A 71,662-nucleotide genomic window follows, 5' to 3' on the forward strand; every position below is an offset into this window, starting at 1 on the left:
TCAGAAACATTCTTTGTACACAGGGTTAAAAAAATTCTATAGATATTTAAAAATTTTCAAATTGATGTTTAACATTTTTCAAAATATTATGTAATATACTGTTATAATTAAAATATTTCGAAACAAAATCAATAGTAAAAAATAAACCAAAAAGAATAGAAAATCTGAAGAAAATCGAAAAAATATGTATGATGTCAATTTGACATCAGCAAGCATGGTCACTGGGCTGGCCCAGCAGCGGCTCCCTGCAGGCGACGCTGCAATAGGTACTGCCGCATGTGGCACATAGCGCGCCCCCGATGAACCTACTTATGGTTGAATGGTTAGATAGACAGTGGTATCCCAATCATCAGGGTTCAAGTCCTGGTGTTCGCATTTATCCTGGATTTATTTTAGTATTTTTGGGGATACACGTTCAATGGGAGAAAACGTTCCCGCCGGCTACGAGGCGCCTACGGTGACTTCGTAAAATCTCAAGATGATATGCCTGATCAGTCTCTCGAAGGTGCTCATAGGGGTAGGATGTGTCTGTGTGCGTTCATAGGAGTGAGTGTATGCGTGTATATATGAGCGTTCATGTATGTACTCATGTTTAAAAAAATCCGCGCCCCTGGGTGTCTTTTTTTAAGAATCCCAGGGGAATCTCCTATACGCCGCTCGTTGCGGTAAAGTTAAGGCGCTTCGCATGGGCGTGGCCAGCCTGGGCCGGCCTATTTACAGTGGCACGTGCCAGCACGTTCCCAAGATGAAAACTCGCAAAAAAGTCAAAGCGCTAGCGTTGAAACTCAAACTCGCGACTTCGTACTCGGGGATTTGGCCATGCGTGCAAACCACTGGGACTTAGATGCTGTCACGTTCAACTCGGAGCACGACACTTAAAGACACATACGACAGTGACAAAACTTAAAAATTAATTTGCTAAAAAAATCCAAAACTACAGTCCATCTACTGGCTCGAACCGACCACCTCCTACAACTTACTTTTTGGAAGTTACGCATATTTTCTTCAAAACACAAACATTTTCTGAATTTTCGAACAAATTTGGTAAAACACGAACATTTAGATGATGTGAACAAATTTGGAAAGAGGGAACAGTTCTTGATTTTTTGAAAAAAATGTTTAGATTTTTCAAAATTCCAGAACATTTTTTGAATTTGTGAAAAAAAATTGAAAACATGAACTATTATTGAATTGGCGAAAAATTTGGGAAGCTGGAACATTTTTTGCAATTCCCAACATTTTTTGAATTAATAAACACAACTTGAAAATTTGAGCAACATTGAATTTGTGAAAAAATGCGTAATGTGTTTGAACTTACGAAGAAATTTTCAAAACAGGAACATTTTTTGAATTTGTGAACAAAATTTCAAAACGGGAACAATTTCTTAAAAGACAAACATATTTTGAATTTTTTGAACAAAATTGGAAACGTGAGGAATTTCTTAATACCTGAACAAAAAAATTTAAATAAGAATAGTTTTCTAAATTTGTGATAATTTTTTTAGAATGGTGTCATTTTTCAATTTATGAACAACTTTTGAAAATACTTCAATTTTCTGAGAAACTGAGGATTTTCTAAAAGCGTGAACATGTTTTACAGACTACGAATAATTTTGAAACATGAACTTTTTGGAAAAGGAAAAAAACATGAAAAATAAGAAAATAAATTAAAAAATGAATAAAAGTAAAAAAATGAAAGAAGAAAATTTAACAGAAAAACTAAATTAGGGGAAAAATCGTGAAAAACAATAAACAAACAAGAAAACTGATAAAATAAAAAAACGGTTTAGGGAACCTTCTAGAAGGTTCTCAAAACCAGAAAAAAACGGATGGGAGCCTGTAGAAGGTTCCGAAAACCGGATATGCTTCAAATAGGAATTTCCAATCCAGGGTGTCCTTAGTAAGTTGCTCCCGAAACCCCACCTCGCTTAAATGGGCTGGAGCAGCCGGATTTTTGCTGATATCCTTATTCTTTGTTTTTTGTTTTATTATTTTATTTACATTTCCGAGATTGCAAGATATTATATGTAAATTTCAGCAAACATTCATAGCACGATAAAAATGTTCATGCAGTGTTTAAAAAAAATTCATTCAACTTCTAAATGTTTTGGTAGTATAAAAAAAAGTTAGTGACATGTAAAAAATGTTCATCACGTGTTCAAAAAAATATCCGTGCATTGTTAAAATAATTTTCACACAACTTTTCTAAAAGTGTAGTTAACAAAAAAAATGCGACATTTCAAAAATATTCAACCGTGCCAGAAAAGGTTCGTGCATTTATAAGTATGTATTTATACTATTTATAAAGTTCGTCCCAAAATTGATGCACACCATTAAAAAATGTACATAACACTTTAAAAAATTGTTCTCTTTCCAAAAATGTTCCTGACTTTTCATAAATTTTACAACGCAAAAAATATGTCGCATAGTTCAAGAAAAACATTTTGTACCATTCAAGGAATTGTTCAACGTGTATTATGAAGATTCTTTATTCAGCGCGGTCATTGCCGCCACCTAAACCTAGATGATGAACACCCTAAAAACCCTAAGCTATTAGGCCTAAAAACGATCCACAAGCATGTACCCCCCCCCCCCCCCACCACCGACAGATGAATAGAATGTTCGAGGAGTATGGAGGTTCCCTTTGTTGCTCCTTCATTCGACCTCTTCGTATAGATCTTTCCCCCTTTTTTCTTCCAATTTTGATTTTTTCCCCTGTCAACTTTGGGTCTTTTTTTTCACCATTTTTTTCTTCAAGAAAAAAATTGAAATGCCTATTTTCTTTGGTAGGCTAATAACTGCTGATTTACTAAGGAGGCACATCACTATTCTTAAGCAGTCATGTTAATAGTAAAATGACCGGTAAAGCACAGTAATTGCCAAAAAGACTAACTAAAGTTTTAGCATCATCACTATATAAATGATAGACTTACAGCCATGGACTAACATATTCAAATATGGCATCAATACCCGGCGATCATCAGTTGGGGAGTTACCCCCGAGCGTTTGATTCATTTAGTAGGGGATGGGGGATCGATCAAACTCTCTTCTATCCCGTTCCGTGTTCGATGTAGCTGCATTTCAAGCGAACCGCAAGAGGGCCCAGATGCCCCAAGAAAATAGGTAGGCATCCAAAGAGAAAGGCAAGGACCAGTTAATTGCTAATGCAGAAAAGGCAAAGAAACATAGATTTATAGTTACCATGACCAATTTTTTTTGTCATGCGCTTAATAATAAAATTGCTGTGAAATAGTCGATAACAATTCCTAAAGCTTGCCATGGTAGCATTACAAAAAAAATACCTAAAATTGCCATTTTTGGAAGAAAAAAATGTTATGAATCTTTCATGGGATCATGAGAATTTTTTTGTAAAATTTTCCATGCGTACAAAATGAACTTGATATGTGAAAAAAATTACAGACATATCTTTAAAGGTTGCCATGTGACAATGTAAAAAAATAATAAATCTACCATGTACATCAAAAAAATAGCACATACCTAAAGCAAAAAATAGCATATTTATACCACCAAGTAAAAATATAAAAAATAAAGGAGGGACTGGGATTAAATCCCAGGTCTCGGAGATGGAAGCTTTATGCACTACAGCACTAGCCAGTCCGGTGGGCGCTCTATTTGGTTGGGATAGAGTTTGTACCACTTTTGTGTCTAGTGAACGAGTTTCACGTCTAACCTGCCAAGGCCCTTTGCACCAAGACAAGTGCATGTGATCTGAGACGGTAGGGATATTGTTCATCTGGGCCGGCCGCCGGCCGCCTGCTGCATTGCTTCGAGGTGTTTGTCAAAATCAGCGACGATGGAGCAAATAATTTCTTCCACGACGTTAATCACAAGCTGCAGGCCCAAGACGTAAGTAAATTTCTGGCATTATTTTCTACAAGTATTGTTCTCCTTAACTCACGTATTCATCTAGTGCTATACCTTGCTTATTACAGGTGGCTGCAGTGCTGAAGTCCGGCAGCCGGCGGCTACACGGCGAAGATGAGATACTGCAGTAGCGGGACAACGGCGACAAAGGAGACCAGATGCGTCTGACAGACGCGAGATGAGTGACAGTAGCGACTACGGAGCTGAATCGTGGTGGCCGCCAACTTGTGATCTTCACATCTATCAAGTGCGTGCGGCGCAACGTGTTCATTAGCGACGGCAAGCGGCCGACGATTTTACTATTCCGGGCGGTGAAACGGTGTAAATTTCCATTTTCATATATACTCTATTCTTTGGGACGAATCTTAGCTATAAACTTTTTCTTGTGTAAGGTATATGATAAAGGTATATTTGTTCAATGTACTACTCCAGACATTCAGAAGGCAGTACTTTATATCTATATATCTATACCTACTACCTACTAATAATAAAGAAAAGTGCGTTTCGCCTATTTTTTCATTCGTTCACCGTCAAAATTTATTTTTCTATCCGAGGTGGTACTAAATTGTTGTCTGTCCGTCTGATTTTTATACTACAATACAGATTTTCGACTTGGGCCGCACACCCTGTGGTCCAGCCAACCCAGCCCACTTATTTGCCCGCTCATAAAGCTGCAAAAACTCTATTTGTCGCCCTACGCGGCAGATAGTCAGAGATTCACACAGGGACCCCAAAACTGTGCAAGCCCGTTTCGTTTTTTCTTCCAAATTTATTTTTATTTATGCCTTATTTCGTAATAAAAAATTAAAAAAATCAGCATTTTATTTTTGTCAAATTTCCTAAAAAACTTACAATTAAATGTTGTGTTCCCGTTTTTAAAAATGTTTGGAAAAATATATTTTTCTCTCGTTCTGATTTTCTTTCGAAATTCAGGACATATTTTTTTGTGTTTTCGAAAATTGTTTGGGATTCCCAAAAAATACATTTTAAAAGAAAATCAAAATTCAAAAAATATTCTTGTTTTAGTAAAATGTTCACAAATTCAATAATGTCCTTGTTTAAAAACACATTTTATAACATTGTTCTGAATGTTCAAAACATGTTCCATTTTCAAAAGTCGGTCACAACTTCACAAAATGATTGTGTTGTCATAAAAGGTCCATGTCTTCAGAAAATGATGTTGTTTCAAATTTTGTTCATGTTTTTTTTAAATGGATGGAATATTAAAAATATTGTTTGTAATATCAAAATGTTCTATTTTTCAAGAATATTCGGCAATTCATATTAAAAAAAACAAAAAATGTTTTAAATCTAATGTTGCGGTATGTTCTTAAATATTCACGTCGGCCATTGGTTAGCAGTAGGCATTTGTTGCCATGGCCAACAGCATGTGGTCGAGCCTTTAAAGTCATGTATTCAATTCTTCAACTAGTTGTTTTTCTGGATTTTTACTCGTGCCTCGCAAACACAAGTCATATCAGTGCCTGGCAGTAGCTGGCCCAGACGCCATCGGTTGTGCCTTTTACGCGCTATTTGACGCAACTAGCATTATATAGTAGCTCCCACACAGCTGCCCCAAGAAAAAGCAAAAATATACGTACAGATTTTGTTTCACCCATTCCACATGTAGTTTCCCATTTTTATTTATTTATCCCCAACTGGGCCTACCATGCATTTCTTTTTCTATCACACTGACAAGCAGCAAAAAATTAAGGGCGTGAGGGGATTGAACTATGAACCTTCCCTATTGTGCCGACGGACAAAGCCAACTTAGCTAGCTTGCAATTATGATAGGAACAATCCCACCTTGGAATTTTATACTAAATCACACAAGTTTTTATATGTCCCTAAGTTGTTAAATAAGAAGGTTGTGTGAGAATATGGAAGTTGTCTCGAGAATCATGTGCAGAACGCGGCACTCCATAAATTATTGCCGGAGATAACTTGCACGTGCCAATAAAAGACAATATGATGGTTGGCTACAGTCTATAATTGAAAAAATTGTGGGCACGTGCTAATAAAAGAGAATATGTTGGTTTTTCTTTAATTAATAAAAAATTGTGGGCACATGAGCGTAAAAATAGCCAAAAAGAATAAACACTGATAATGAAGGGACATTCATGCCTGGTTATGCGCTAATTATGCCAGTCAAACAAAATTTATGCGGTGTAGGAGGTGACAATAGGCGAGGCGCTAACCGACGCGGCCATGCACTATTGCCGACTATCTCCTCTCATTATTGACGGCTGCCGCCCACGTCGTTCCACAGACACAAGATTGAACTACCACCGCCGATGATGGCAAGAAGGAGGATAAGCGATTATAGATCAGGCGATGTGTTTACATAGAGGACATGGAAAAGCGTGTGTGGGGATATTGGAGTGCTGAGATATTATTTTTCTCCCGTTGCAACGCACGGGCATATTTTCTAGTAAAACTCATATTCTTTCGTTTTGTTTCCCCTCCCTGCGAGAGAGGCGGAACCGAAGGCGACCCAGCTACCACCGTCCTCCGTCAGCGACTCGAGGGGTTCCTCCTCTCTCTGACAGCCGCTCCGACGGCGGCGGGAGAAGGGGGAACCTCACCGTCTCGTCGATGGCAGGTAGTTAGGTTAGGGCTAGGTTTTCTTCTTTCACCAGTTTCTGTATTGACGGTTATGGTGGTGGCGGCGTGGAAAATCTGCTTCGGATTCGATTCCAGTGGGTTGCTGTGAGGCGGTCGGCGACGAATCTGGTAGTAAGCTAACCAATCGAGGTGGAACTTTTTCTTTTTTGCTTTGGGCCCGCCGTCATGGTGACGCGTGCTCCGGCATCAACATGGGGGCATGGAGCTCTAGTAGGAGCGTGGTGACTCCGGATTTGTAGGTTCTCGTGGGTGGCGGGGCTTCATCATCATCATTCAACAAACCGACGCAAGTGGCGGCGTAGTTCTGATCTGGCTTATCTCAGGCGTGCTAGTCCTTCTGGACCAAGGATGTGATTTCCTGACCTCTTTATTCCTTGCGCACAACTAAGGGTTTTCCCGGCTCTGGTAGGGAGCGGTGGATATGGCGACAGCGGCGCGCCCTCATCCCTCCTTGGAGGTGCGGCTAGATTGGTTCCCCATGGTGCATTTTGTAATTTCATATTTTCTTGGGTTGTATTGTATCACTGCTTATTTTCAATATCAATATAATCTGGGATCCTTCTCACAAAAAGATGTAAACTATCAATATAAAGGGGATTTTAAGTATGGATGGCATCATCATGCACGTGCATGTCTCAAAGTATATGGTGTGCTCCTCTTTTGTTTAATTATTAATTAAAGCAGTTATTAGCTAGCCTTCCCGTGGGTATTGCTAGCCCGTCCACGGCCGCCTGAGCACCGTCTGGCCTTCCGCACCTTGCGCGACGTTTAAGGCCGGAGGCGCCATGCCTCGTCCTGCCCGGCAACCAGTGAGCGGCGCGCTCCCGGCCATCGAGAGCATCCCCTGCCTCTCCACGCGAGGCGGCACCGGCCGGGAGTACGGCGTTGCGGCCTTCGCCACGGCGAGCGTGGTGGTTGCACCGAGCCTGCTGCTACCGGCCAATACGACATCTGAAGTACCTCGTGGCTCGTGCTCGTGGTGGTGCCGGCCGGGTGGCTGATGGTCGTGTGCAATTCTCTTGCTGTTTTCCCACGTCTCAAGTGCCACGTGATTGCTAGTTTTCTAGAGGTATATTAACTGGTCTAGGTAGATGTGAAAGACCGATGTGGTACTTTTATATATGTGAAGCCATTGTTGCGACTCATGTACATGCACGTATTTTAGCAAGGATCAGGATGGACGAAATATTGCGTGTGCTTCTTTCGGCCAAGGCCCAGCCAGAAGCACAAGGCCCAGCCGGACGTACAAGCATAGGGAGGCAACGTATTTTCTGGCGGATGGATGCACGTTTTAGTACCACCTCGAATATGTGTTAAATTCAAACTGAAAGTGTAAAATTACGGAAAGAAGCGTATTGTGATGGTGAACCCAGTCAATCCGTGCTTTATTATTATTAGGGAGAGATATACTCCCACAAAAACCTTGGGTATGTGCCAACAAAAATAAAATAAAATTTGGGTATGTGCACACACAAAACGTACTGGACGTCAAGTATCAACCCGTGAGAACAAAGTCAAATATACCTTATACAGTGTAGTATATGCCTGATTGCAAGTTCAAAAAATAAAAAGAGGCATGCACCCGATGGGGCCAAAAAAAGTACATGCACCAGATGCATGCAACGAAAAGTTGTTAGTTCAACAACAACTAAATCATCTGGACGTTCCAAACTTCTACTAGCAATCAGCTATGCATGCAAAGTGATTAAGTTTTTTTTTACTAATTTGCATGGCTGGTTACGGTTGGCACTATTGGATATCCAGCCTGCTCGTACTCATTGTGTCCCCTTAACCACCCTTATGTAAGAGATATCAATAGACATAACCATGTTCATCTCAGTACCACAAAAAAACTTACGTAGTGCACACTAGATGCTTATTTTTAGCCATTTAAACGAAACTGACAGATATAGAGTAGATGTGTTATTTTTGCATAGTTGCAGGAAGACTCAAGACAAATCTTAGAGGAACATGAAAAACACCAACTGCTTAGTTATACTGAAGGAAAAGGCTACATGAATCAGTCTGTCTTAACAACATATCCAAGTCTTACAAACACAATATTTCATGTTTTAATAATGATCTCAAACCTCAGCGTCACAGTAATGAAAGGGTTGTGCATCATTGCACGCCTAGTCATCCACGGCCGTCATCTAAGGCATGGAGCGAGGCAGCGGGCATGCATCGTGCTCCATGCCCATGAGAGAGACGACTCGAGGTTGAGCTGGGCAAGGCATGCCGCACATGCTCGCTGCGTCTAGGGTTCTGGTGTGGAGAATTTGAAATCTCCCCTTGCCACCGCCATGGATGAAAGAAAGGAAGAGATGCATTCCCCGTGATTACCAGTGTGATGTGCAATGGGAGGAGGAATATGGTAGGCGTCAGAATGATTTTTCAAACTTAAGGGCGCCAAACTGCAAGCTAATCAGGAGTAGGGCTGCAGGAAAAGCTCGAGGCTCGTGAGCCGCTCGAGATCAACTCGTTTGCTAGCTCGACTCAAGATCGATTCAAAAAGAAATGAGTTGACTACGAACACTTTCTGTAGCTCTGAAGAAATGAGCTGATCTTGAGCCAATACTGGCTCGCTCGATTTTAGCTCGATAGCTCGGCATAATATCATTATGTTAAATGATCATGTCATATATTAAATAAAAATAGATAATTTGTTACCATATACGCCGCCCAAGATTTTTCCCCTATTTTCTTTACAAGCAAACAGGGAAGCTTAATTAATTGTAGAGAAAATTTAGGCCTTATTATAGTACGTGGTCGGCCGTGTGTTAAATATTCTGTTGTTCCTAGCATCTTTGGCCTGCACTACACTGCAACTTATTATGATTGTTGGCCAATATTTTATTTTCCCAATTATATACATATGTCATGACATGTTATCTTCTATCAGTACTAGACTTTCGGTTGTGAGAGAATAAGTCAAACTAGTTCTAAAAAATTTATATTATCATCATTCTGATTGGAATAATATTTTCTAGTGCCTTTTTATGCCGTGTTGTGCCTTATCTAGTTGGAATAATGGTTGCACATTTTATATTTTTAATCGTCTCATTTAGCTCAAAACTAGCTCGAGATCGACTCGACATCGTTACAAGCAAATCACGAGTCATGTTCTACAACTCGACATTGAGATTCACTCAGTTTGAGCTCCCTCAAATTTTAATATGAGCTGAGCTGAGCTAAGTCCAACTCGTTCGAACTCGACTCGTTTGCAGCCCTAATCAGGAGCACCAGCAGCCCCATTTATCCATCGATCAATCAAACTACACTAGTGCTCGTGCTTGACAGCGTCACCATGAAGCGCGAGCAGGAAACCCCCAACGTCCGAAGGCTCTCATATGTAGCGAGATTGATCCTACCTGTTTCGCGGTGCTCAACCTCATGTCGGCGGGTCCATCTTCATATCTTGCCGCACTGAAGGACTGTAGCCATGGGAGAGATGGGATCTGTAGAGAAGAGAAAAGACCAAGGTGAGCGGGCAAGCCGATCGTGCGTGTTTCCTTTTCTTTTCCCATCCGCGGATGGTATGTGCATAGCCCAGATTTGCCACGGTCGGGTTTTTCTTCGAGCTTTGTTTAGTTGTCGGTTTTGTGTGCGTGTATCATATGATGAGAATGAAAGCAGGGAGGTGGGATTTTTTATCAAAGGGCTTGCCTTTGACTTTATTGAATCGGAAATTTCGATTTCTGTTGTAATTTGGTAAGTAGTGAGACAAGAGATTTTTATTGTAATTTGGTCAGATTAGAAAATATATGTGACTTTTTTTGTATTTGGAAAGTTGTGATTGTGATTCAATAGTATGGATAATGATATGTAATAAATGGCGTAGTGCATGGGATTACTGATTTGTCACTGAGGGATATCTGGAAAAAAATTGGACGGTCATTGACAAAAACAAAATCTTCTATATGTCTTTTAGGAAGGTGATCTCCCATATAAGGTGTGATATTTGAATTCTCAATTATCTACTTACGTGATTGAATTTAATCGGCGCCGGTCAAAGCCAGCACAAAACAATGAATGAGAAGGGTCGGGGATATCAATTCGGTTTTAGTGGGAGGGAGAGAACAACAACATTGAGGGAGGTGTTGGGAGGTGAGGAAAAGCTAAACCAGTGAAGCGGGACTATCAACTCCCCTTTAATCATAGAGATTAAAGGAAACATTCAAGTAAACTAAAAAAAGTGAACGCATGATAGCAGTTTGTGCACCTCCTAGATGTTGAACGTTGTTAGTCTTTCCTACGAAAAACAAAACTTTGTTGGTGTATGCTTTGATGACATCATCTCCAATGGTGGTCCTATTGTTGTCAAGCGTTTCCTATCCAATGTCCATCTCCCCTTTATCGTGTTGTTTGACGGTGATCTCAATGAATTATTACTTGATCTTTATCTCGACCTCATTCCTATTCGTCAGAAAATTATTTTAGCACTTATCCTGGATATAACATTCATTACCTAATATGTCCGTGATTTGAAATGAATAGGCACCTGCCAAAGCAGGCATGAAATAAATAAATTAGAAGGGTCGGTCAAATCAATTCGGGTTTTAATGGGAGGGACAAAAAACTAACGTGGAGGGGGGGGGGGTGCTGGGAGGTGAGAAAGAAGTAAACCGGTGAGGCGAGAGTATTAAATCACCTTTAATACATGAGATTAGAGGAAACGATGAAGTGCCGTCATTTTTTTTTTGAGAAAAAGTGAACGCAGGCTAGCTCTTTGCCTGCATCCTTGATGCTAAACGTTGTTAGTGTTTCCTGCGAAAAATAAAACTTCATTGGTGTATGCTCCGATGGTGGTCCTGTTGTCGTCACGCTTTTCCTATCCAATGCCCATTCACCCTTCGCCGTGTTCTTCGATGGTGATGTCAATGAATTATATGCTGATCTTTATCTCAACCTCATTCCTACTCCTCGTAACTTTATTGTAGTACTTATCCTAGATATAACTTTAATTACCTAATATTTATGGAGTTGAATTGAATCGGGGGTGCTGGGAGGTGAGAAAGAAGTAAACCGGTGAGGCGAGAGTATTAAATCACCTTTAATACATGAGATTAGAGGAAAAGATGAAGTGCCGTCATTTTTTTTGAGAAAAAGTGAACGCAGGCTAGCTCTTTGCCTGCATCCTTGATGCTAAACGTTGTTAGTGTTTCCTGCGAAAAATAAAACTTCATTGGTGTATGCTCCGATGGTGGTCCTGTTGTCGTCACGCTTTTCCTATCCAATGCCCATTCACCCTTCGCCATGTTCTTCGATGGTGATGTCAATGAATTATTTGCTGATCTTTATCTCAACCTCATTCCTACTCCTCGTAACTTTATTGTGGTACTTATCCTAGATATAACTTTAATTACCTAATATTTATGGAGTTGAATTGAATCGGCACCTGCAAAAGGAAGCAGGAAAAACAAACAAGGAGGGTCTGGCGAATCGATTCAGTTTTTTAGTGAGAGGGAGAGAAACCAGCGTGGATAGGAGTGGTGGGAGGTGAGGCGAAACTAAAAAGGTGATGCGAGTATACCAACTCCCCTTTAATAGCGAACATTGAAGGAAACACTGAAGTAAAAAAAAGTGAGCGCCGGATATATATAGCTGTTTGCGTACGTCCTCGATGCTGAACGTTGTTAGTGTTTCCTGCAAAAAATAAAACTGTGTTGGTGTCTGCTTCGATGGTGATCCTGACATCCTGTTGTTGTCGCGCTTTTCCTATCAAATGTCCATCTCACATTCATCGCGTTCTTCGATGGTGATGTCAATCTATTATTATTTGCGGATCTTTATCTCCACCTCATTCCTAGTACGTATCCTGGATGTTCTTTTGGGCTTGTAAGTTTGTCCCCGTACCTTGTCATGATGATATCTTTCTGTTTGGACCTATTAACCAATCAGAACCACTACTTTTCAAGGCATCTTTTGTACTCGGTTTCTCAAATGATTGCAATTATTGGGGCACGAGCTTCACCAAAATGACTGGTTGTGCGCAGCAGATAATAGCCGATTTTATCGTACAAATTTTCGTTAGAAAAGACCACATACGTTTTCATATTGACAGAAAGGACCATATGCTCACCGTGTTGACAAAAAAGACCAGCTACGCTGTGGGGGCAAGGCTGGTAGCCGACACGTGGCACCTGTCGCCACATGCGAAGGCGGCAGGGCCTGCCGCCACAGCCCACGGCGGCAGCCTGGGCATAACAGGAAATCGATGGACGTTGGGGTTTGTAAGAATGGCGACGCCACATGGGGCCTGCCGCCATACTCCATGGCGGCAGGTCCTGTTGCTGCTGCGCGCGTCTCTACCATGTTCTTCCTTCAGTCATTTCCTCCAGAAAAAGTGCATGAATTCTATATTCTGCCTGCTTGCAATGTTCTTTCAGAGCATCTTCAACAGGCGCCCAAAAAAAGCTCCGCGCACTAAAAATTCATTTTTTTGGGCGCCGAACAGCTCCAGCAGATGTTGTAGCGCTAAAAAAAATTGGGTGCGCGCTGAAAAATGCTATCGCGCACAGCATATTTTGGGTTTCGAATTGCGCGCGCTTCATAATTTGCATTGTGTGCTTTTTGGACGTGTATTTTTAGGCGTTTGCTAAAACAATGTTGGTCCCGGTGATTTAAAAGTGCTACAGTGGCGCCTTATAACTTTTATTGGGCGTAAAAATTTTATGCGGCCGTTGAAGATGCTCTAAATGTGTGGCAGTAGGCTAGCACTACAGACACGACATGCAATCTGACAACATAAACTATGGCCACGCGCTACACTGTTCGTAAAAACTCACCTACAAAATAGGCTCCTTGCTAGTAAGTGCTAAGGGAGCTGCTAAGCGTCTGACATGTTTCTGTTTCTCTCTCTCAAGCCAGCTGCAATAGTCAGGGCATGCACTGTTCCTTATGTGTTGATTACTGCCAAACAATACCCAAGCAGCAGCGAATAGTGCTGCCTCCACATGCTGTGGCGGCGGTTGCCACATCGCCCATTCCATTCCGTTTTAGCGTCTGATTCCGGTTATGTCCGGGCTGCCGCCGTGGGTTGTGGCGGCCCTGCCACCTCTGACTGTGGCGGTAGGTGCCACATGTCAGCTGCCGGATGTGCCGCCATAGTGTAGCTGGATTTTTTTGTCAATACGGTGAGTAGGTGGTCGTTTATGTTAATACGAAAACGTATGTAGTCTTTTTTGATAAAAAATCATTATCGTACGGGTCATTCCTGCTCCGCTCTAAAAAAAGGAAAACTTTGTTTTTGCCACTCTTGCTTTTGCCAATTTTGCTTATGCCACTCTAGAATTTGACATCTCAGTTTTGCCACTCTTTGCTTTAGACAATACATCACTTTTGCCATTCCACGGAAAAAATGATAATTTTTCATTTCACTTTTGCCACTCTTAGCTTTTGACAATGTATCACAATTGCCACTCTGAAAATTTTGCTTTTGTACGGAATGGCAAAAGTGATGTATTGTCAAAAGCCAAGAGTGGCAAAAGTGGGAAGTCAAATTCTAGAGTGGCATAAGTAAAATTAGCAAAAGCTAGAGTGGCAAAAACAAAGTTTCCACTAAAAAAACACCCCGCGGTCAAAACATTGTTTAGAGAAAACTAATCACATAAATGAATTATTTTAGCTGTCGGAACTAGCATAAGAGAAATTTCTTGCTTTGTGCACTTAACTGTACGTTTCACTAAAAGAAGAATTGAATAGAACGAATGGCAGAGTGCCAAATAGCTGCTGAAACTATTAGAAATTATGAATTTAGGGTTGTTTAATTCTGCCAAGGATGGCCCCGCCAAAACACGGGCCAGCCAAAAAATTGGCGCAGTATCCAGCCGCCCACGTCACGCCAACTCGTGGGCATAAAATTGAACTGGAAAGGAGTAGCCAGCCTTGCCATGCCAAGTGATGGGCTTTGGATCAAAGGGATGCCCGAGCACTGAGTCAATGGACGCCAATTATTTGGCTTGGCAGAGTGTGGCTCCCGTCCAAACACGCCTTTAGATCCGGAAAGTGTTAAGTACATTAATTAAGTCACCACAAGTCTAACTAATGCTAATTAGGCCGTGACTATAACACGTGTATGGCATGTCATCCATCTTGCAACCTCAATTTTTCTGCAAATGCCAGCATGAGGAACTGAAGCCCAACAATTTTTCTGCCTATCTTCATTGACCTGTAGGGGCAATTTTCCTTATTTATGGTGTCTTTGGTGGGAGGTTTTTGGTGGCCAATTACATGGCATGCTACGCGTGGTGGTTTGGGCCTCCGTCTTGTTAAGAGTTGTGTTGACTCACTTGATGTACTTGTAAGATCTTGAATTCTGCATGGATCATTTTAGCAATTTCAGGACATGCTTGGTACATTTGTCAACAACTCAGGATATATGAATTGTGATAAACTTATCTGAACATATGTGCGGGTGCAAAAAGAAGTGCAGAAGATAGGCTATACATTCAATGCTATAACAACAGCACAATGTTTTTGCTGCTAATTGGTGTCGATCATTTACCACTCGCATTACAAGCCATTGCTACAAGTAGAATTGTAGATATTACAATACATAAATGTGTACAAAAGGAAGCAACCTTGGCAGCAGAAGCAACATGAGCGGATGAAACACAACTGGAGAGACCTCTCCTTATGTTAGCCTGTGAAAGGAGCCTCCACGAAAGACCAAACCCAATAGCCATGGAAGATAATAGAAGGAAAGATCCAGTCAAGCTGCTGGACGAAGCGGTGCTGCTGGTTGTTATCGACACGGCCAAAAATCCAGTGAAGGTGACCTTTGTAAGTTCTAGTGATGCTGGCCCAGATTCCTGTTCAACTTCTGTGTTCACCTCCAACACGACTAGGACTAGAAGTTGACCAAAGCTTACAGCTGGTGGCAGTAAGACCAATAGGGCAACCTCAAGAGGCGTGAGCTTACGCATGACAACCAACAATAGTACGAAGATACCAACCGCCATGATGCCGTCTAGGATGAGTGTTAAACACACAATTTGTTGCTCTCTTTCAATCCTTTCTTCAGGGCTACCATGCCTATGTACCGCAAACCATTGAGGTGGTGTCATCTCCAGAAACATTAAGCACACGCCAAATGTGCAGATGATGAAACTAATATAGCCCACTGATTGCCTGCTCGTGTGACCCGTCTGGCCATGACCATCGAGTGCTAGACCTTCGAACCATAGAAACATAATTCCAGTGACACCGATCAGGAACTCATGTGATTCATCTAGCACATTGTGCATATCTATTGTGTATTCCCGCCCATCGTTGTTCCGTGTGTCATACATGTTGTAGCAGACAATTCGAACAAGGACCAAGATTCCACAGATGAGTCCAACGGTGATAAAAATGGATTTGGAGACAATGGATTGTGCAATCAAGCAAGCAAGGACGATAAGGCAACAAGATGAAAGGGTTGCCAGAATCGTTGTTACAGGGGCAAGACTTACGCGCCAGCCAGGGAATCCCTCCGAGAAGAAACACACCAGCAAGGGGCAAATGCTGGTAATCAAAGTAAAGCCTGCCATGGTGATCATGGCGAAGGGGACACCATGACCATACACCTTGCCATTGAGATCCACTATGTTCAGAGCCAGTGCAAGAAGCACTGGGCATATCATAACCACCACTCCTTCTGCCAAGCCACGGGAACGGTTTAACAGCTCAGCCTAAATCAAATATCAATATCATAACACGACGTCATGGCGAGTAATCAGTAAATACTAAATATATGCTTAGAGTGACATAGATATGGTGGAAATCAGAAAAAAAGGCTTAAAAAATCTTTGATTAGTACTAAAATATAAAATATATTAAAACCATAAATTTATAAAAAAAAATGGAAATGCTATTAATTTAAAAAACAAGGCAAAATAAAAAAATTAATAGAAAATTGTATTTTTTAAAGAAAACTAGAAACTTCAAGAAGGCCTCAAATAGTACATTGATGATAAATATAGCTTTATTTCACTTAATGTTCACAAATGATTTCTGCAATCTAAACTCGCCTGAGTAGTTTTAAGGATTTGAGATTGTTTATAACTTTATGTTACATGGCTAGATTTTCTGTTCTATTAATATACTAGTTTCCTTCTTTACAATTTCTGGAGTTTTCTTCGGTTTTGTTGTCGACATATTTGAGTTTTTATTTGAATATTTTGACTGGGCTATATGTGCGTAAAACCCTTGCAGTTCGATATGGTATTAGAGTTTAAGAATCCAAAGCCAGTAGATTATTTGGAACAGTTCGGGGATAAAATACAGGTTTTTCTATGAATAAATGGTACACGCAAAACGATAGAAGTTATTGAAGCAACAATCTGTATAGCATGGATCGCTTTGTTCATCAAGTTAGCTAGACATCTAAGGCATGTATATACGGGGGACCAACGGGTTATATTTCCTAGATCTTCTCACATAGGACTACAAGAGATGGTATGACGAACAGTGCCATGGCTGCTCGGTCGCATGTTCTTGATCTTGGCCGCTACTTGAGACTTTGAGTTCTCAAACCAGAAAGAAGTGCAGTGGACTGTTGGTGAAGGGATAGAGAGGGATGCGTACCGTACCATCTCAAAACGATGTCCAATGAGCTTTGGCCGGAAGTTGCCAGACAGAACGAAGAGCTTACTACGTGCCCCTGCTCTTCTCTAAGGGCGGAACTGCTTTGGTCTGAAACTCTTAAACTGGAATTGCTAGCAAACCACGTGGAAAGGACATCACAACGAAGCCGACGACTCAAACGAGTCAATGATTAGCATCCAAGTAGCTAGGAATAATGTAAAGTAGAAACTTCCTTGCAGTGACCAGAGATGACTAGGTTAATTGTCATTTTGTTTTGAATTCGAACCTTTGGATGTGTGGAGGTCGCCCTTCCTTGGAACGAAAACGACCAAGGCGCGTGGAACGAAAAGGAACTTTGCGCTACTAGCCATGGCATACCACGCTTTAGCCAAACATGAGCTAGCAATATTAAGCTTTAGCCACATACCTCTTTTCTTTTTTTAAAGGAGAGACACCGACTACAACATATAGATAGAAAAGGTTGCAGCATCCTATTATTGCAACATTTTTCTTTGCAAATGCCACTACACGATTTGCATACAATATGAAATGGAACTATATTTCGGGAAGTTTTTACCGACCTTGCGGGGCAGATAAGCTCACGAAATTAATTGCTTAAATTGGAAACGAAGTTGGGAACCGACCTCAATTATTTGTTTTTTTTTCTGATAACAGAGATGTAAGAATTAATTAAGATTGCGACGGGACTCCGAACTTCAGCGCCCAGAAAATTGCTTCACCAAAACCAAGATCCAATTGGGGGGGGGGGGTGCTCTCAACCCTTGGAGGCCATGGACTAGAGGCGAAAATCTTCTCCTATCTAGGGAGAAGGCCAAGGAAGAAGAAGAATGAGTGAGGCCTGATAAATCCATTTTGCATCATTATTTTCTACTATAATTTATCCTATTTAATTGATATATTTTACAATATGATGTAACTTTTAAGTCTTCTATCTCTTAAAGTGCAAGAAATACAAGGAGAGTAGAACTATCGCACAACTGGAATCTAGACCTAAAAACAACAGAAGAAAACAATTCTTCGGAGCTCAAAATGGAATATATGAAAAATTGTGGAGCAAAGAGCGACCAAAGTGGACCCACAAGGGGCTCACATGCCTTGGTGGTTCGCCCTACACCTAGGGCGCGCCATGTGGCCGTGTGAGGTCTCTGTGGCCGATCTGCCGATGCCCTTTGCATCTAAAATCACTTTTGCCCTGGAAAAAATCATAGAAAATCCTCGGGACTTTCTACCACCATCTGTGAGGCAGACTTGGGCGGAGCACTTTTGCTCTTTGGTGAACAATTATGTTGGGGAAACTTCCCTCCGGGAGGGGGAAATCAAAGCCATCATCATCACAAACACTCCAATTATCATGGGGATCATCATCCTCATCAAAATCTTCACCATCACCATCTCATCTCCAAACCCTAGTTCTTCTCTAGTCTCCAATGTTTGTATCAAACCCGGGATTGGTACCTGGCAGTACTTATATGTGTTGATTACACCTTGTGGCTGATGCATAGGAGAATTATTAGTGAAAGATTGTTATGTTCAGATTGTTCTTCATATATAAATGCCTACTCATCATGATTAATATGATGAGTTGTGAGTTGTTCCATTAGTTCTTGACGACATGGGAGAAGTCTTGTTGCTAGTAATCATGTGAAGTTGATTCACGTTCAATGTTTTGATATTATGTTGTGTTGTTCTTTCTCTAGTGGTGTTATGTGAACGTTGACTACATGATACTTCATCATCTTTGGACCTATGGGAAGGAATTGTGGAATTAATTTGTAGATGATGGGTGCTGAGAGTGATAGAAACCCAAACCCTTGGTTATGAATTGTTTCGTGAGGGGCTGTTTTGGATCTTATGTTTAATGCTATGGTTAGATTTATCTTAATTATTTATCTTGTATTTGTTTATTCTTGCATGGAGGGTATAATTATAAGTAGGTGCTTGTTCAAGTAAGAATATTACATTAGCTTCGATTCACCCACACAATACTTATGAAGGCAATGGATGTTAACTCAATGAATCATGGTGAAAGTAACTTGACGAGATTCCCGAGTGTCCTCAAGAACGTTTTAGTCACTATAAGAAACACATCCATCTTGTCCTTAGCATCAATATGGATGGAGCCACTTGCTGCACTATATTATTGTTGTTACTTGTTACTTGTTACCTTGCTACTATTTATGTTGCTACCAGACTATCTAGCAAAACTATCTTTACAACATTTGAAGTGAAATCTCGCTGAAAACTGCTTGTCAATCTCTTTTGCTCCTTGTTGGTTTGACACTCTTACTTATTGGAAGGACTATATTGATCCCCTATACTTGTGGGTCATCAAGAATCTTTTCCGGATTTTGGCAAGAGCAACTTTTACCATACATGTTGTTTTTGTTTTCGTCAGCTACTATGGAAGATAATCCTTTACGAGGCTTGCTTGGGGGGGGGGGGGGGGGGACCTCTCCACGTGCACAAGTGGTTAGCAATGAAACCCCACTGACTTAAAATATTTTTTATGAAATACATGTTGGCATGCTTGAGCAAGTAAAGACTAAACTTTATGCAGGAGATGGAACTGTCCATCCTAATATGCACTTGTTGTTTATACAAGAACTTTGTGGTTTGTTTAAGCTTTCATGTTTTTCGGATGGATAAATATGAATACGTTAATCCATTTATCTTTGGATGAAAATGCAGTGGCATGGTTTAGGCTATTGGATGGTCCGTTCTCATGGGACTGTGGCTGAACTAGAGTTCACTACTACACTATGTGCGATAACGACATCCCAGACAGTGCAAAAACAGATCCATGTGTCCATCAGAAGAAACTTGTGAGATTGGAGGGTCATCGCACATGAAACTATAACGCAAACTATTTGTGATACTTTGCACACAATTATTTTTGGTAAACCTTTTGCGGAAGTGAACTTTAGCACACACAATTTCAGTACGATAAACCGCGTGTATATACTTACACATGGGTTTGGCTATTCAATGGTCTATGTCAACTACTCCCATTGCACACATAAAAATTCGGGTGTAACCGTGTGCGTTAAATCCTAGACAGTTAGTATATCGAACTATGTGTCTGGTTTAACCTTTCACACACAGCCGTTGTTTTCTAACTGTTTGCGATATTGTTATTTGGATAAGATCAACCTCGCTGTAATGGCGTGTCGCCAGTCCACCAAAGGAAGGATATGCAAGAGATTCAATCCAAATCCAGACTTGAACCTGAAGACAGGGGAGATGAAAAGTGGTTTCTCAAACTTGCTTGTTACAATTTCTCCAAGGAGATGAAAAATGGCCTGAACTCGTAAATCTGTGTGTCGCACCTTCGCCATAGATAGATTCAACCCTTGTTTGTACCCTAGGTACTCACCGTCAGAGTAATACTCACGACAACTGGCGTCACCAGCTCCAAAAGGAGAAAGGAAATTTTGTTTCAAATTACTTGTTACAAAAGGAACAAGACATGCTTTCCTATATTAATTACAGGGAATAATTGCTGAATTACTGTGGTCGAACGACAATCCATAGTCTTTCTTAATTTTATCTTATTGGAGTAATTAATAAATTATCATGGTTGAGTGATAAGTCATCTTCCTTGATTTAATTTACTTGGAATAACATTATGGTTGGGTAGTACTCTCATCGTCTTTGAAAGAGTGTACTTACAACATTGTTGGGGGTCAAACTATCTCAAAGTTTGACCGAGTTTGTGTAAAAATATACATATTTGTGAAACAAATTAGGTATATGATGAAAATATATTTTATCATGAATCTAATACTACTAATTTGATGGCATAAATGTTGATGTATTATTTATACATACGGTTAAATATAAAAAAATTTGATCTTCCAACAAAGTTGAAAGTACATTCTTTAAAGAACGAATGGAGTAAGTCCTGGCCGGTTTTTTCCTATGAATGATATCAGATCGACGAGTTGAACTTGACCGGCCAGGCAAACTGGAGTACTAGTACTCATAGGTAGAGAAATCTCTAGGTTGTTTCCGATCCTTGATTGCGATGAAAAATCAACCAGTATATGATCAGTGATCCACTCCGCTGGATGTGTCCTCTGTTTAGTCTGCTTGTGTATGTTTTTCCCAAGCAACATCTGACCAGGCCGGGTGCATCTTATTCCACGTACTTATGTTCTTTCATCTCATCCATACGTAACGGCATTTCTAACCGATCCCCTATAATCAGTTAGAGGAGTAAAAAATCAGTTTTATTTCTCTAGCCGGCACCTAGCCACGCCCCACTTTTCTATATTTACTCCACCGCTCGGTGGTCAAGTAAAAAAAATCTCCTCTTCGCCTCCTCTTCATCACCACCTTCTCTAACTTGCCTCCTCATCCTCCGTCGTCGGTGACTACCCCCGCCGTTCCCCGATGCCCTTCACCTCCCAATGGCCGGGCCCCGTCACCGGTGATCCCCGCTGCCGATCCGCAGCACGGATCCGAGCTGCCACGCCCGTGGTTCATCTTCGAGTGGCGCGTCCTCAAGCTGCCACCGCCCCTCCAATGCGTCCACCGCCCACCGTATCGCCGACTTCCCCGAGCTCCCTCCGCCAAGGGAACCACAGAGGAAATACCTCGGCGTCCGCTAGCGACCATGGGGGACTTAGGTTGCGGAGATCAACGACCGCGAGAAGCACACACGAAAATGGATAGGGTCGTTTAAATTTCAGTTGTCAAGACAATGAGTTAAATTTCGCTTGTCAATACAATGTGGCAAATTTGGGTTGTTCAAATCGAAAGTAGGTTCAACTATTATGCGAATTTGAATACTCCGTTATATATAGGTGGTCGGCTAAGTCTGGCCAAATCTTAGAGCATCTCCAATAGATGATCCAAATGTAAAAATAACTAACTTTTGAACCGTCTGAGGCCAAAAACGCAGCTCCAACAGACGGTCCATATGTAAAAAAAATTGGACCGCGGCCTCCTCATGATGTAAAATACAACACCTCACGATGCAAATTTACATCACGAGGTGCATCTGGTCCAAAACCAGCTGCCGCCCGCGAACGCCCAACCGCCACTTCATTTCCTTTCCCGCCCGCCCGCCCGCGACCTCCCGCCTGTCCAACGCCGCCCCGCCGCCTCCTCCACACCCCGTCGCCGCCCCGCCGCACGCCGCCCGCATCAGATCCGGCGCCGCCCCCCCTCCCCCCGCTGTTTCCACGCCGCCCGCCCGTCGCTGTTTCCACGCCGCCCCGCCGCCCGTCCACCCGTCATAGCTCCGTCCGCCACCGCCCCGCACGCGGCCGCCGCCCCACCCGGCTCCATCCGCCACCGCCCCGCGCGGCTCCGTCCGCCACCGCCCCGCCCGCCGTAGCTCCGTCCGCCACCGCCCCGCACGCCACCGCCGCCCCGCAGCTCCGCCCCGCCCGACTCCGTCCGCCATCGCCCCGGCCGCACGCCGCCGCCGCTCCACCGCTCTCTGATGGCACTGAAGAAGATGCTGAAGGGCAAGTCGAGCTTCTTCGGCGTGAGGCAGAAGCCCTCCGGTAACTGGGGTGTGGAGTTCTCCGACGCCGGATGGCGTTGGTGGATCGGCACGTACCCCTCCGCCCACGAGGCCGCGCGTGCCTACGACGTGACGGTGTGGCGTGCCGAAAGGCCTCGGTCGCACCTCAACTTCCCAGAGATCGAGAGTCGGGCGGAAGCGGGGATGCTTGTGCCACAGGGCATCAACATGAAGGAGATCGTGACGAAGAAGAAGGGGCGGAAGAAGGAGGACGAGGCCGGTCCCTCCATGGTGATCCCCATCGAGTCCTCTTTCAAGGAGGACTGGGCAGACTTCTCGAAGGAGGAGGAGGAGGAGGAGGAGGAGGAGGGGTGCGACGGCCCTGACGAAGGAGGAGTTCTGGGCGCAGTTCCGCAGCTCCGACGATGAGGAATAGTTTATCTAGTAGTTTGAATAAGTAGTGGTTGAAGTTCATGTATCAAACGATGTTGAATTTGATGTTTGAACTATGTTGAATAGACTAGTAGTATGTCGTTTTAAGAAATTTACATCTTCATATTGGACCATCTATTGGAGTTGCTCTTTTGGACCATCAATTTGGACCATCTGTTGGAGTTGAGCTTTTTTCGGAGCTTTAAAACGCACTTTTTGACGGTCCAAATTTTACATCTCCGATTTTGGACTGCCAAATTTTGAACCATCTATTGGAGATGCTCTTAGTGGAATAAAAATACTCCACTAAGGTTTGTTTTGCCGGATCCTCCATTATATAGGGGATCGGTTAGAAATGCCCTGACTATGACTATTGTTTTTCTTATTATTCCATGAACTTTTAGCGACATACGTGTGACTGTGGCTAAAAGTAGTTCTCATTATTGAATGCTTTTTTGGTGTTTGAAAGCACGCTACTTTGTTTGGTGGCAATGTTTAAGTGGACTATTCGTTATCTCGGCATGAGGCGACGATTCATCCACGAAATCCCATCGGTGACTTTACTCGCTACTTGTCCCAGCCCAGCCACGCAATAGAGTAGTAAAGTCAGGTTTGCTGACTACTAGCCCTCTTCCGCACGTATGCTGCTCTTATTCCACACGTATGTTTGCTTTTGGTTGGTGCCTTTATTTCTTTCCTTTGTACGCAATTGTGACTGAAAATTATGTTTTGGTTCCATGATTATTACCTCAAACCACTCGTTCCAATCGTGTTCCAGGGTGACGTTTTGGAAAGACATGATCGAATTTCTAAATGTACATTCAATGTCTAGTCCTTTCGCCATTGAAGACACTACGTGTACTTATTCTTTCTATAATTTTTAGCTATTCAAGATCGAATTGTGGCCGTATGCATCGTTCTGATGCAGAGACCAGGGAGTCCCCCTTTTCGGAAAAAAAATTAAAGATCGAATAGAAAATCCCTAGTTCATTAGACATGAACAGTTGGTTTTACTTTTTCGCTCACGGTTGGAATTTTGTCCACCAAAGTTCAGATTTTTTTTCTCATTCAGGAAAAGGTTGGTTTTTTAAATATAATTTAGAAATAAATTATTCAAAAAAATGATAAATTCATATCTTAATGTTACTGCGTTGTTGCATGGTCATTGAACCTTGTCCAGTAAAATAATCGAGACATGTTTGCAAACCTTCCTGAAACATGTATGTGAAACAATTCACGCGAACCATCTTGCTGACGGTTTGGTAACCTCAGTTGGCTTGTACATGTGGCTTTCTTATAAGGCCTTGTCCTTTTCAACCTGTTCTCTAAAAAGATCCAAGTGGAAACTCGGCAAAACATGAATAATTTTTTTTAAACAAAGTACAATTGAAGTCGCTCACATACACAAGCATACACTTACCCTATGAATGCCAGCACACAGACCCAACCCCTATGAGCATTTCCGGGAGACTGAGCTGGCATAGCATCTTGAGATTTTACGAAGTCACCACAAGCACCTCGCAGTCGACGGGACGTCTCCCCCCACTGAAAAAACATCATCGGAAGCCTGAAACAAATCCAGAAATAATGCGAGCACCAATGTAAAGTCTAGGACTTTGATCCTGATGGGCTTGCGATACCACTGTCCTCCCAACCATTCAACCACAGGTTGGTTGCGAACATGAATAAAACTTGTGAAACGAGATTGTACTAATAAAATATCTAGGCAACTTACAAAACTTGCCTTAAATTTATCCCAAATAGGCTTAAAAATGTTCATTCATTAAATTCACGTGACCCATAACATATAGTGTATTACCTAGATATCGTAGTCGCATCATGGCAAAAAAAGGTAGATATCACAGTCATATCATCAAAAGAAGGGAAAGTTGTAGCTGTGTGGCCATGTAGCTACATGGTAGGATAGAAAATCCAGACTCATGAAGATAACCACTTGTTCCGTTCCATAATGTAGTGTGTATAGATTTCTTTTTCAAGTCAAACTTTGCAATGTTTGACTAAGTTTATAGCGAAATCTATTTATATCTACAATACCAAAAATATAAAATATGAAACTACATCTTATGATGAATCTAATTATATATGTTTGGCATTCTAGATGTGAATGTTTTTCTCCATAAACTTGGTCAAAGTTTGTAAGATTTGGCTTTTCAAAAAATCGATATGCACTGTATTATGGAACAGACGGATTACATCATTTACCTCTAGATGATGACGTGTGGGTTACTCTCAAATTCTTAATGGTTGTTTAATTAAAAAGTGGAGAATAAGAGATAAGAATCGTGGGCCACACGCAAGCACCTCAGTGACGTCTACTCTTCTGACTCTGCCTTATATATGCCATTGTTAGCAGGACATTGGTGCAGGTAGCTGAGATACATACATATATATACTTCCAGCGTCCATATGGGCAGAATATGTGAAGGAGCTAGCATCGGACAAGGTACACACGCGTGATGTACTCTTTACGTGCTTTGTGCCTCTTCCCTACTCTTTAATTTGTGCAAGCACCAGCAGGAAATGCTTCTGTTCCTACTTCACTCTATTACCTGGAGGAGCTTTTCAGCTCATGCATACTCCTTTATCTGGAAAAAAAAACTCATGCATACACGTGTAAGTGCAGGGGTAATTGATCATGCATGTCCAAACAAAATTCACGCCGGCCTGGAGCTAGTTAGAGAAGAAGGCCAACACCTCGCCAACGCAAGGACACTTATTTAAAGAAAGAGAACAATAAGCTTCCCATGCAAACTTGCATTCAGAAAACAGTTGCATAGGAGACATTCAGAAGAAAAAAAAATCTGTTATAATATTATTCAGAACAAAATTTATAGAAAACTGAACCGTTAGAACGAACCGCCCATCGGGGACATGGAGGAAGGGCTTGGTGTTTTAGCAAGCATCGACGCCTACACAGCTGGCCATGGCTTTGAGGAGGAAGGGCGAGGAGCGGAGGGAAGGGAAGGGCATCATAGGTTATGGTACGCATAGGTATCCTATATGATCATTTGAACAGGTCAAGTTCAATCTTTTCTCAAAAAAAAAAATCTTCCGGTAGCGTATTTTCTTGGGGGGTAACTTCCTCTTACTTGCCTCTCTATTACCTGGAGGAGCTTCTCAGCTCATGCATACTGCTTTCTCTGAACAAAAAGAAAACTCATGCATACTCGTGTAAGTGCTGGGATAATTGTTCACGCATGTCCAAACAAAAGTCAGGCCGGCTTGGAGCTAGCTAGAGATGAAGGCCAGCTAGAGAAGAAGGCCAACACCTGTCCAGCGCAAGGACACTTATATTTAAAGAAAGAGAACAATGTAAACGTCCTGCATTGACGACGCAGCTTCCCATGCAAACTTGCATTCAGAGCAAAGTTGCATAGGCGAATATTCAGAAGAAAAAGTCAATATCCAGAACAAAATTGATACTCCCTCTGTGGCATAATATAAGACGTTTTTGTAAGCTATGTTTGCAAAAATGTCTTATAAAGACGGAGAGAGTAGAAAACTATAGACCCTTTCCTGCCCACCATGACGTGTCTGCAAGGAAGATCCTAGAACAAAATATTGTCCGGAAAATAGTCAGGTCCCGAGCTGCACATGGCAAGGATGAAGAAGATGGCAAGCTTGCTGGAGTAGCAGCACCCGACATGGCCACAAGCAAGGAAGAGACAGTAAACCGTTAGAACAAACCGCCCATCAGGGACATGGAGGAAGGGCTTGGTGGTTTAGCAGTCGTCGACGCCTACTTAGCTGATCATGGCTTTGAGAACGGAGGGCGAGGAGCAGAGGGAAGGGAAGGGGATCATAAGTTAATCCAATCACAGTGGGCAATATGGAGAATTTACTTACAAAATTTTGTTTATTTAACATTTTTGAATGATTTTATATTATATCAATTTATTCAAATTACAAGCATAAAGAAGTCCTAGAGAACTTCAAGTTCACATGGGTAAACATTTTTCACATTCAAAAGAATACTTGCGACAGATTTTGTCATTCTAAAGCACTTTAGCCCTAAATCATGTACGGAAGGGTGTCTAGGTTTGGAAAACAATATGAGAAAATGCATACATACAAATAAGTACAACTTCGTGCCAGTAAATTAATATAATTTCAAATATCTTCTAAAAAGAGCAACGTTCCTCGTAGAATATTTGTGTATATAGCGAAAAATGCTAAAAAAAATAGATACAAAATAACACATGGATATTAATTTACTGGGCAACCACAACAACCACCGATGGAATATCTAGGCCTCTGCCCTCCAAATTGAGCTCCGGGTTGTGGAGGAATGGGCTGGCATATCACGACACGAGATGGCTCCTCAATGTGAAGGAGGCAGTGGAGGGATAGGAAAAGAGGCATGTTCGGTGGGCTTGAAGCCTACTTCTTATCGTTTTAGCTGGAAAATGGTGTTGAAGCCTTGATGGGGGCGAAGACGCAGCATGAAGGTAGACAGACAGTTGTTATGTCTGGGTGTGACAGAATTAGATGGTGAAAATCATTATAAGAAGTTGTTCATAGAATATAAAAAATAATCTCCATGCACCATTGCAGTTCATGCTTCAAGAGATCATATGAAGCGAGTTTTATTCCTGTCTGATATAATGTGTGTGCATGCATATGTAAATGGTGAGATTGCAGTTGGATTGCAGATACACAGATTGATCAAGGAGTAGCCACACAAGTTGGCCCATCGATCCACCATGACCAGCTCGGAAATCCTCTGTGAACGACCGAAGTGGATATATAATAATCAATGGCGTGGAGCCTAGGATCTCAGCGCCAAGAAATCGTGTCACACAATGGACACGCTCATCAGCCACCACCTCATTCGCGATTGATCAGTAAGCCTACATCCACTCACTTCCATGTCCAAGTTGTTACTTCATTGTACTAGCTGGTATGTACTAGTTATTTATACAATTTTTCTTTTAGGAAACTAACTGTTTCTTATCACATAAACTCAAGAGCTTGATCTGATGATGCTCTATGCTGTATGATTTTCTCAACGTGGAAGCTAAAGCCCATCTCAATGATCAATAGGAGTCTATAGTTTCTTCACAAAGGAATATTGTCCTATTATGTGATTCAGATTCGTTTACTTTTTACAGTATTATAAACCACTACATACCCATTCATTTATATGATTCACCATAACTTGAAGATGGGTATTTGAATTCACATACCTTATTTGAAATGATTTTAACTGAATTCTTTTATGAAAAATTAAGTACTTAATTTCAATGATATAAAATAAAATCATTGGAAATAAATTCAAATTAGTCTAGAATTCATTATTTAAGTTTGCAGAATACAGGCGCCTTGAAGCCCCAATCCGGTTCCTTACAAGGGGCTACATGGTGTCTGGCTCCATGATTCTGAATGCACAAATTGACGACTATCAAATTTAAAACATTCGCCTATCCACAAATCATTCAAATATATTGAGGTTTTGGAGTATTTCAAACCCATACCAAGAATTCAGAGTACATGATTTCATAGAGACTAAAATCATTCAAATATATTGAGTTTTTGGAGTATATCACCTTCCCCCATCAGTTCAAACTTTTGGATAAATTAGCTGGAGCACTAATTCAACATGATATTAGAGCCAAGAGGTCCCATATTCAATACATAGCTAATATATTATTAATGAAAATAGTTTCCACATACATCAACCCAACGTCTAAGGTCTCAAGGAGGCTACACATCCATGGGGTGGGGGTGAAATATATTGACCGCCTCTGTCCATAAGTGACTTTTAGGTAGACATTTTAAAATATTTGAGCTAGGCTCCTAGGTCTGATCATCTCCATTGAATTTTTGTTTTAGGCAAACTGGAGGAATCTGATGGAACATTATTATGCCTAATAGTAGCAACCTGCAAACTCGTCAGCAGTGCCTGCAATTTCCATGTGTTTCTATTAAGTGATGATGGTTTTACCCACAAAGAAATCACTGAGTTGGTGGCTGGCACAATGGTGGTTGCTATTTGCTACCCCTATATACTTCTGAAATGGCACGAATTGATCTTCCCGAACTTGACACCCTTGAAGTCGTGGGTCGCATGGCGTCCTAACGTCAGGATTTTCAGAGACACAGGCGTTCTTGTGATTATTTCCTACCTGCTATTGCTGGACATCAATTGGAGATTCCTCTTACTTGCCATCTTTCCTATTATGGCCATTACTTTCATAGGAGCACTGTACTTTAAGCTCAATCGTTGTACTGGCGACATTGGTCGTAAAGTTACTCCACAATCTTCTATGGTCGATGAGAATACCATCATCAAGACACCTATGGAGCTGGAGATCATAGTGGTGGTGACGTTCGGGGCGCTGTTGGTGATGGATCAACTTGACGATGGTGCAGCTATGGGCTTCGCCATCACACAGTTTCTCTTGTTCCTGAGCTCCACTGTGGCGGCATTGACGCGCATGATGATGAAGCTGCCTACTGATCCTTTTCCGGGCAGTGCACCGGCGTCAGAGTTGCTCCACAAGACCTTGCTTCTACTTCTACTGGTGACGGCACACACATTGGCCGCGGAGTGGCTGGGCGAGGATGTGGTTCTGTTCTGCATGCCGGAGGTTGTTCCGGTGCTCCTCTGGTACAGCCTTCACCTCGACCGCCCACACCACCACCCACTCATCAGCGTCGACAAAATGAAGCCACGCATGAAGGGGCTCATTGCCCTATCTACACTGGTGGTATTTCCTCTTTTCGCATACATGGTGAACTCCATGGATGTTTCTGGGCTCTCCTGGTGCACGAGGATCATGGTGTCATGTGGCGTCTCAGGGGTTCTGACCTACTACCTTGTGTTCATGCTACGCTACTGGCATTGGCCGTGGAAAAGAGAAGCAGCAGCCGCTGGCCGCAGCAAGGACGATGTGGTTTCCTCCGGCATGCTCAAGTTTTTGGCAAATGTTTTACTCATAACGGCGGCATTGCTGCTGCTGCTAAGGTATATGGTTTCTGTCCGGCTTGGTCTGCAACCATCATTGGTTGGTATGCTACATTTAAATTCGCAACGACTAAGCTAGTACTTCTACTGTATCGTAATTGTTGGATGTGTCTCTCTGTACTACTATAGTACACCAATTTTTAACCTAGTTTAGCCTCCACAGTGATGCAGAAGCACTTGTTGGCCGTTGAATTCTTCCATAGGATGAATTACCGCCGTTTATCAACGTTGAACCCAACTGATCAAATGGTCGTTGTTTCTGGGATTCGCTTGGCAGGCCGCACGCCAAAAGGAGGGCAAGAAAATCTTTCTAGAGTCAACTGTACCTGCACACCTGCATTAATACGATCTTGATCTGTCGGTGATGAGAAAACTTTTCGCCCAAGATCTTCTGCGTAAGCATGTTTTGTGAAGTACCCATCCTGTAACTGTAAGACACAACGTGCATAGCAGGCACCTTGTACAAAAAGTCACTTTGGAGGACGAGCTCTAGGGAGCCCTATATTTTGAATAGTGTCAAAATTGTATTTTGAACTTTAAAAAAAGTCAGAAAAACTATGAGATGGTTGGAGTAGATGAAGTTGTCGGTGAAGATGGCGGTGACAGTGACACTGGCGATGAGCTACTAGTCCGTTTAGGACCAGTACGGAGACGTGGGAGTTTGCATTAGAAGGTCAAGTCGGAGTAAACATTAGTAATCTGACTAGACTCCGACTTTGTTTCTTTTCTTTTCTTCATGCGGTGGACCACCGCCGAATCTCGGGCTAAATCGGCGGTGGTACTATTTCCTCTTTGTTTCTTTTCTTCTTTTCTCACAGTATAATCTGATAGCCATGCTGTGTAATCTCGGGCTCCTCATGCCGAGGAAAACAGCGACACTGCCGTGGACCACCGCCGAATCTCGGGCTCCTCATGCCGAGTTTAGAACTCCTTCTTGGGCCACTGCTACAAGCGTGGGGATGGAGGCGGAGCTGCACAGGCCGCCATGCACAAACAAGAGGGTGGAGCTCGGGGAGGAGCCATCGCCGTGATGGGAGGGGAGGAGGCACGAGAGCGCTGTCCATGAGGTACAACAACACGAGAAAGCATGTCAGGAGATGTAAATAATCAGACCAACGCACCGGAACATTGCCCATGATGAGGAGGTCGACATCATCGAAACTCTAGACGGGTAAAACCGATGCGGGCAACCGCAGGTGGGTGGGATGTACGAATCGATGCTTTGGATTATATAGAATGCGAGTAGGGGAAGAGAGTGGTAGCTAGCACGACGGTGGAGACCTTCGGATTTCGCCGGAACCGGCCGGCGAAGGTAGCGGCGAAAATGGCAACGTGGAAGAGCGAGAGAGAGAAGTGACAAAGAGGAGGGGTCAGACTGAGTTTTCTCTCCTTTCGCTTTCCCTTCGGCACAGTAAAAGGGCACGTGGACTGCGCTGTTACTCGCCCTTGTCTAGCGCCATATTGTGTTTCATAATGCAGCGCCCGATGATTGTGGTGCCAAGGAAAAAAATCGACAAAGGAAATATATTAATATTGCAAAGATACCAATTACGCCCGGCCTCTGTACCAACAAGATCTCCAAAGGCATCAAGGATACGCACAGCCAAAATGAAGTAAAAAAAGAAGAAGAAAAATAGACCCCGCCATGGTGATGAATCACTAACATCAGCAGCACTGTAACCACCACCGAAGACAATATCTGGAATATAAAAGAGGTTCTCTAAAAGCAACGCCTCCAAGAAGGGAGCAATGCACAAGCGTTGTCGTTGCCCGGTCGAAGATCTTGGGTTTTTATCCCGGAGAAAGTCTGAGTTCATCCCAAAATAATGCCTTCAGCAAGGCCATTGCGAGGTACAACCAATAAAGGCCAGACCTTGAATTTTCACCTGGGAATCAAGACTCGGTACTCGAGGAGCACCACCAAAAATGCAGTCCTCCAGTGTTGCCGCCCCCGCTTGCCGAGGCCCTAGTTGCAAGTCACCAACAGAATGAGCGGCGGATCGTCATCTTCTCCCCATCCATTGAGAGTACTCCCTGGGACCTCCACCGATAGTAGACGATCTCAACTCAACACGAGCATGCGAGATAACACCTTCAGAGCCTAATGATCTTCAGCCACGACCGCCTTGAATCCCCATGTCCACACCTTGGAATCAGGGCCGTGGAGGTGCCGATGACGATGTTTTCAAGGTAGTGACAATCTGCTGTTGACAATCACCAAACACCCGAGCACGCAACTTTCTATAGCGTTAGAGACGCATCCGCATCTGATGAGCGCGTCGTGGAGGGTCAGTAGGCAGGAGGCGGTATCCTTGGGTAGCACGAGCCGAACGGACCTTGTGATGGCGCCACTAGGTTCGGCAGAATCGACACAGCTGCACCGATGACCGTGGAGGTTCAACGGTGACATGTCGTGCAGTCTTAGAAGAGATCACCAATGCGATCTTCGGTCATGAGTCAGGGAAGGGGAAGCAACAAGCGTTGCCGGCATCCTGCAAACGCACCGTACACCAGCAGCCTCCCATCGTCGTCTTCCACCATCCGTCGTAGTGCCGCCGCCCTAGAAACCCCGCCTTGGCCTCCATCGCCCTACACGAAGTAGGCCTCCCCCGGAAGAAAGAAACCCCGCCACATTTTGGTAGTGGGCCCGCTGCCACCGCGGCTCAGGTCTGCGGCAGCGGCGGAGGAGAGATCTAATGGGGGGTACGCTGGCGGTGGCACTAGGGTTCATCCCTGGCGTCGCCTGGGGAGAGACGCGAGGGACGCTCGAACCGTTTTTGCCAAGGAGTTTAATAAAGGAGCGGCGTATTGTGAGACTGCAACGACCATTGCATGTAGACCGACCTTTTGGTTGTAGTAGACTGTTCGTAAGTCGTCATACTAAGGCCTCATATGACCCGCGCATCAAAGCCGCAATCATCATCAATGAAAAAATAGTAGATCGGAGCGATCAAATATGTGGCAGAGACACGGAATCCATGCACCGCACCTGAGCCGAGACATATATGCACATAGCACTATACGTACATGGTTGACCGAGCGACGACTTGGACCATTGTGGCAGAATACTAAATTAGATTACTAGCTTCTGTTAGCCTATAAATGAAGCAGAGCTTACTAGAAGCTCCAGAGTGACCGATCATGCAGCGTTCTTCTTCTTCTTCTTCTATGGCACTCGCACGCGCTGTGGCAGTGCATGCTGCTTCTCATTTGCTCTTCCTTGGTGTCTCATAAGTCGCTACTCTCCGCTCGATTGTTTTTCTACTCCCTTTTCTCCTCATAAAGAAGCAATAATATTAACTCTATGCCCGGGTGGCCGGCTTACGTCCATGTAGCTGCGCCAGGAGAGACATGTAGCTGGCCGGCTTACGTCCATGTAGCTTCCTTGGTGGATCCCGTGATCGTGGTAGGCAGTTGCTCCCCTCCGCAAGCCACCCCGGACGTCGACAGTGAGACGCTTGGGCGTCAGGCAGCACCGATGATGGTGGTGCCATGGAATTTAATAAAAGAGCAGCGTACTGTGGAACTGCAACGACCATTGCATGCCCTCCAGCAGCAGCATGTAGACCGAGCTTCTTCGCAGCATCAGCCGGGTCGTCTAATTAATACTAAGAGAGAGCCAGCACGTTAGTACCGAGACATCTATTGTGCCAATGCTTACTGCTACTACTGCTTGATGTTGTGGTTGTGCGCATTCTAAAGTACCAATTATATCTTTTAAAAATTGTGAATTTAACTTCTCACGGTGTGCATAAAAAATAGGGTTACATCATTAACTAGAAGAGGTACCATGCAATGTACAAATATAATATACAGAAACTTTCTTTCTTGAATTAAATTTTAGTATCATAGGTAAATATAGAGACATTCAATTGAAAATTCAAAGCTTTCTCATAGAACAAAAAGTAGCATCACACTGCTTTTTAGAAGAAAAGGCAGACCAGCAATCAAACATCCTAAGTCATCGACCCAACATCTCGTTGTCCATATATGCGCCTTCTTGATAAACCCACACCGATTCAAGGTGCTCACAACTATCACCTTTACTTTTTTATAGGGTCTAAACGCGGCATTATTACTGAACAATGGTCATGGATATATACAACTAACATAAGGAAAAAGCTCATGCCAGACATTGCGCTGGGACTCACAATGGGCGGCACATAGCCGTGCCCATTGCCTTCTGCAACCGTTAAGGTCGCGAGCACCTGCAGGCGTGTCGAGAGAGTCCGGTTTGTGAAACTTATGGAATCTTTCATCTGGTTTTGGGAAAGTTCCATATGTTTTTTTCCCAGTTTCCTTTCTTTTAATTTTTATCCTATTTCTTCCTTTCTTTTACAATCAAAATCTACTTCTTTTTATTATTCTTCTCTTTTTCCTTTTTTAAATTCGTTAACTCTTCAAAATTCGTGAATAATTTCTTAATTAGAGAACATAAAAATTCATGAACATTTTCAAATTCACTAATATTTTAGAATTAATGAAAATATTTTGAATTCATGTAATGTTTAAATCCTGAATGTGTTAAAACCCACGAACAATTTCAAAAACTTTGTGTGTATGTGTAATTAAAAAATGATCATGTATTTCATAAGATGTTCAGAAATTCCAAAAATTGTTAGCATTTTACAAAAATATCAGGAATTTTAAAATACATCCATGTATTATAAAAATATTTATAAATTTAAAACTGATTGTTAGTAGATGAGTTCCCAAAACCCTGTTGACCAGGATGACTTTGACCATTGCTAGAACCAAAAGAGAATCTGTCTTCCAATCTGCTCCTGATCACCTCCTTATATAAAACTACGTACACTCGAGGAGAATACTCAATTCACAAGCTGAGACAGGATCGATCATGAGGCGCTCTTCTTCTTCCTTGGCGCTGGTGGCTCTCCTCATATGCTGTTCCCTGGCATGCTCGGCGGCGGCCCAAGGTACGTGCGTTGTGTTTCCGGCTGCGCTCGGCCTGAGTACATGCAGCTTAAGGAACCATGATTATGCGCAGGTGCTTCTCGTGGAATCCGTGTGCCGGCTGCTCCTCCATCCCCTAAGCCCCGGACGCCGAATCGGCCGGGCGTGGAACCGATCGATCCGCCACCGCCGCCACCACTGGAGACATCAGCGGCACTCGCGCCACACCGGAAGACCCTGCAAGTTTCTGCAAGACTTTGTTGTTAATTATTATGTACATGAAGAACTGCCAGCTCGATCTGAATTGAATCTGGGATTCACTTGTTTAGTTTGTCTCACCGTGTGTGTGTGTGCCTACGCTGTTTTGGTCTCGGATTTCGCTTATTTTCGGATGAAATCTTTTGCCTAAACTCTTGAATCACCAAAAGTCAGCTTAAGAAATTAAAATCGTTCAAGTGTGAATGCAGCCGCAGTTGACTTAATGGTAACTCAAGAGCACCGAGTGTGAATGCAGCCGCAAGTTCCTTCCATCAAGCACTCGGCAAACCCTTTGTCGAGTGTCAGAACAGACCCGGGAACGTGGCACCAACGTTTGCCGAGTGCCGTCTGAGGAACACTCCATGAAGGACGGGGCACATGAGGGCGCTGTTGGGGATATACATAACAGGTAGGCCCACGAAGGGTCGAAATATCATGAAGCATGGGGTCCACACAACATGTGGGTCCAGGTCAATTTCATACAGACACACCATCCACTCGACCAAGCAACATACCATCCACTCGGATGACAGTTCACCACTCGACCGTACGACTCACTCGGATATACGAAGACCAGCAGGCAGCAAAGCAGTCGGCATCTTTCTAATAGTGAGGGCTTAATAGTGGGCTGGCATTATGACATTCATACCCCACTTTGTAACATAGGAGGTGAGGGGGTGGCGCACTCTATATAAGCCACCCCCCACCACTAGACCAAAGGGGGGGGGCTCTTCTTCCACCTCTCTCTCTTTTCACCATTAGTCTCAGGACTTAGCTCAGGCATGGGGATCCGTTCCTCTCTCTCACACACATTGTAATCTCCGGACATATACTCAGATAAAATAAAGCCTCTCCGGAGCACGAGACGTAGGGTTGTTATCTTCACCGTGAGAGGCCCGAACTCGCTAAAACCACCGTGTCACCCATATGCATCTCGATAGATCATGCTCCGTTATACTACCCCTATTCTACTGTCAGACTTAGAACCACGACAGTTGGCGCCCACCGTGGGGCCTGGCGTCTATCGAGCCATGGTGCAAATGGTTTTTCTTCAATCTTCGACAGCGGATCAACTACCATCGCCAGAGAAATTGGCCGCTGAAGTTCTGGCCATCGCGCCATTCGTACAAGCAAAAGGATCAGGGAAGTATTCATTCGATCTAGTCTTTTTACAATAAATTGTCTAACAATAAGTTTGTCTTTTCCTCCTGTGGGATCAGACACACCCATGCATGATCGGTCATGAAGCAGAGGAGAAGAGAAAAGAACAAGTCGTTCCATCTTTTTTGCCTTTTCACGGGATCATCATCAATGGCAACCACCACAAACGACCACTCGCGCGGGTCGTACAAACGCCCTCCGGTGAGGCGTCCACTGAGTCGTCTCCGGCCTCGTCTACGACACTGCCGGCGAGCTCGTACAAACGCCCTCCGGTGAGGCGTCCACTGCGTCGTCTTCGGCCTCGTCTACGACATCCCCACGCGCGGCACCTCCTCCCTCCGACGCTGGTCATCTGGCACAATTCTCCCCCGTGGAGGCACCCGCTCGATCCCGGCGTTGGAGCAAGAAGCTAACCGCGCCTCCATGCACGTCCCCATCACGGTCCGGCCCGGCGTCATCTCCGACTTCAACTGCGACGTCGTCACCCAGCGCCCACACACGCTCAGCTGCTAACGCCCGGCCTGCGGGCGGCAGACCCTGGCGACCAACGCTCGACCCGGTTCCTCGGACGGTGAGGCACGGCTGCCTGCACTCGGCCCGGCTCCGCGGGCGTCCAAGCACGGCTCTGACCGGCGCACAACTCCAGCTCCTTGAGCAGTAAAACACGGCCACCAGTGCGCGCGTCAGTCTCGCCCTTGGCAGCACCGGCCCGCGTCTCCGATGGGCCGCAGTCAGTCGCTCATCGACCTCGTCACCACCTCTCGGCTGCCGACCGATTCCGGCCAGACTGGCAGTTTCCGCCGCAGCGGAGCTCTCCTCTGGGCTGCCCCTGCATGCAGTGGGAGAAACAATCCCTGGGAAAAGAAAACTCCCATTACATGCAGGATCGTATTTAATTCTTGCTAATTAGCATTAATACCTCTTTCATGCAGATTATGCACACAAATACTGGACGGCGGCAATCGACTGCAGGTCATCTCCACCAACGTCGCCTGGTCCACATCGCTGGATTAAAATGAGCAGTGGACCTCCCACGATCTGGCAATAAACCGGCAGGAAGATAACTCCCATCGCATGCAGAATCGTATTTAATTATTGCTTAATCAGCACTAATACCTCTTGCATGCAGGTTCTGAACGTGGGGCAAGTCCATCAATTCGTTGGGCGTGAACAACTCCTTCATTGCGTTAGGCGTGGACGACTCCTTCAATGCTTACGGCGAAAGGCCCACCTCCCCTTTGTTTCGATCAGATTCGGCTCCCGGACGATGAAGCAACTCAATCGACTGCACAACACGTCGTCGTCAACTTCACTCGACTGCCCACGCACTATCACTCGGTTGGGCTTGACTTCATCGACATGCTCCGACTCAGCCGTCCCGCGGGTCGTCACTCAGCGCCTCCTCACTCGGCTGCCTCGTGCGTGCCGTACGGTTGGACACACCCTCGTCAGTGGGCCGCTCCGTACGTCACCATTTCGCGGCGCGTCTACATCATCCGGACGCTCCGCGCGTCGCCACTCGGTTGGTCACCTCATCACCACTCAACCGCTCCGGGCCTCGTCGATCGGTTGGTCACCTCATCACCACTCGACCGCTCCGGGCCTCGTCGATCGGTTGGTCACCTCATCGCCACTCGACCGCTCCGGGCCTCGTCAATCGGTTGGTCACCTCATCACCACTCGACCGCTCCGGGCCTCGTCGATCGGTTGGTCACCTCATCACCACTCGACCGCTCCGGGCCTCGTCGATCGGTTGGTCACCTCATCGCCACTCGACCGCTCCGGGCCTCGTCAATCGGTTGGTCACCTCATTACCACTCGGTAACCCCGCGACACAGTTTTTACAATCTCATAAATAATTTTTATTCTTTTTATATGCTCTCAATCCCCCCAGTGGGTGACTTAGTTGCGAATCTGTCTCGCCTAAGTTTCAAAAAAATCCTACCGAGTGGAGAGCAACCCTCCCACTCGGGGGCTTAGCTGCAGTCCAGTACTCGCCTAAGTTTCAAAAAAACCCTACCGAGTGGAGAGCAACCCTCCCACTCGGTGGCTTAGCTGCAGTCCAGTACTCGCCTAAGTTTTAAAAAAAATCCCACCGAGTGGAGAGCAACCCTCCCACTCGGGGGCTTAGCTGCAGTCCAGTACTCGCATAAGTTTTAAAAAAAATCCCACCGAGTGGAGAGCAACCCTCCCACTCGGGGGCTTAGCTGCAGTCCAGTACTCGCCTAAGTTTCAAAAAAATCCTACCGAGTGGAGAGCAATCCTCCCACTCGGGGGCTTAGCTGCAGTCCAGTACTCGCCTAAGTTTCAAAAAAGTCCTACCGAGTGGAGAGCAACCCTCCCACTCGGGGGCTTAGCTGCAGTCCAGTACTCGCCTAAGTTTCAAAAAAAAATCCCACCGAGTGGAGACCAACCCTCCCACTCGGGGGCTTAGCTGCAGTCCGGTACTCGCCTAAGTTCAAAAAACATGATACAGGTTGGTCACCTCATAACCACTCGGCCGCCCCGTGCGTCGTCAATCGGTTGGTCACCTCATCACCACTCGGCCGCCCCGCACGTCGCCACCAGGTTGGTCACCTCATAACCACTCGGCCGCCCCGCGCGTCGCCACTCGGTTGGTCACCTCATAACCACTCGGCCGCCCCGCGCGTCGCCACTCGGTTGGTCACCTCATAACCACTCGGCTGCCCCGCGCCTCGCCACCAGGTTGGTCACCTCATAACCACTCGGCCGCCCCGCGCATCGCCACCAGGTTGGTCACCTCATAACCACTCGGCCGCCCCGCGCGTCGCCACCAGGTTGGTCACCTCATAACCACTCGGCCGCCCCGCGCGTCGCCACCAGGTTGGTCACCTCATAACCACTCGGCCGCCCCGCGCGTCGCCACTCGGTTGGTCACCTCATAACCACTCGGCCGCCCCGCGCGTCGCCACCAGGTTGGTCACCTCATAACCACTCGGCCGCCCCGTGCGTCGCCACCAGGTTGGTCACCTCATAACCACTCGGCCGCCCCGTGCGTCGCCACCAGGTTGGTCACCTCATAACCACTCGGCCGCCCCGCGCGTCGCCACTCGGTTGGTCACCTTATAACCACTAGGCTGCCCCGCGCGTCGCCACCAGGTTGGTCACCTCATAACCACTCGGCCGCCCCGTGCGTCGCCACCAGGTTGGTCACCTCATAACCACTCGGCCGCCCCGCGCGTCGCCACTCGGTTGGTCACCTCATAACCACTCGGCCGCCCCGTGCGTCGCCACCAGGTTGGTCACCTCATAACCACTCGGCCGCCCCGTGCGTCGCCACCAGGTTGGTCACCTCATAACCACTCGACCGCCCCGCGCGTCGCCATCGGTTGGTCACCTCATCAGCTCTCGGCCGCCCTATGCGTCATCAATCGGTTGGTCATCTCATCACCACTCGGCTGCCCCGCGCGTCGCCACTCGGTTGGTCACCTCATCACCACTCGACCGCCCCGCGCGCCTTCAGACAGCTAAGTCATTTTGCATTCTGTTATTTTCGCCTTCCCGAGTATTCCATAATTCACACATCACGTTCACTTAGAGGCCACACCACCGAGTGTCCCTCTACGCTCGACTGCTTATTTTCACATACTTGCTTAGTACTGGTCATGTGACTCCCATGTCCAGCTTCCATTTTTTCGCATATATCATTCACGAACACCATGTGTCGTTCTTCATTTCGAGTTTGCATCGGTCCTTCGGGGCTGCAACTCAGTCAAAACACTACACTTCCGTTTTATTTTAGCCAGTATTCCAAGTGCGAACGAATCCTTCGCTCTTTTAAACTTTTGCTGGTCAACCAGCAAGCCCCTTGCACTCCCAGCGGGTGTCTATGGGTGTTATTCACACAAATCATTTCAGCACACATCAAATTTCCTCAAGAAATTATTGTGTTGACTTGTGCCATTTTTTACACAAGTTACGCGATCACTCGACGGCCCTACGCGCCAACTTCATCGCTGCTCGGACTCGGTCACCATACTGGTCCTAGCGCACCACAACACTGACCTTGTCGCTCTGTTGACTTCAAACACGTCCGGCCAACCCCTCTATGGAATTCTCTTCATCATATCAATGATATAGACCTCGTCGGGCATGAGACAGATAAGTCCCTTTGATAATTAAACTTCACACTTCACTCTTTTGCGAGTTCGCCTCTTTCGAGCATCACTCGGAAGCTTCTCCTCATCTTTACCCAAATCTGACTCGATGAATTGCAAATCATCCATTCAAGACTATATTTCTCATATTCCGGCATGTCCATTGTCGAAGCCTGTAGTATGCTCGGGGGCTACGCCGCACTCGGGGGCTGCACCTCATTTTGAATGACACTCGCCTGAGTGGTCGAGTACTTCATCACCAGTCAGATCCTTCACTTCAACAAGTGCATTCGATCCGCCACTTGGACAAGTTTTATAATCACCCAGACACTCTGCACGCCATCTTCTTTCCTACTCAGACTCAGTTGTCACGCCGGTTTTGTTGCGTCGCAACCACACTACACCAAACTCGTCACTACATAAGCTTCGAAAGCATTCGACTAAGTCCTCCGAGGACCATTTTCACTGTCCGGTGACACACGACTTCGCCTTAGCCGCTTCGCGCGCCGCCACTCGGTTGTGCACGTCTTCACCACTCGGCTGCCCCGTGCATCTTCACTTGGCTAGATATGTAGTCCTACATTCGACCACTTCACACGTCATCACCATTCAACCGCCCCGTGCATCGTCACTCGGTTGTACACATCATCGCCCCTCTGCCGCCTCGCGCGCCACCATCAGTTGGGCATGTCTTTACCTCTACACCCCCAGCACGGGAACAGCTAAGTTACTCATATGATCAAACCTCATATCACACTCTGTAGCAAGCTTACCTCCTTCGAGCATCACTCGGGGCTACGCACGGCAGTTGGCCATGTCACCCTCAGGGGTTACGCCCATTTGGTCAACCTGTTGATCACATCAGGAATATTCTTCTGACCATACATGCTCGGTTCGCCGAAGATCTATAAATGAAGCGCCATCGCTGAATACAGGCGACCTTACTCGTCGAACGTCGTTCATACAACCACCTCGTTACACATCCATCCGATTGATTCAATTCCAGACAAAGATATTTGCCGTGCCAACTGCATGGAGGTTTACCGAGAGACTTAAACCCTCTGCCAGACTCATCTAGTCCGACAGAGGCTCGGGGACTACACCCAGTGGGTGCACTCAGCGTGCCCCCACTGGAAGAGAACTCAGAAAGAAACATTTTGCTCGATGCAAACCCATCTCCAGTATTACTCGACCTCCGAGTCAGAGAAGAACAAGTTCGATCAGTACCAGCTAAGAAGAGTTTTAGTTCTCTCATACCCCCGCCGACTGCCTGCAGTCAGACGGCGGTCTCGGGGACTACACCCAGTGGGTGCACTCAGCGTGCCCCCACTGGAGTAATCTCCACTCGGTACGGCCTAACCAGTCCGAGTGGTGAACAACAACGAAAAAGACAGGCTCTAAGACTCCCGCTGACTGTTGGTATCCACTCAGAACGGTCAGCCCGGTCCGAGTGACGGCCAAACAACAACAAAAAGACAGGCTCTAAGACTCCCGCTGACTGTTGGCATCCACTCGGAACGGTCAGCCCGGTCCGAGTGACGGCCAAACAACAACAAAAAGACAGGCTCTAAGACTCCCACCGACTGCCCGCAGTCGACGGCAGTCTCGGGGACTACACCCAGTGGGTGCACTCAGCGTGCCCCCACTAGAATGGTATCCACTCGGAACGGTCCGCCCAATCCGAGTGACGGCCAAACAAAGACACGTTCCAGGCGTGAAGAAATTCCGAGTAATCAGCTACTCGATGCAGGCCCAGCTCCAAATCACTCCAAAAAATATATTCTATAAGGCGAGTTTAACGCTCCTCCGTGGACCTATTTTGAGCCTTCTTCAAGGACTCAAAGCGTGAAACTCACAAGTGTGGATCTAAAACCGACTCGTATTGACGTTCCTCCGGGATAAGAATGGCATCTCTCTAAGAGAGCAGTCCATGTGTCAATCTGGTTGCACGGATTTCATGACACACCCATACTCAGATCACGAGTTAAACCTCTCCCGAAAGATGAACAAATGTCACCGAGTTGCTCCTCGCAGACACTTACCTCGATCAGTCGGGAAGCGTGGTGCCGGAATCCATTGAGATTTTGTTCAAACCTTGGTTGTCTGAAAGCGCGACGACATGTACCGAGTATTTCTGTAATCACTCGGACCAAACTATGTCTTACACCAACTCGTTCTGCAAAATCGCAATCGATTCGGGGGCTAATGTTGGGGATATACATAACAGGTAGGCCCACGAAGGGTCGAAATATCATGAAGCATGGGGTCCACACAACATGTGGGTCCAGGTCAATTTCATACAGACACACCATCCACTCGACCAAGCAACATACCATCCACTCGGATGACAGTTCACCACTCGACCGTACGACTCACTCGGATATACGAAGACCAGCAGGCAGCAAAGCAGTCGGCATCTTTCTAATAGTGAGGGCTTAATAGTGGGCTGGCATTATGACATTCATACCCCACTTTGTAACATAGGAGGTGAGGGGGTGGCGCACTCTATATAAGCCACCCCCCACCACTAGACCAAAGGGGGGGCTCTTCTTCCACCTCTCTCTTTTCACCATTAGTCTCAGGACTTAGCTCAGGCATGGGGATCCGTTCCTCTCTCTCACACACATTGTAATCTCCGGACATATACTCAGATAAAACAAAGCCTCTCCGGAGCATGAGACGTAGGGTTGTTATCTCCACCGTGAGAGGCCCGAACTCGCTAAAACCACCGTGTCACCCATATGCATCTCGATAGATCATGCTCCGTTATACTACCCCTATTCTACTGTCAGACTTAGAACCACGACAGGCGCCACGTGTCCCTCCAGTGTGCCGAGTGCCAACACTCAGTGAAGAAACGTGTCCCTTGAGTACTGATGCTCGGCGAAGACCAATGCATACGAGGGCGACGCGCTGTCCCTCCAGTTCGCCGAGTGCCGGCACTCGGCAAAGATTTATACTCTTTGCTGAGTACCGACACCCAACCTATCATCCGGTTGGCACAGTCCCAGGGCGTGTCATGTGGCATATTCTTTGTCGAGTGTCTAGCAAAAGCTTCGAGGAGTTACTAGGTCGAGCCACATCACACCTTTGCCGATTGTCGCACTCGGCATACATACCTTTGCCGAGTGTAACACTCGACAAAGCTTGGATCAACAGATTTTAAAAAGTTGCTTTGAAATTAGCCCTACAATAATATTATTTAACAACTGAGAAAGATGTGATAGCTCCCGCGTGCCCCTATATCCTTTATGAAACAGTAAATTCAAAAAGAAAAATCAAAACAATCTGAAACTTTGCGACATCAAGTATGGTCAAACTTTGTAGGTTCTTGCAACTTTTCTTAACAAAATGTTATGTAGAGCTCCTCAGATATAACAAGTTTCAGATTTGAGTGCTTAAAGTGTTGAAAACTTCAAGCATTGAAATATCTTTCTTGTGTAGAGCTCCTTGAATGTTTTTTTTGGTATGAAAACTTGCAAGCATCTACAATGTTTGGACATATTTGATGTTGCAAAGTTTCTGATAGTTTTGACTTTGTTTCTATTTTACTTTAATTTACTGTTCATAGAGGGTGTAGGGGCACCCGGGAGCTGAAACACCACTCTCTTTAACAATTACATTCCACATATATATCACATCTCACATATTAAAAAACACTGAAACATATCTAAACCACAATTCCTGAACATACATCACAAAGTGACAAGCATACAAGCACAAATTCATAAGGTCACAAGTTCTCAAGCACACAAGCACAAGAACAAGTATAGAAAATCGACAAGCAGGGCCGGGCCGGCAAAATCCGGGGCCCTGTGCGAAACTCTAAACGGGGCCCCATCTCACACGGAAAATTGAACTAACAAAAAATTCCAATGTATGTGACATAATAATTACCGCTCAAAAAAATGTGACATAATAATTTACATAACAATTGAATATATCAAGAATCTTACATATTTAACTTCAAGTTGCATAATGGTTGTTTAAACACCATCATTCCTTTTGTGTTCTTTGAAATGAAACCTTCAATGTTATCCCACGATGACTTAAATCTGTATTCTCTTGAAACACATGATACACACATGAATAAAATAAAATTGGACTATTGGAGATTAACAAAATTGCTAATTTGTTTCAATCTTTAGCAATAAGATGAACCGTCTAACTCACCTAGTCTATATGGCGATTGTCACTCGAGTTGGCCAGAACCTATTATCCGTGCCGAAATCGCTAGATCACCGTCACTGGTGCTAGCCATTGGAACTTGCAAGGCAAGCGATTTTTTCTGCCGAAATCGGGAGGCAGGGACGCGAATCGCTGGTCGCCGTCGTCTTGGAATTTTTCCCGCGGAAGTCTGGATTTGGATTTGGAATCGTGGGCGCCTGGCATCGGGAATTGCAGTGCAGGTAACGGGCGACGCGTTCAACAATTCACATGAGAGCAAGTATAATAAGCCTAGTCAGCTGGCTATAAGGTTTTACATGTCAGCAAAAATCCTTGCTGGAGGAGTGAGAAACGAAGAGAGAGAGAAGAGCCGGCGCTGCGTGTATCGCCCGGCTGCAGCTCAATCTTCGATGCAATACAGCCAGCATGCAGCCGGCGTGAGTGCTAAACGCAAGAGCTCCGTCTTTCCTGCCAATCATGTGAGCCTGTTTGACCTTCTTTACATGCAAACATTGAATAGTATAGTCCATCTAATAGCCAGCCTACGGCCAGCCTATTATACTAGTAGTCTTTTATCAAGCCTTTGGATGATTTGGCACCCATATACAGCCAGCAGCAGGCTCTTCTATTAGCCATGCTCTGAGCGAGCGTCGCCTCCGCTAGGGATCGTGACTCGGGACTCGGGAGGGACGCGTTCACACGACGCAAGCGAGCGACGCATTCGCGACGCAATCCAGAGGGATGCGGCTCAGCACAGCGTCCACGAAGGTAGCTATACACGTATATAGGCCTATATAATATTTTTGGGCCCCCCCAAATTTGTGGGCCCTGTGCGGGCCGCACAGTTGGAGCAACTATTGGCCCGGCCCTGTCGACAAGCACAAAGTTCGTCAACATAACTTGCAGTTTATATGCTCTTCGAGTTCGGAGTGGGACCACTAGGAGGCGTTATTGTGCTTCCTTGCAGAAGTCCATATCGACCTACCATTTCACTGATTGACAGCCGGTAGAGGGGTTGCTCAAGTTGACGATTTTGATGGCAAGTATGCGTTTAGTCCGGGTGAAAACCCATGATCTTGTCTCTCTAGTTAGAGCAGGAATTGTCGACGCGGGCATGTTGTGACCTTGTTAAAGGGGTTGGTTCTAAAGCTCCATTTTGGGGATCAAAATTCTATATTCAAATCCCAAGTTTGGCCTATAGTTGAACTTGTCAACATTGGTGCAAGTGCGGCGGATCTTTTTCAAAGGCTTGTCTATTAGTATATTTTTGTTTTTCAGTCATATATCATGGAGTTTGAGGTCGGATTATGGAGATTCCTGCGGCGAGGCTGATGACCACCGGTTTTTCTTTATTGTTTTGTAAGCCAATTTGATTGACATTAATGTGTGGTTTTGCTTGACATTGTTGAATAATCAATAATAGGAAACAAGTTCAAAATAAACCTTGAACATGTAGATGAATGCTAATTCGAACCCTGGACTCTTCATCCCGGAAATCAGCACATCAAACTCTTCAATCCCAGTCTATTTTCAACCTTGAGCGTGTTCCCAAACAGGGATTGTCGACGTGGCATGTCGAATCCCGGGATAGTTCAGTGCGCCTGCAACTGGGCCGGCCCAACATACACGAACATATTTTTCTTTTTCTGTTTCGTAACACGGAAGTAAAAATACTCAAAAAATTATGAAGTCTGGAGTAAGCGAACTTGCGCCCATGAGCTTTAAACTCCACCCGCTAGCCACTAGAAGCATTGGCTGTTAGTGCTATAATTAGTGCCCGAGCAATTTAACCACAGACCTATAGGCAAAAAAAAATTAACCACAGACCGTAGTGTCCAGATTTGAAAATATATTTTAGGGTCAAACGAATATTGGAAACGTGCAGGCCCGAATGACTTTTGAAATCTCTGATTTTCTAAATTGCAAACACTTTGTGAAAATTCTTAATACTTTTTTTAAACGAACAATTTTTTGAAAACACAATAAAATTTTAAAAAGCGAACACTATTTGGAACATAAACAGTTTTTGCAAAAATGCAACAAATAATGAAACCTGAACACATTTTATTTTAAAAAAATGTTCATATAGTTTTATGAAATGTAAAATGTATATATGGCAAAATGTTATCCTGTCACATTTTCGGAAAATGTTTTTGGAATTTCGTAAATTATTTTCTTTAAAAAATATTCGTTATTTTAGAAAAATCAGATTTTTTTCAAGAAATATTTCAAAGGTTTTAAAAAATGTATTCATACATAAACGTTCCTGCCTATTCTTATATGTGACGCGCAATTTATAATGACTAGCAGCTGTCATGGGGATTGGCTATGTTGGGCCGCCGCGAGTTCTAGGTCCTTAGCTAGTTTGAGACCTCTCACAAGCTCACTGCTGCTTCTACTTTTGTCGCTCCTAATATACAAAAAGTGGGCTCGTGTATATTTTAAAATAATGTTTAGTTTCATTATAAAAATGTAAATGAACTTTTTATCATTATTACGAAAATGTAAAGCAAAGGAAAAAACAGAGCATAACGAAGGCGCGGGCGACCGCGCTAATGGACCAACCCGATTTGTCCTAATGTCCAACCAGTCCAGTCAACAATCCTTCCATGTCAGCAAATACCAACTAAACGCTCTCAAGGTTTAAAATAGATCGGGATTAAGGAGTTCGGTGTGTTTATTTTCAGGATTGAAAGTTTAGTGTTTGATTTAACTTTTGTATACAAGTTTAAGGTTTATTTTGGACTTTTTTAATAATATATAGATATGCAGATCAAACGATACATAGGTAGGGTGCTATTCTCATTTCAAGAAAGAATGACAAGGTTGTGACTGTTAAGCAAGATGAGATAGAGAGCGCACGGTTGGTCCCAGAAGATGCATGTGATAAACGACCGAAGTTATTTCTTCTTCTTTGTGATTCGATTGCTAATAATTTCTCTGCTATGGACGTTTTGAACATGTGTATATGTATATAGGTTTTGTATATGCCGTATATGTAGTGTCTCTTTTTCTCTGTATGTATTTATATTTTGGGAGACAAGACACCGATCACATCCTTTATACCTATATATATATATATGTGCCTAGTGCACGATCAATAGGATCTCGATGCACCAAGTCATTCTCTACATGGTATCAGATAGCATCACGGTCCTCTCTTAAAACCGCTTCCGCCTACCCTAGCCGTCGCCGCCTTAGGCCGCCGCCGCCGCCGCTTCCCTCTCCCCGCGCGCCTTCCCTCCCAGCCGCGCCCTCCCTCCCCCGCCGCGCCGCTCCCCAGCCGCGTCGCATCCCCACCCAATCCTAGCCGCCGCCTCTCCCCCTCATCAACGTGCCGCCGCCATGTCGCCCACCGCCTCCACCTACTCCAACCCCTTCGTCGGGCCGGACCCCGCTGACATCCGCGACATCAACATCCATGACCGCGTCCCCGTCGTCTTCGATGCCACCGACTCCACGTACTTCGCGTGAAAAACGTACTTTTCGCTGCTCTTCCTCGAGAACAATCTCGTGGATCATGTTGACAGCACCGTCGACTCCCACGCCATGGTGGGCGACTCCGAGTGGACCGTGATCGACGCCACGCTCATCCGATGGTTCTTCACCATCATCTCGAAGGACCTGTTTCATACAGTCATGAGCGATGGTGATGACGCTCACGCCGTGTGGGTCAAGCTCAACGGCCTTTTCACCGACAACAAGCTTCAACGCCATATTTTTTTGCTGTAGGAATTTTTTGACTGTCATCAGGATGACCAGTTTCTCGATGACTACTGCCGCCGCCTGAAGACGTTGGCGGATGAACTCCGTGACATCGTCGCCAAGGTTGATGATGACCTCCTCCTCAGCATGCTCACCGTCGGCCTCAACGAGGACTTCGGCAACGCCGCCTCCAACCTCACCTTGATGCCGGAGTCCTCCTTTCCCAAGTTCGTGGCGTACTTTCGGTTGGAGGAGCACCGGATGAAGGGGGTCAAAAAGCGCGTGCAGCACCATGCCCTAGCCGTCGGCACCTCACGCGGCGCCCCTCTACCGGCCGCCCCGCCCGGCGAGCCATCAGGCGTTCTTCACTGCGCCCAACGCCGCCCCCTATCTGGCATCGCCGGCCACGGGCAGCTATGGCGCCGCCCCCGCGCCTGCCTACGGCGGGTTCTACCCGTCCCATGTGCCGCCGCTATGGGATCCCGCGTTCCTCACCGCCCTGCATTCGGCTCCGTCGCCGAGTAACTATGGTGGTACATGGACTCGGGCGTCACTGCTCACATGACTGCTCATCCTGATAACCTTACGTCTTCCACTCTCATTCATACTCCCACTCGCGTCACTGTTGGTAATGGTTCCTCTTTACCCATTACACATGTCGGTCATATGTCGTTTCCTTCCACCTCTACTCCTATTAACATGTCTAATGTTCTTGTCTCTCCTGACTTAGTTACCAATCTTGTCTCTGTTCGTCGCCTCGCTCGTGAGAACCCTATTACTGTTGAATTTGACGATGTTGGCTTTTTTGTGAAGCACGCCCGTACATGGAATGTACTCCACCGATGTGATAGCCCGGACGAGCTCTACCCGGTGCATCCTCCGGCCGGCACCACCCACCTATCCCGCCGCCCTCGTCGCTAGTGTCGATCTTTGGAATGTCCGCCTCGGTCATCCCAACTCCACAGTTTTACGTCAGATTCTTCAGAGTTTTTCATTCTCATGTAATAAGGTGGATGACCACTCTTGTGAGGACTGCCGTCTTGGCAAGCATGTTCGTCTTCCCTTTAGCGATTCTACAAACATTTCCACTTTTTCGTTTCAGTTATTACATAGTGATGTTTGGACGTCCCCGATTGCAAGCAACACGGGTTATCTATACTATTTGGTGATATTGGATAATTTTTCCCATTATGTATGGATGTTTCCCCTCCGTCGCAAGTCCGATGCTCTTGTCACACTGATCGCTTTTTATTCCATATGTCACCACACAGTTTGGTCGTCCTATTCTTGCCTTGCAAACTGACAACGGAAAAGAGTTTGACAATGTTGTCGTCCGCAATCTCCTTGCGTCTCACGGCACTATTTTTCGGCTCACTTGCCCCTACACGTCACAACAGAATGGTTGCGCCGAGCACGTCATTCGCACTCTTAATGACTGTGTCCGCATGTTGCTCTTTCACTCCAACGTGCCTCCTCAGTTCTGGCCGGACGCTCTCGCCACCACCAGCCTTCTCATTAACATCCTCCCGTGTCGTCCTCGTTGGAACTATTCTCCTCACCAGCTCCTCTTCGATGCGGCTCCATCTATGATGGTCTTCGCATTTTCGGGTGTCTCTGTTATCCTAGCACCACGTCCACCGCCCCTCACAAACTTGCTCCTCGGTCGGTTGCTTGCATCTTCCTCAGTTATCCTCCCAACACCAAAGGTTACTGGTGCTATGATCCAGTGTCCCACCGCGTCTTCACTTCGCGAAACGTGTACTTTGATGAGCTGGTGTTCCCGTTTCAGCAGGTACCGTCCTCCTTGGTGTCTCCCGCGGCGCGGCTCGCCCCTGCCACCACCTACGGTGAGTCGCCACGCCGAGCACTGGGCCCGGCCCTGCCCGCGCTTCCGACGCCGGCCGCTGCCTCCCGCGGCGCTTCGGGTGTGGCTGCCCCTTCGGGCGCCCCCGCCGCCGCGGCCTCTGGCGCCCCCTCGGGTGTCCCCGCAGTCGCGGCCTCCTCGGGCGCCCCCGCCACCGAGGCCCCCTCGACCGCCCCCGTCGCCGCGGCCCCTTCGGTCGTCCCCGTCACTGCAGCCTCTGGCGCCACCACGGGTGGCCTTGGAGTCTTCGGAGACCAGCTCGACTTCCTCCTCGCTGGTCCCCCTCTCGGCTCCGCCGGCTGCGGTCGCACCTCTCACCGGCATGGTTACTCGGGCTCGAACTAGGACGTTTCGTCCTAGCACGCGCTACACCTCTGACGAGTATGTGTGTGCCGTGTCTACCTCGTCACCGTCCCCGCTCCCCACCTTCGCCCGCGCAGCCCTTCGGGATCCGAACTGGCTTGCTGCCATGCGTAAGGAGTTCGACATCCTGCAGCGCAACCGTACGTGGCAACTTGTCCCGGGGCCTCCACGCGCCAATGTTATCACTGGCAAGTGGGTGTTCCTCACAAGACTCGCCCTGACGGTTCTCTTGAGCGCTACAAGGCGCGTTGGGTGGTGTGTGGCTTCCGCCAGCGTGCCGGCGTGGACTTCACCGACACCTTCGCCCCGGTCGTGAAACTGGGCACGATCCGCGCTGTCCTACAGCTTGCTGTCTCGCGCCCCTGGCCAGTTCACCAGCTCGATGTGTCTGCTTTCTTGCATGGCCATCTCGACGAGCAGGTGTTTTGTTAGCAGCCTACTGGTTTCGTCAACACCGACTATCCAGACCACGTGTGCTTGCTCTCCCGTTCTTTCTATGGGTTGAAGCAGGCGCCTCGAGCCTGGTACGAGCGGATCGCGGCCTTCCTTCAGCAGCAGGGGTTCCAGTCCACACGGTCCGATGCCTCCCTGTTTGTTTATCACCAAGGCGCCACCATCGCGTACCTTCTCCTGTACGTCGGCGACATTATCCTGATTGCGTCCTCGCCAGCGCTACTTTAGCAGATCACAGCTCGCCTCGGCATCGAGTTCGCCCTCAAGGACTTGGGAGCTCTCCACTACTTCCTCGACATCAAGGTTGTCCGCCGTGCCACTGGCTTCTTCCTGCATCAGCAGAAGTATGCCTACGAGCTTCTGGAGCAAGCCGGCATGCTTAACTGCAAGCCTGCTACCACGCCTATCAATACGAAAGCTAAGGTGTCCGCCGTGGAGGGCTCTCCGGCGTCCGGCGCTCCCTTCTACCGCTCCATCATCGGTGCTCTTCAGTACCTCACACTGACGCGTCCGGATATTTAGTATGCTGTCCAGCAGGTGTGGCTCCACATGGATGCTCCCCGTGACACTCATTGGGCTCTGATGAAACGTATTCTTCGGTATATACGTGGCACCGTGGCTATGGGTCTCACCCTGATGGCATCACCTGACACCAGCCTCGTCGCCTACTCCAACACCCAGCACTCGGCGCTCCACTTCCAGCTACTGCGTCTACCTTGGGCCCTCTCTGATTTCGTGGTCGTCTAAACGACAACCCACGGTCTCACGATCGAGCGCCGAGGCCGAGTACAGGGTTGTGGCCAACACCGTCGCGGAGTGCTCCTAATTACGAAAGCTGCTTCAGGAGTTGCTATGTGAGGTTCCCAAGGCCACGCTTGTCTACTGTGACAACGTCTCTGCGGTCTACCTCGCTGCCAACCCTGTTCATCACCGACGGGTGAAGCATATTGAGCTCGACATTCACTTCGTCCGGGAGCACGTCGCACTTGGTCGTGTTCGAGTTCTGCATGTGCCCACCGATCAGCAGTTCGCCGATGTTATGACGAAAGGACTACCTACCTCGACTTTTGAGGGCCTTCGGTCCAATCTTTGTGTCACCGGCGACACTTCGACTACGGGAGGGTGTTGAGCATGTGTACATGTACGTAGGTCCGGGTTTTTTATGCTGCACCTGTAGTGTCTCTGTCTCTCTGTATGTACTTGTATCTTGGGAGACAAGACACCGGCCGCACCCCTTGTACCTATATATATATATGTGCCTAATGCATGATCAATAGGGTATCCATGCACCAAATTATTCTCTACGGTTGGTACCGATAAGGTTCACAGGATATATGTGGTGCTTGGGCCTTGGAAAGCCTTTTTGAGAGAAGATACAAGTCGCCCCATCTCCACACCACACGGTAGTTGTATCACCTCGGGCAAGAAGCAGCAGCATCCATGGCGCCAGCGATGCAGAAGGCCGTCCCGTCCGGGAAGGATCTCAAGGGCGAGAAGCCGCGGCCGAAGGGCAAGCCTGAAGGCAAGGGAAAGCCCCACGCCGTCATCGATAGGAAATTCTCCTAGTCGTAGGCTCCTTCCTATGCTCCTCAGCGAGAGTCCCCTCTGCTGGCTCCCTCGTGGTTTCCATATTCAGCTCTACTCTGACTATGTGTGATGTGATCTTGTAGTATGAATTATGCTCCTTGCCTGAACAACGGTGCCCGGAGTGTGCTTGGTCTTCTCTATTCCTGATGCTATCACCGGCGTGCTCGCTCTCACACCCTCTCCATTTGTACTAAATCAGCGACAACTAACATGGGATGGAGGGAGTAGCATCTAGTTGCTCGCTCCTTCGACGTTGTTTGTCATGTGTGTAGTTCGGTGTTCGAGCGTGAAGCGCAACACCATCTGTTCAGCTTTGGTGTCTGTCATTTGTGTGTTGTGTTGTGAGCTCCTTTAGCTGCCCTATATCTTGTAATTTCTAATGGATTGATGGATTTTTAATTCAAAATCGGACTCGTCTTATGCCAACCTTCTAAAAGAACCAAGTAGGGTGGTAGAGAAGGGACACACAAATTGGGCAAACTTGACCACAGTGGTAGTGCACAAATTGCTACGTTATCGATAGAATTGATTGATTTGGTACCATGTCGTCTTCGTTGCTGCAAATGCTGCTACACCTAAACAGAACAATACCTCTGTCAGTGTTCAGAGAAACTAGCAAGCGCAAGAGTAAGGTTGCAACAACTGTTATGGACTTGGTGCGGATCTCGGAAGCAAATTCTACATTTTGTGCTAACATCCAAACATTCTACAACCGGCAGCGCAGACGTATGACAGACACCAATATGCTACATACAAACTTCTCATCATGTTTACAGATGCTACTGTTCAAAACTGAGGCACGAATCCGTCCACCCCCTTCTGGCGGCTATCGCTTGTCCGTCGTCTTCACCGGCACTCCCTTGTACATGCCCACACGCGACTTGAGGTCGTCTCGGCGCGGCCTCGCCACCTTGTTGTTCGGATCAAAGAGCAATACCTCCTCGAACGCCCTGAGCGCTGACGCGAGGTCCTTCTGCTGCTCATATGCGTCGCCGAGGTTGTTCCACGCCGTCACATAGCCCGGTTGGAGCTCCACAGCCTTCTCGAATTGCTTGATTGCCTTGTCCAGTTTGTTCTCCCGCTTGTAGCTCACCCCCAATGCATTGTACACCTGGTCATCACGGTAAGACTATTTCAGAGAGAAGAGACAGGACATGGGTGGCCGTATTGGTTTTTAGTGGATAAGCACAGCCCAAGAGCACATGTATATAGGTTCAATAGCAGATACTTGCCGCAAGAATCTATGTCGACTCTCACAAAACTGTATAAGAAAACACAGGTAAATTTCAGATGTACTCCCTCCGTTCCTAAATATAAGACCTTTTATAGATTTCAATACGGACTACATATATGGATGTATATAGACACATTTTAGAGTGTAGATTCATTCATCTTTCTCCGTATGTAGTCCATATTGGAATCTTTAAAAGGTCTTGTATTTAGGAACGGAGGGAGTAGTTCTTAAACGGCAAACTGCACCTTTGGTTAAAAGAAGGGAAAAAGTTTCGAAGTGAGCATGATACCAAATTACCAGCACCACTGTTTCTAAGAACAGCACATATTATGTAGGCTAGCAGTATCAATGCATCATATGATTGCACTGGTAAAAGATAAATTTCCTGCGGTAAGATTTTATAATGCAGAAGATAAGTAGCTAGTTGTTGTGGATATCTAACCTGCGCAAGATCTTGCTCATCTCTATCCCATTTTTGGATTGCTTGCTGTAGATATTTGATAGCTGCAGGGTAAAACTTTCTCCGGAGCATGACTGCTCCAAGCTCAAAAAGTTCTGTAGCGCTTCCCTCACCACTTCTCACTTGTTCCTGTAATTAAGATAATTAAGTATGGTTGACGTAACGCGCGAATACAGTGTTCATTATGAAGCGAGCAACATCAGTGAAGAACTTCTATAAAGACAACCTGTTCCCTTCGTTCCTAAATATATGACGTTTTGGTAGTTCAAATTCGGAGGGAGTACAACAAAACAGAGTTAACCAAGTTCTTTCTCGGATCAGAAACAAAAAATTGGAAAGATTGACCAGAAGAAACGGATGTCCAGACTTCAAGACCATATTTTTTAGAAGACTAGTTGAATGCCCATACGTTCCATGGAAGTAATAAAATAAATCCAATCATGTGGCACATAAAAGTCTATACAAACCCAAAGGTCACAAAAAAATAACTTAGGCTTGAGGAAACCATAAGCAGTCATACTGCATAATGTAAAATCCCGAGAACAAATACTGCAGAAAAGTTCCCATGTTAGGAAGTAACTCTGGTAGAGAGAGCTGCGACATCAGCCAGGTCATCAACAACAACTCTCGTAATCAAGGATAAATGAGACTAACTATCTTTTAAATGAGAATTTAACTTTTTGTTGGATAATTTCAGAACAGTACAAATGTCTTTGAAAAAATATGTTTACATGCCCGCATGTCACTTCCTAGATATTGCACTTGCCTAACAAAACTATATGAAACCAAACAAATTCAGCAAACTACTGAAAATGTAGTCAAATATTTAACATAAGACAGTAGTAAAATGTGATGTTACATCACAATCGGTGTTGCCATTGTTTATTATCTACATTAAACTGAAGTTTAATACTTGAGAGTATTCAGTAATTCCAGTATGGTATTATTAGGAACTCATGTTGACCCTTTTGAAGAACAGAGTCTTCAGCAGGGTGTGGGTTGGGTAAGTGTGTTAAAGGCACGAGGGGGGCGGGGGGAGTAATCTTGCTCAATGACAAATTGACAATATAAGGTACTTATTCGTAAAGTTAAATAACTCTACTAATACTAATGGAGATTGCAACATGTGTTTATTCCCGCACCCTCTTGTATCTATCACTCAGCAATGGATAGCACCAAGCCTGCTGAGGCCTGAGAGGCACCGCTGCTGGGAGGTGGGAGCAGTAGCAAAACTGGAAGTGATGCCAGCAGCAACTAAGGTTAGCTACCTGCTCTCTCTCTCTCTCGTCCCTCCTCTCATCTAATCCTCATCCCTCTACCCCATGATCCATGACAAGCATATCCCAGCAAGAAACCAAGATCGCTGGTCAAGTGAGGGCCCATCTGCTCCCCAGATATCAGGGGAACTATGTTCATGTAGCCTTTGCAATATAATACTGACCCATAGTAGTCTGAATGCATGTAGAAATGTTAGCAGGATGCTTACCTGCAAGTCTTTTGCAGAAAGATCAAGCTCTCGGCGGACAAGAACCTGGCGGATGACAAAAAATGTACCAGTTCCAAGCAGACCAAGTAGTATGAGCAGATAAGAAAGCTGAATTCCCAGCTCGAACAGCTCCCCAACCTCGTAAACCATATTTAACTTTGCTCCTTCACTAGACTGTGCTGACTCTGCAAAACTCAACCATGCCGTAGCACCACAAGGAAGTATACCAAGTTGCTGCAGCAAGTTCATATTTCTCTTTAGATCCTTGTCAGAATGGGGACCGGAAGTTTCTGGTGTGAAGACGGCACATCATATACACATAAATCAGTAAAAATAAGAGTCCAGAAACAACAAACGTTCGAGATCTAAAACTTTTACCTTCTACTTGTGTTGAAAGAAAAACCTCCTCTGCTCTCTTAATAATCTGCCTTCCTTGGAAATAAGCAAACAAGTCCGAAATGAGATTGGTTTTGCAACTGAAACAAGGTGATTAATTATATCTGTAACAAAAAAAAGGTGCGAGAATAAAAGGGATCACAACATGTTTGAACAAACAATAAGCTCATTCGCACGGTTGAGTCTTACATCTTAGGGTATAAGAAGTACTCCCTCTGTTCCATATAAATCAGCGACAACTAATATGGAACGGAGGGAGTACTTGATTAATAGAAAGAGAAGTATGACTTTCTCTGGCACCACGGGCAATAAAATAAAAAGCTTGCAATCTCACTGTATATTGTTTACAAATATACAGTAGCTGACATAGGGGTTACAGTTGCCCAGTTGGAAATTCTCGGCCAACAAAGATGGCACTAACAATCTACTAGTACCTTTGAACAAGAGAAAAGATTATCCTGGAATGCAACACCAAAGTTTCTAGTAACATTCTTCAGAGATACCAGATGGCCACAACATGACAATCTAAAGTCAGAGGGATAATTTCCTGCGCATATGTCTTAATCATAAATTTTTCAGTTTTTGACGAGAACCCAGAATGGTTCTTTCACCAGGATTCTAAAGAAACTAAATTTGTCTCAAACACCAGTTCAGTGTCGGATTTGGTAGTAGAATTAGCAGGCACCAAGTACCTACGCCAGTGCAGCAGAGGGGGCCGATGATCTCCGGCGCCTCCTCGCCGCCGGGCGTCCCGTTTGCCGCTTTCATCGCGACGCCCCGTGGAGCGGCCTTGGCGGAGCCTACCGAGAAAGGGATGCCCTTGGCGAAGGCGCGGCCGCGAGGCAGCGGCGCGAGGCCCAGCGGCGCGGCGAAACGGCAGGCGGCGGCCATGGTTATGGCTACGGCACGTACGCCCGTGGTGGCTCGCTTCCGCGTGGGAGAGGGCAAGACCGCGGCCGTGGTCTGGCAAGATCTTTGTGGGCGGCGAGCAGCGCCGGCGGCCGGCTCAGCTCTGGGAATGCGGCAGGGTGAGGCAGTGACGGACGGGGCCGGAGGAGAAGGATGGGGAGAAGATAAGGTTCGGACGTGCGTGGGTGGTGGGAGGGCGCGGCTATGTGACGCTTACTGCGACGCCTAGGCACGCCGCGCCCGCACTGGGCCAGCCCAGTAATCACCAGCCGCGTCTCGCTGATGTCATCCGTGATTTTTTATTTAGTTTTTCCTTCACATTTTTTTGTTTGTATTTAAAATGATTACAAATATTACAAATACACTTTTGTCGAAATTTGAATTTCTTAATAATTTATTTTAAAATAGTTAAACATGTATGGAAAATATTTCGGGTGCATACAAAAAAATGCGTAACGTGAATGGCCAAAGTATAAATGTTAATCATGTGTACCAAAAATGTTAATTATATGTATGAAAAATGTTTGTGCCAATTAAAAAATGTCACACGTTTCAAAAAAATGCACATGACATTTAAAAATTGATACAAAAAATGTTTGTGCAGTTCAAAAAAATATTTTTATCATTCAAAAAAATGTTTCAACATGTATTGGAAAAGAATGTTTTAACACGTATTTGAAAAGCAGTATTCAAAAGATGTTTTCGTAAAAATGTTAAACATGTATTTGAAAATGTTAATAAGTACAAAAGAATGTTTTATATATGTACAAAAAATGTACAAAGTGTATGACAAAGTATGCATGTGTTAAAACTTAAAAGATAAAAAAAATGAATATGAAACAAAAAATGAAGAAAAAAAATAACCAAAGAAAGAAACAAAGGAAAACAAAGTATAAAGAAGAAAAAAGGAAAACCAAAGAAAACACAAAACATAATGAAGAAAATAAAAGAAAACCAGCAAAAACAAATAAAACAGAAAAAAAATAGAAAAACCTAAAGAAAAAAAGCGACCGAATCAATCGAGCGCAACGATCAAATGCGACGCGAGCGACGCAGCTAATGCCTCGGGCCACTACTGCGTCGCCCGTAGGCTATTCCTATTTGGAATCAGGATGGGTGACACATAGCTATCGCGGGTGGTGGGATGGAAATATATTGTTTCTTTAGAGTTCAGATGGTCTTGAAGGTTTCATTAGTCACAATTCCTTTCGAGTGCTGGAATATATATTTTATAGATTTGTGTCGTGCAGGAGGGGGCGGGGGGGGGGGGGGGGAGAGGATCACAATATTCCTGGGTTTTTTTTGCATCTCTTACTTTGACCTGCATCTACGTGCGTATAAAGTATTGAGGGGCCATGCCTGGGCGACCGACTCCCTTAAGTTTCTCAAGATGAAGGGATGGCGGTAACCAACCAGGACCTCTATATTGTGATCCCGCCGCCGAACCCCCCCACCCCCCCCCCGCGCCCCCAAGAGCGAGCGGGGAAGGGACGGCCCGCCAGCACCACGCAGGCAGGGCCCGGCGGCTCCGGCCGGCGGCGGCGGGGAGGGAGATGGACAGGGAGGAGGCCGAAGGGGGGGAGGCAGGGGGGCGCCCGTCACCCGCGGGGGGGGGGGGGAGCGAGCGGACGGGAGCGCGGGGGAGGGGAGGGGGAGAGGGAGGCGGGGAGCGCGCTGCGGCTGCCGGCAGCGGCAGGAGGGGGCGCCCGGTGGCGGCGGCGGCGAGGGGAGCGGGGGAAACCCTAGTCGCGGGAGCGAGGCGCTCGCGGGACCGTAGTCGGCTAATTCAGAGTGCTCCGTCAGAATCGGAGCGGCGCTATCTGGCCGCAGGTGGCTGAGCTTTGGTGCAAATCTTCATGCAGCTTCACGTGTTCACTACGGTGTGGGTTGAGTCGACGATTGCCTCCGGCAAAGTCAGAGTCGCTTGCTCACAGTGTAGGGATGGCGATGACGCCTCTAGGGAAGGAGTGATGACGATGACGCCTGCGTACTATCTCGTCCAGGCCCTCTTTGCTCGGCGGTTGTGCTGGTTTTCACCCGGTTCTCTATAATTAACTGGTTCTCTATAATTAACTGGGCAATCTAATTTTTGTTTGGTTTTCCCTAATTAACTGAGCAAATCTTTTCTTCTTAATGAATGCAGGATAACTGCCATTTCGAAAGAAAAAAAATCCAAAATTATGCTTGGAAGATGTATGGCTATCTCGCACATCTGAAGAGTCATTCTGTAAAAGAAGTAAAGCCCTATTATTGTAAGTTTCATACCTTGGATCAGCTGGAAACTCGCACGCTAGTAGACTCGAACTTGACTAATTTGCTAGCATTTTCCTCTCTCTAACCTTTATCTTTCCCTTAAACAATTTCTCGTGGAGAACAGATTGTGCAAGAACCTACTGTTTCTTTAGAGTTTCTGATGGTCTTGAAGGTTTCATTAATCACGATTCCTTTCGAGCCATGGAATATATATTTTATGATTTGTGTCAGGCGGGGGGTAGAGGATCACAATATTCCCGGGGGTGTTTTGCATCTCGTATTTTGAGCTGCATCTGCCTGCGTAGGAAGTATTGAGGGGCTATGTCTGTGTGACCGATTCCCTTAAGGTGCTCAAGATGAAGGGATGGCGGGCACCGACCAAAACCTCTATATAAAGGTGCCTGACCAAGACAAGGACGGATCCACCATCTCCTAAATCCCTAGGTTAGCACATTACCATTCAAGTAGATCTGATATGGACATCTCATTCTAATCATCCACCTCCAAACTGGGTGAGTTGACATCCAACCCATCGTACATATCATTGTACTCCTACATTCTAAACCATATGTGGTATTATCACATATAAGTAGGTTTAGGGTTGTTACTCACCTAACGAGGGCCCAAACCTAGATAAAACATGTGCGTCGTGTCCATCCTGTAACTTGAAGTTATGTCCCTCTACGAAACAAATCTACGTGTGGCTATCATCATATTTTTAGGAACTTCGGAAACACGCTTGATAGTTGGCGCTGACCATGGGGTTCCTCACACCGCCAAATCGGATCATAGGTACCATGACCTTCACCATCTTGGTCATCTATATGGCTTACATCTTCACCATCAGCTTCATCTTCATAGACATTGTCATCTACATCGCCTAGGTCTTCACCATTGACTTCATCTTCATCGACACCAACATCATCAATCATGCATTCACTGACTTCAGCCTCACTGTCTTCATCGCCCAATATAGGATCTACACCAATGAGTGACATCGACTGCGTCTCCAGCTTCACCACTGACCTTGTTGCATGGGACATTGCAGATTATGTGCTCCGGCAACATCTCTTCCGCCACACATTATGATCGACCTTGACTATCTGGCATACTATATTGTGGTCTATTATGGATCTCCTATGATCTATCCCAACTATGCCGCCTAGGTGGACATTACTTACCGCTTGCTAGGCTTGAACATGCATGTACACTATGCCTTGGTACAACCGAGCCCGGGAATAATTCATCTCTTGCTCGGGCCATAGCGAGAGGCCTCAAGCCCATGTACATACAGATGCATTGATTGCAGGCAGCAGGCCAACGGCTCCAATATGAGGAAAAAGTAAAAGAAAACAGCCCACGTGGGAGACAAGGAGTCTAGAAGCAACACGCATGTTGCTAAACAAAAAAAGCAATACGCACGACCACTAGCGAGTCCACGACGTACGCACGAGCGTTTCCAATCTGCTCGTCGTTCCTCAGTTGTTGCGATTGGAAAAACTACGTTGCCGGCGCCGCTGCCGGCCTACTAGATCTTCCATCCTCTTCATGGAATAATCTCTCCGTCCGCCGAGGAGGGAAGGCCTCCGTCCGACCATCCCCGACGGCCCGACTCCCTGTCATGCCGATCCGCAGAGCACAGGTGCATTCCGGCCGGCCGCACACACACGGATGCGTGACCAGACAATCAAGAAAGGTCAGTTTATTTTCAGCATTAGATTAGTCCGTGTCTTAGAATGTAATTGTAGAAATATAGACATTACTCAAAACCAATTAGAAATTGTTGTATTATCCAATTAATTGTGTGTAGGCATGAAGAGGTAGAGAGCTTAGTCAATTCATAAATTTTTCAAGCCAATTGGTTCAAGCTCTCAGTCATGTGAACATGATGCTAATTCAAATGATGTGAACATGATTTCTAACTTCTCTTTCAATCTACACTTTATTTTGATGTGTGCCTTAAAAACAATAGAACTAGAAACCAGAACAATAGAAGAATCAGAAAAAAATTGACTGTCAAATTATAGGTTTGTAGACATGAAGGGGAAGAGTATATCCAGTCACTTCCGAAGAAAATATCCAGTCAGGATTTTCATTCAGAATAGATATGCAGATTTCATTCATATTGTAGAACCGCGAACCTCACGGTATTTGCTATGCTATATGCCCATATGATTGTTACATCTATGATTGTGATGGACCCTTCTAGTTCAAGCCCCTGCCCCCCTATCGCCATTTTCTGGCTCCGTCCCTGTTTATAGCAGCAGAAAGAGAAGGCGATTCTGTGAAACAGTCAAAGAAAAGCATATGTCTGCCTGGCAGATAGAAATGGTCATTAGTTATTTAATCGGCACACACGTGGACTAAATGTATGCCATGAATTGATCAACTTTTAGCAAGTTTCCTTGTATGCTGTATACTATAGCCAATTAAGAAAACTAACCTGACGCTACTGCTAACTAGCGCGGTTCTATAACCCCCGCTCCTACTGTGGCCAGCCTGTGGGGTACTGCGGAGCCCACTTAGCATCAGTGTTTGGCGGGGCATCTGGCGCTACTGTTAAGTTCTACCTGTAGCGCTGTTCTGTTCTAGCACTACTCGTACTTAACAGTAGCGTGGGATGTTTACCCCGCGCTACTACTAAGCATCAACCCAGGCTGAGATTGGCTGGCCCACCACCCGTAACCTGTGCACGATTGGGCGACCTTTTGACGCGTGACGCTATGAATCTCTTTAAGCGAGCAAAAAACAAATCGTCTCACCTGGCTATAAGGGTAAAAAGGGGCAAGCGACCTCCCAGCGCGGGTCACGTTCGCCGAAGCGCTGGTTTTATGATAACACAATTTTTTTTCTGGTTGTTTTCAAACGAATTTTAAATATCTTTGTGGGTTAACAAATATTCACGTTTAAAAAATTAAAAGTGTTGGTCTGATGTGATAAATCATGATGGATGGATTACACGTCTTTGAAAGGGTATGTCATTGTCATGCATGACATACGATGAAGCTAGCTAATTGATGAGTATTTCTTCCCGTTGAATATATGGCGTAACGTAGCCTTACCTAGTCGCCTCGTTGTTGGCCTGTTGCTATCGACAGTTAATTACCTATACACACAAGCTTGTATTAGCACACTAGCTAGATGCATGATCGGAGAGCCGGCCAGCCAGTTTAACCGCGTTTTCAGAAATACAGTATTAAATTTACAACACATGGGCTGCTCTGCAAGAGAGAGACCATGTCAATCGTGAACTGTGTCAACTGCAGGCGAGCTATATATATCCATGCCTACTTCCTACATGGCCAAAGAACCAGCTACCACTGCATAGATACTAATCAAGCACACAAAGCTATCTAAGCGGTAGACGCTTAGACAGCATCGATTTCTCCAGCAGAAAAATGGCCTCCTCCAGCTTCCTTCTCTTCACTGCTATTCTTGCATTGGTCTCATGGCAGGCTGTAGCTTCCGATCCTGGTCCTCTCCAAGACTTCTGTGTCGCGGACAATAGCTCACGTGGTATGTACCAAGTTAATTCTTTCATCGCGTCATATTTGAATCCTTTGATATGTCTAACAGTATCACCATTTTCAGAAATGATTTTTGCCTTGTGTATGTGTGATTGTGTGTACTAATTCATGAAAGTTGTTTCTCTTGATGCAGTGCTTGTTAATGGATTCGTCTGTAAGGACCCAAATGCTGTGACGGCGGAGGACTTCTTCCTGGCGGCCAAACTTGACATGCCTAGAGACACAAAGATGAGCAAGGTCGGGTCCAACGTGACCTTGGTCAACGTCATGAAGATCGCCGGCCTCAACACACTTGGCATCTCCCTCGCACGCATCGACTATGCACCCCTAGGCGAGAACCCTCCACACACACACCCTCGTGCCACCGAGATCCTCACCGTGCTTGAGGGTACACTCTATGTCGGCTTCGTCACATCAAACCCGGAAAACAAGCTCTTCTCCAAAGAGCTAAGGAAGGGTGATGTGTTTGTTTTCCCACAAGGACTCATCCACTTCCAGTTTAACCCCAACCCCTACAAGCCGGCGGTCGCAATTGCCGCACTTAGCAGCCAGAACCCAGGGGCAATTACCATTGCTAATGCTGTATTTGGATCAAAGCCTATGATCTCGGATGATGTTCTCGCCAAGGCCTTCCAGGTGGAGAAGAAGACCGTGGACTGGCTCCAAGCGCAGTTCTGGGCCGACAACCACAATTAATTTTGTGTTTCTATGGTCGCTAGGGTTCGACCACAAAATTGTATTCTTTGTGATTGTAATTATTTATTGTATTTGGTCATGTTATTAATATATGTAATGATTTGTTTGATTCGCACATGAATAAAGTATTAATCTTATTTCCCTTGCTGTACACACCAAGTGCTTATGATTTTAGAATCCTAAAGATAGAATACAAGCTCTAATTTGTTCGGATTGTCGAGTGCCAGATGTCTCGCGCCCCTAGCTTAGTATAGGCCAATACTAGCCGGGAAGGATCCTTGCTAACGAAACATATGTGGGGTGCTTAGCTAAATTAGGTTTTAGACAGTGCTAAAGGTTCTCGCTTTTGTAGCTTGCCATGATAAATGTAATATCCTTGTTGTGTGTAAGATCATATGACCTATCGCATATGATTATGCTCAATGATTATTCTCTGATTGCGAATACAATTCTTCTCTCTATTTGTAGTGTCTTAATTGTATGATCAATTTATAGATGCATATTGTATATCTGTGCTGTAGTCTAATGTTTGACTGGTTATGACGAGAGGACAATAGACGGAATTGTATGCTATACATGAACTGTATTGGGGGTGTATTAGCCCGGTGATATAAATTTTTTAAATCACTATTATTTGAATGACTCACTAAGAATGAGGAGGAGTTGTTTATTATCTCATCATCACTATTATTATTGTAGGGTGTGGTAGCGTTGGGAGGAGTACCATGTGGAGGATGTATTGGCGGTGAGTCTAGATAGGTTGGGAGAGGATAAGATAGGCGCCAGGAGGGGGGAATATTGTCTCCCTTCGCGTAGACGAGTAGGACATTTTGTGGACATGTGTAAGTGGAAGGGCTGGATGGCGACATGAGGAAGGGGGGGAGTGGATTGGTGGCTTGATGGTTTAAGAAAAAGGATGGGGTGAGGTCGTACTTTGATCAGCTACACTGAGATTAGGGTTGTGTGCTAGTCTCTTGGCTACATGGCTTGTTCCAATTTGCAGAGACTTTATTTACCAAATATGGTTATGTTCATTTTGCCTAATTTCTAAAACCAACTCATCCATAGTGCTTGCAAGTCGAGTACTTTTAGTACTAGAAATTTACCTATTTATATTAGGACATGGTTATTTGCTAGCTAATCCCGATGCTTCCTTGATGACATCTATACTGACATGCTGCTATATTGATCACATAACATAAGAATTTCTTAGATTCAATCTGAAGCCTCATATAAAACAAACCTGGAATTAGGCACATCACAAGATCAGCAAGCCGAGGTAGAGGTGGTCCATCGGTGTTATAGGGCCACAATTGAGGGGCGGTTATGACAAGGTCGGAATCAGGGAACACTGGACACTCTCGTTCGCCTGGGTGGTCACCCGGAATATATTTTTCACCTCCTGTGTGGTGGAAATTGCATTCCACAAATAACGAGATTTTAGATAAAAGGTTGATGTGCTTGATCCTGTATGCTTCCTTGCTGGATGATGCGCATGCCAAGGTTTTATTGAAGTAGAGGCGAGAGAGGATGCCTATTGCCACACCACCTTGCTAGATTATGCGTCGGCCAAAGACCAAGGTAAACTTGGATAGGCTAGAGTGTGAGTGTGACTGGAATGGGGATGGACGAATTGATCTAGGGTGTTCTCTAGCTAAGGTGTGTACTACTTACTAGACAGAGTGAGAGTGGCATCATAATAGCCGACGATCTTTCTCTGGCAGGTAAGGATTCATCAGTACGATTGTGGCAGAAATTAATAATGGGCAAGAAATTTATCCATGATGGATTGGTTACATATTACCGATGGTTTGGAATCAAACTCCGGGAGATGGTTAAAAACATTGGGGTGGAAAAACCATGAAACCACTAGTTCTTCGGCATATCTCTCGAGTAGAGTTTTGTATACACTCCATGGCTCTTATGAAAGGACCGTTTAGAGATAGTGAGTATATATATATGAACATAATATACATTAATCATGCTCATATGTTAGGTGTTCCATCTAGACTTGATAGCCTATGAGGAGTTTCACATGTGAATATAACTGGAACTCCTCGTTTCTGAGATGGTTATCAAAAATAAATGAAACCTGATGGCATGATTAATTGAGATAGTAGAATATGATTGTGTTAGGAGCTAGGGTTCTGTTGGTTCTAGGGCGGAGATTGTAGGGGAAAGATGGAGGAAGACGAGGTCAAGGGCGCGGCGGCCAGCGGCTGGGCGCCGTCCTTGCGTGGTGGAGAAGAGGCGGCGGCGGCGCAAGAGGCGGCTAGGGTTAGGTCTCCCGGCTCCCTAAGGGAAGCCGAGCAAATACTGATTGCTTCTTGCTTGATTAGATTGATACATCTCCTCTCCTTATATAGAGAGGTTTACTTGACTCCTAAGCAAACGACCCTAATACCGATAAGATAACTGGGCTAAGCCCCTAATAACGATAAGATAACTTGGGCCACAGCCCACCTAATATGTCGGTCATAACACTTCTCCCCGCCTGCACAAACAGCTCGTCCTCGAGCTGTAAGGCGGGGAAGCGCTTACTGAACTCCTCGAGGTGATCAACCAGCATCAAACACCTCCGCGACAGCTGGGGCGGCCAGGTCGCCGAGCCCGGCAGCGACGGCGTCCTCCTCAATGTAGTTTGCAGCCTCCAGGTAGAAGAGTCGGGGGCAGACGTGGCCGGGCATGTAGGTCTCGTTGCAGTTGAAGCACAACCCTTGGCGGCGACGCTCGAGTAGCTCGGCCGAGGTGAACCGGCGGAACGGGCGCGCCGCGGTCGCGGCAAGGTGTGCTGCGGAAGCCTGAGCAGGCTGACCCTGCTCAGAAACATCCGGCCAGGGTGGCGGCCCAGCGGCCCGGGACGGTGATGCCTGCTGGATGGCCACCGCGCGGCGCTCGAACGCGCGGGCGTAGTACATGGCCGTCTGGAGGTCCTGGGGTCCCTGCAGCTCGACGTCCACGCGGATATGATCTGGCAGACCGCCGATGAAGAGTTCGGCCCGCTGGTGAGCCGTCACGGCCGACGCGTGGCACGCCAGGGCCTGAAAGCGGTCGATGTAGTCCTGCACCGTAGAGGTGAAGGGAAGGCGGCCCAATTCCGCCAGCCGGCTCCCACGTATCGGTAGTCCGAAGCGAAGGAGGCAGAACTCGCGAAAATGCTCCCATGTTGGCATGCCGCCCTCGTCCTGCTCGAGGGCGTAGTACCATGTCTGTGCGGCGCCGCGGTGGTGATAAGAGGCGAGCCAGGTGCGGTCCGACGCGAGCGTCCGCTGCCCCCGGAAGAACTGCTCGCACTGGTTGAGCCAGTTGAGGGGGTCCTCGGCGCCGTCGTAGGTGGCGAAGGCGAGCTTGGCGAAGCGCGGCGGTGTCTGAGCATGACCGCCATGAGTGTACGGCTCGGTGGTACGGAGCAGCGAAGAGGATGGCATTGGTCCGATGTGCACAGGTGGTCCGCAGGAAAGCGGTGGCCCATCGAAGCCAGCGTGGAAACCCGCGGAGCCGGAGGGCCCGTCGTATGGCAGGGAGGGCGCCGGCTGGTCGACGACCATGGTGTAGACTGGCGGTAGTGACGTCCCGGGCAACCAGGCCGGAAGCTGGGATGGCGAGGGCGGGAACTGCACTTGCTGAATCGGCACGCCCGCTGGCGCGGTTGTAGTCAGCCCGGTGCTGGGCGGCGGAGGCGCCGGCCGCGGCAGCTGCTGCTGCCTGGAAACGGCGGAGGTGGCGGGTGCGGCGATGGCCGCGGCCGGCCATTGTGGCCAGATCGGGGCGGTGGCGGGGGCTGGCTGTAGCTGCAGCGGCCCGGCCAGCGTCACGGTGGCCCCGGGGTTCGGCGGCTGCCAGGGCTGCCAGGGCGGTGGCGGCGACGACCCGGGTGGCGTGGGTGACGCGGCGAGGGCCGGCGCCGGCCACTGCGACCATTGGGGCGCGGCGGCGGGCGGCGGCTGAAGCGGCCAGTGGTGGTGTAGAGGCCCCGTCGGCGCCGCAGGTGCCGAATACCACGGCAGGGCGGCCGGCCCAGTCACGGCGGCCGGCGACCCGTAGGGGCCAGCTAGGTATAGTTGTATCCCCTGGACGGCGGTGACGAGATCGTTGAGGACCCCGGTGATCTCCACCGGGGAGTAGGCGGCGGCCGATGGTGCGGTGGAGGGCGCCGTCATCTGGGTGGTGGCGGCGCCGGAGAATGCGACCAGCGGCACGGACGGGGAGGGCAGCGGCGCGGTGGAGAAGGCCAGCGGCGTGGTGGTGACGGTCGGCAGTGGAAGCGACGGGATGGGCGGCGGCAAAGACATGATCGGAACTGAGCTACCTGATACCAAGGTGTTAGGAGCTAGGGTTCTGTTGGTTCTAGGGTGGAGATTGTAGGGGAAAGATGGAGGAAGACGAGGTCAAGGGCGCGGCGGCCGGCGGCTGGGCGCCGTCCTTGCGTGGTGGAGAAGAGGCGGCGGCGGCGCAAGAGGCGGCTAGGGTTAGGTCTCCCGGCTCCCTAAGAGAAGCCGAGCAAATACTGATTGCTTCTTGCTTGATTAGATTGATACATCTCCTCTCCTTATATAGAGAGGTTTAGTTGACTCCTAAGCAAACGACCCTAATACCGATAAGATAATTGGGCTAAGCCCCTAATAACGATAAGATAACTTGGGCCACAGCCCACCTAATATGTCGGTCATAACAGATTGAATAACTTGGTGCTACTATGTTTACATAATGTGATTTATTAGGTAGCGCACACCACATACTATTTCTCACCTAGAGCTGAGTCAAGTATTCCAGCTAGCACGCCCCACTTCAAAACACAATTACAGAGCACTAAACAGGGCGCTTGATCATGGCAGGTGATGACGCACTGTGTGTGCTGACATCACACATAACAAACTATACCAGCAAGCCTAGATGAGTCGAAAGTAGGGCCAAATACACTACGAAGCTGACAACAGTGCCGACGAGGAAGTATGAGCTCTAGAGGGGAGCAATCGTGCTTCCGAAGGACATCATTGTTGATCGTTACAACATTGAAGATGCTCAAGGCAGGGTATTTCACCTCGCCCAATTGGATCGGCTACATTGCACGCACGTGTAGCAAAAATGCATCGGCTGATGCAACCTCATCCCATCGGTGGTGACTGCAACATCATCAACCCCATTGACAATCTTTCCAAGCTCATGAAGGAGGCATGGTGGAGCTACAACATCACCTTAGTTGTGGTGAATGAGCATCTCGTAATGGGTATGGGGCGCTATCTGAGGCTTGTATAGAGTTCGTCTGTGGTGGAAGAATACCTGCGACATCTGTATCAAACTCATGGTTGAGAACATTGCAGTGGAACTTCAGTGATGCAAGCATCATTACCACAGGTGATGCTTCTTCCGGTGGTATAACTTAAGTGCCATTTTTCCCCTCTACTGCTCAAAGGTCTTCATACGTGTACTACTCAAGTAGCAGCTAGGTAGTTTTCCCTATTTATTTTAAAGGAATGTTTCCAGTTTTATAAACAATAATTGTAAATGAATTAACACAATATAATGGTAATGCTTCCATGCCATGGCCGTGTTTTTGAGTGACAAATTTCTGCCATGACAACACTTCCATTCCGCAGTAGCAACAAAAGGATTAACACATCTATGCCACAACCTCACATTTCTGACATCCAACGCATAAATTCTACTGAGAATGACTGACTAGCGTGCCATAGGCAAACCACATGAGATAATTGCATTACAACTAGTCTGCAGAAGAACCATGAGGAAAGGAAGCTCATTTTTTCTGGTAGGAACAATCCTGGAAAGTAATGCGCCATATTGATTTCGCCCTAGAAAATGAACCATCGGAGATTTACTCAAGGTTGCGGTAGTTGCCAAAGAGGTCCATCAGTGGCGGTGATTCTTCTTAAATCCTATGAGATGCGCCCTCGTCTCTCATACTACATCCTCCTAGCCGGATGTGCCAAATGAGATAGTCCATTCTGTACCACTAACTTTTCGTGGTGAATAGTAGTTTCATATCATCTCCCTCTAGACTACTATCCAGATTGTGCTATTTTGTGCCCGAAGATTAAATGTGGATACAAATTTCTTCCACTTGGCAGATATCAAGAGAGATTGACATGTCCTATCGTTGATTTTTCTATAGTTTAAGCCCTGCATGCTAGCTAGTCACTGTTAGACTATGTATAGCTTCTGTACATATGTACGTATATGGTACATATTGTAACACAACCATTATATATAATGAGATAAGCCACCCCTAGAGGGTTGTGCTGGTTTCCCAAAACTTATTGTCTTACATGGTATCACGCTAGGTTACGATTGCTTCCGCTTCTAAACCCTAATACCCGCACCGCCGCCGCAGCTGCCGCCGCCTTCACCGCCGCCGCCGCGCCACCGATCGCGCCGCCGCCATGTCGAGCGCCGCCACCACCGGTTCCACTGCTGCGGGCTTCCTCCCGGCCTCTCTTGCGGCTTTGCTCAACCTCCCGCTCGATGCCGTCTCTGTTCCGGCTCCGATCGGGACAAGGAGCATCGGCTCCGTCTTCTCCACGCCGCCGGCGCCCTCGCTTGGGCGTGACCTCGTGGTCCACACCGCGGCGCCGCCGTCCGCTGCGGACTCCGCAGGCGTCGTCCCGCCGCTCCTGCCGCAAGCGGATCACAATGCCCCGCTGGCGGGGTTGGCGGCGTCCGCCCCGGCCGCTGGCCTTGCGGTGTCCGCACCGGCCGCGAGCTTTGCGGCGCCCGCCCTGGCTGCAGTCCCGCCTCCTCCCGCATCGGCTTCGGTGCCTCCGGCTGCCTCCATGGTGTTTGCACCCCAGGCAGCCTCCTCGATGGGATTGTCTTCGCCGCCGCCGTTTCACTTCGGTCATCTCATCACCATCAAGCTCTCCGCCGACAACTACATCTTCTGGCGTGTGCAGGTTCTCCCGCTCTTGGGGAGTCACTACCTGCTAGGCTACGTCGATGGATCGCTTCCCTGCCCGCCCGCGCTGGTAGACAGCGTGCACGGTCCGGTCTACAATCCGGCCCATCGCGTCTGGACGGGGCAGGACCAGGCGAACCTCTCCTCCATCCAGGGGTCGCTCTCGCCGGCAGTTGCCGGCCTTGTTGTCTTCGCGAAGACGTCTCATGAGGCCTGGACCATCCTTGAGCGCACCTTTGCAGCGCAGTCCCAGGCTCGTGTCTTTGCACTCCGTCGTCAGCTTGGAGAGTGTCAGAAGCTTGACTCCACCGCCACTGAGTTCTACAACAAGGTCAAGGGCCTCGCCGACACATTGGCCTCCATTGGACAGCCCCTCACCGACTCCGAGTTCAACTCGTTTATTGCCAATGGTCTTGATGAGGAGTATGATGCCTTAGTCGAGATCATCAACGAGCGGGGCAACTCGACACCCATGCTGGCACACGAGGTTTTCTCTCGGCTCCTTCTCACTGAGCAACGGGTCGAGACTCGCCGCACCAGGGGCACTGGCTCCCTCTCGGCCAACGCCGCCACCAAGGGTGGCCGCTCTTCTTCATCACCCCGGTCTCCCTTGGGGCTGCCACCGTCGCCCGCCTCGGCCCCCCCACCTACTGCGACCTTACCGGGGGCTGGCGGTCCACGTGTGTGTCAGCTTTGTGGCCGCGATGGGCACTGGGCCTCCAAGTGTCATAAGCGCTTCCAGCGAAGCTTCCTTGGTCTTGGCAATGACGGCAAAGATACACGCAACAATGCCCGTCAGGTCGCCATGGCTGATCGTCCCGCGCCGCAGAAGCAACAGGGACACACTCAGTCCTACTCCATCGATCCACACTGGTACATGGACTCTGGGGCGACAGAGCATCTAACCAGCGAGATGGGGAAGCTTCACACTCGTGAACCCTATCATGGCTCCGACAAGATCCACACCGCCAATGGAGCAGGTATGCACATCTCTCATATTGGTCAAGCATCTCTTCTCACTAGACATGCCAATAGGAGTCTTCAGCTTCGCAATGTTCTTCGAGTTCCATCTGTGACCCGTAATCTTCTTTCAGTTCCTAAACTCACATGTGATAATAATGTGCTTTGTGAATTTCACCCTTTTGATCTTTTTATTAAGGATCGGGGCACGAGGGACATTCTTCTTAGTGGGCAGTTGTGCCAGGGCC

The 71,662-nt window shown here is 46.4% G+C and overlaps 4 protein-coding genes and 1 long non-coding RNA gene across 6 annotated transcripts; 3 read left to right on the forward strand and 2 right to left on the reverse strand.

The window, feature by feature from the left end:
- Positions 1–15,008: 15,008 nt before the first annotated feature.
- LOC123057491 (uncharacterized) lies at positions 15,009–16,166 on the reverse strand. The gene has a single exon (XM_044480447.1). It carries the CDS (start codon positions 16,134–16,136, stop codon positions 15,009–15,011), a length of 1,128 nt encoding a protein of 375 aa, XP_044336382.1. The 5' UTR covers positions 16,137–16,166.
- Positions 16,167–25,396: 9,230 nt separating this feature from the next.
- On the forward strand, positions 25,397–30,284 carry LOC123057492 (uncharacterized). Its single transcript, XM_044480448.1, has 3 exons — positions 25,397–25,469; positions 27,668–27,870; positions 28,859–30,284. Exons 2-3 carry the CDS (start codon positions 27,783–27,785, stop codon positions 30,070–30,072), a joined length of 1,302 nt encoding a protein of 433 aa, XP_044336383.1. The 5' UTR covers positions 25,397–25,469; positions 27,668–27,782; the 3' UTR covers positions 30,073–30,284.
- A 22,087-nt stretch (positions 30,285–52,371) lies between these two features.
- Positions 52,372–52,723, forward strand: LOC123059792 (uncharacterized). Its single transcript, XR_006427585.1, has 2 exons — positions 52,372–52,564; positions 52,667–52,723. It is a non-coding gene; the product is annotated as an uncharacterized lncRNA (long non-coding RNA).
- A 522-nt stretch (positions 52,724–53,245) lies between these two features.
- LOC123059791 (tetratricopeptide repeat domain-containing protein PYG7, chloroplastic) lies at positions 53,246–57,244 on the reverse strand. Of its 2 annotated transcripts, none has more exons than XM_044482279.1 (5): positions 56,856–57,244; positions 56,142–56,187; positions 55,764–56,053; positions 54,260–54,406; positions 53,246–53,694 (listed from the first exon to the last, which is right to left on the reverse strand). In XM_044482279.1, exons 1-5 carry the CDS (start codon positions 57,048–57,050, stop codon positions 53,410–53,412), a joined length of 963 nt encoding a protein of 320 aa, XP_044338214.1. In that variant the 5' UTR covers positions 57,051–57,244; the 3' UTR covers positions 53,246–53,409. The 2 variants fall into 2 exon arrangements, with proteins under 2 accessions (XP_044338214.1, XP_044338213.1); XM_044482278.1 differs by having other exon boundaries at positions 56,142–56,195; positions 56,852–57,244.
- Positions 57,245–62,528: 5,284 nt separating this feature from the next.
- On the forward strand, positions 62,529–63,653 carry LOC123057493 (germin-like protein 8-8). The gene is made up of 2 exons (XM_044480449.1): positions 62,529–62,837; positions 62,982–63,653. The coding sequence occupies exons 1-2, from the start codon at positions 62,720–62,722 to the stop codon at positions 63,542–63,544; spliced, it is 681 nt and encodes a 226-aa protein (XP_044336384.1). The 5' UTR covers positions 62,529–62,719; the 3' UTR covers positions 63,545–63,653.
- Positions 63,654–71,662: the final 8,009 nt, after the last annotated feature.

This window comes from Triticum aestivum, chromosome 3A (assembly GCF_018294505.1).
Source record: "Triticum aestivum cultivar Chinese Spring chromosome 3A, IWGSC CS RefSeq v2.1, whole genome shotgun sequence".
Taxonomy (NCBI): Eukaryota; Viridiplantae; Streptophyta; class Magnoliopsida; order Poales; family Poaceae; genus Triticum; species Triticum aestivum.

Bases quoted from the DNA above. Each gene is read 5' to 3' on its own strand.
- LOC123057492 (XM_044480448.1), top strand. From the start codon at position 27,783: ATGGCGTGGAGCCTAGGATCTCAGCGCCAAGAAATCGTGTCACACAAT. The intron at 27,871-28,858 runs GTAAGCCTACAT...TTTTTGTTTTAG, and splicing joins ACCTCATTCGCGATTGATCA to GCAAACTGGAGGAATCTGAT.
- LOC123057491 (XM_044480447.1), bottom strand. From the start codon at position 16,136: ATGATATGCCCAGTGCTTCTTGCACTGGCTCTGAACATAGTGGATCTC.
- LOC123059791 (XM_044482278.1), bottom strand. From the start codon at position 57,050: ATGGCCGCCGCCTGCCGTTTCGCCGCGCCGCTGGGCCTCGCGCCGCTG. The intron at 54,407-55,763 runs GTAAGCATCCTG...TCTTAATTACAG, and splicing joins TTTCTGCAAAAGACTTGCAG to GAACAAGTGAGAAGTGGTGA. The intron at 53,695-54,259 runs GTTAGATATCCA...CGTGATGACCAG, and splicing joins ATGAGCAAGATCTTGCGCAG to GTGTACAATGCATTGGGGGT.
- LOC123057493 (XM_044480449.1), top strand. From the start codon at position 62,720: ATGGCCTCCTCCAGCTTCCTTCTCTTCACTGCTATTCTTGCATTGGTC. The intron at 62,838-62,981 runs GTATGTACCAAG...CTCTTGATGCAG, and splicing joins CGCGGACAATAGCTCACGTG to TGCTTGTTAATGGATTCGTC.